At 49.6% G+C, this 60948-nt stretch overlaps 2 protein-coding genes across 3 annotated transcripts; both read right to left on the minus strand.

Moving 5' to 3' along the window:
* Window positions 1–23982: 23982 nt before the first annotated feature.
* Window positions 23983–59435, minus strand: LGMN (legumain). 2 transcript variants are annotated; one of them, XM_054715787.1, is made up of 15 exons: window positions 59314–59435; window positions 47791–47930; window positions 46524–46689; window positions 36608–36705; window positions 36171–36252; window positions 34127–34212; window positions 32756–32831; window positions 32001–32063; window positions 31187–31253; window positions 30237–30355; window positions 30062–30151; window positions 28667–28867; window positions 26330–26500; window positions 24735–24802; window positions 23983–24469 (listed from the first exon to the last, which is right to left on the minus strand). In XM_054715787.1, exons 3-15 carry the CDS (start codon window positions 46674–46676, stop codon window positions 24427–24429), a joined length of 1317 nt encoding a protein of 438 aa, XP_054571762.1. In that variant the 5' UTR covers window positions 46677–46689; window positions 47791–47930; window positions 59314–59435; the 3' UTR covers window positions 23983–24426. The 2 variants fall into 2 exon arrangements, with proteins under 2 accessions (XP_054571762.1, XP_008158153.2); XM_008159931.3 differs by lacking the exon at window positions 47791–47930.
* Window positions 55817–57706, minus strand: LOC129149097 (G-patch domain and KOW motifs-containing protein-like). Its single transcript, XM_054715788.1, is given in 2 exon segments — window positions 55817–56617; window positions 56835–57706. Coding segments are annotated over 2 exon segments (1446 nt in total). The 5' UTR covers window positions 57681–57706; the 3' UTR covers window positions 55817–56017.
* Window positions 59436–60948: the final 1513 nt, after the last annotated feature.

The following is a 60948-nucleotide window of genomic DNA, read 5'->3' on the forward strand; positions in this document are numbered from 1 at the left end:
TCGGCTCATGTAAGTGGTGTGGGCTGACCTGTCAACAAAGGGGTCCTGGCTTCCAGCTCCACGCCTAGGCCTTGGCCTTCTGGGCAGAGCCGCGGGCACACTGGTGTCCCAAGGACAAGGGACAGACCATCTTCCCAGTGCATCCTCCTCTCGTTTTCCTGGAATGGTTCTCGATTTCTGTAAGAGGGGTGGTTGGCTTTTCAAAGATACTGCCCACAGCCAGACGGTTCTTCTTCCGCTTTTGAATTTCAGTTCAATTTAAAAACTATGACAGCGGTAAAGAGAGGTACCTAGGGGAGGAATTCAGATGGTGGGCTGAGCCGTTTCTGTGTGTTTTCCCTTAACAGGCTGGAGAGAGGGTCGTTGGTGCACCGTGGTTGTCCTCCCTCTGCCAACAGGACACATTCCTGGCTTTGGCATAGGCCCTGCGAGGTGCACAGAGCCAGTGACCTGGTGGCCAGGAACTAGTAGGCATGATGGGATGTGAGCAGAGCTGTGTGCACAGCAGACAGATGTTGAGGAGCTTCATAGAATCCTTCCTTCCTTCATAGGAAGGAAGCATGGTGGTGGGAGTTGGGGTGCTGCTGCTGACCCGGATGGGGACAGGGCTGGCCAGTGCGGGGACGTGAAGGTGGAGCACCGGTGGCCTGGGTGCAGGGAAGGTGCAGGCAGTGGCAGGAGGGAAGGCGGCAGCAGGTGGCGCCCAGCTGTGGAAGGCGTCCATGCCCGGCTAAGGAGTCGGGTTCACAGGGAAGTGAGTGTTGATGGGAAGCTGGCCTATAGGCCCAGGAGCTGCCAGAAAGGAGGGCAGGAGGAAGAGCCTTGGTGATGGAAGCCTTGTGGTTGGAAGTCAGGTAACCCGAGATGCATCTTGTGGGTCCAGGGTGGTCTTCCCCCCTCAGTGCCATTCTGCTGGACTGTCCTTCCTTGAGGTCGGGAATGGCTGGCCATGTGAGACAGAGGGACATGGTTACAGTGACCACGGGGGCACTGTCCCAGCTCCCGGGGTCATGGTGCTGCTGTACTATTCTCTCAGATTCTTCTGCTCATCTACAGGTGGTTGGCCACCTACCCAGGATGGTTACATGGAAAGCCACACTGTAGTTTTGGGGTAGAAATGACTGTGGCCTGAAGTTGGCTCTCTGTAACGCAGCGGGTAAAAATGAGCAGCAGAGGTTGGGCAGGTGCCAGCTAGAAGCATCGGGGCCTGGTGCCCAATGGTTTTTCATTAGACAGTGTCTGCAGGAGGCCAGGGAGTTGTCAGACTTGCTGAGCCTGCTCTGAGCAGAGTGTTCCCCAGTCCTGGGAGGGTAGTGCTGCTGCCCTGCGTGAGTTTGTGCGCCTAGGGGTGGAGGGTTGGTCAGAGCCCTATGGGAAACGCTCTAGCATAAGGCCAAGCAGCACGGCTGTGGGAAGAGAAGAACACAGACTAGAAGAACAGTGCCAAGGGCGCTGGGAGCAGAGCAGGGTGGTCCAGCGGTTTGAGAGCCATCAGTTCTTACGGGATGTTTACTTCATGGTGAACTCGCAGAAATTTCCTTGTGCTGACGGAGTCTGAGCAGCTGCCTCGATCCAGAGGACTCACTTTCTAGCGAGGAAACCAGGGTCTGAGCTGTCAAGGACCACAGTTTCCGACCCTGAGTTTCACATGGGTCAGGGCTTGCTCTCCTGAGATGACGTTCAGCCTGATCCTCGGTGCTTCGGGTCTCCTCACCTGTTAGGGTGCCCGGACCCACGTCACATGCTTCCATCCTCACGGTCCCGACTCCGCGATCATAAAGGCCATGAGCACCGTGATGTCCGAGTCCCAGGAAAATGCCGGTCCTTCTGGGCCAGGTCCCAGGCTGGGCCGATGAGGCAATTTGCGTGTTTTATTTTAAAAACCAGATTGTTTTTCTTTCTCCTCTATTTACAGAGAAAAAGTAAATTTCTCACCAACAGTAAAAGTGGAGGAGGAGGGAACCTTAGTCAGTTCCTGCGAGTCCCAGGCTCCGGTTCACAAGAAGTGAGTTGATTTAATGGCAGTAACTTAAGCCCAGAACAGAGAGCTTGCCCTTTCCCGAGTGGGGAAAGCTGTGGCCATCTAGATCCGGGACCCGTTTGTTGGCCCGCACCTTCCCCTCTATGGCAGGTCCAGAGTGGGCTCTGTGTGAATTCACTGCAAGTTGTGTTCTATCCCCTGCGCCCCACATACGAAGATCATGGTGCTAGCGAAGAGCTCCATCCTTCTGAACCCCAAATTAATAGCCACTTGCCCGGCTGGAGGGACAGTGAGGTTGGCAGTGTCCTAAACCTCGACTTCTAATAGGAAAAAGCGCTGGATGCGAGCTAGAGCAATCGTCAAATTCTTCAAACGCAACAACAGCGCTTCTAGAAAACCAGCCAAGCCGACCCCCGACAGTCCTCCCGAGCCCGTGGAGGCCACGCCATCGTGCTCGAAGTGGTTGGAAGAGCGAGACAGCCACAGTGCGCCTGTGGGAAAAGGTAGGAGGGCTGACTTGGCCGCAGGCGGGAAATGAAGGGGAGGGCCTCGGGTCTCCTTCGTGGACAGGGCAGCACCAACCAGATGGCGTGCTGGGTGTGCACACGTGTGTAGGAGCCTGAAGGGGGTGTGCACCCGCCTTAGATATGTGAACAACCAGATAGAAAATATAAGCCCACGTCAGTGTTGGGGCAGTTTCATCCCAGAACAATTTAGTTCCTTTAGCATGAGACCCTCACCCATCACATACAGGTGGTGGGTCCTGGAATGTTCATAGCAGATCTCCATACAGTCACCACAGAGAGGGCTCAAGAGTGCATGTTTTTGGGGTTCCTTGTATCTTCCAGGCCTAGGATAAGCCACTTCTGGAGGGAGATCCCAGTGCATTTAGCATGTAGTGGACATGTGCAAGGTCTTCAGCAAGGTCTCGGGGGCTCTGATCTTTCTGACCCTCTGAATAGCAGGTGCGGTTCTCTTCTCCCACCTTCCTGGCCTTGAGTCCGCCCACCAGAGGGCGCTGTAGCTGTCAATTTAGGGCTGTTGATGGGCATGAGCCAGAGGTTCCACAATGGATTTCTAGTTGCATGTGCTGCATGTGTTTCATCAGATCTGAGAGCTGTCAGTTAGAAGCTGCACGAATATGTGTCCATAAAAAGAAATGAATGGGTGTTGGCAGTGATGATTTTGTCAGAATTGCCAATCAGCTGACAGTGACTGTGAGAGATGCTTGAAGCTGCATCCTGATTTCAGAGATGTGAGGTTTAGGGGTGAAAATGTGCATCTTGCAATTGATTAAACAAAGCCCCCATCTTAAATGTGGCTTTTTTTAAATTCACTTTTAAATATCATTGTGTACATTATTTATCTGTAAACCTGCCAAGCATGCCCCCTGAGAAAGCTAAAGGTTATGAAGGACACTAGGGCTTTCTGGGGACCAGGGCCATGCCTGAGACTCGTGTGCTCTCAGAGGCGGGCGTTACAGCACCTGACAGGACCCAGGGCCTCTGACAAGCCGCCTTCTGAGTGTGACGTGTGCACAAGCCTCTTCGGGTGGCATTCACCACTTCAAGTCCTGGTGTGGCACTCAAGATGCAAAAGTGAAGTGTGCACACGCATGCCCACTGTGTGGGGACTGATGCGTGCATTCCCATTCTCTACAGCAGGTGAAATGCTCACGTGCAGGTAAATGATAATAAAGCTTGCTAACATTTGTTTTATCTAGAGGGGTTCTGTTGCATCAGGGTTTCATACAGGCTCCTTAAATGTTGTGACATTTATCACCTCAACTTGTGTTAAATTGACTTAATGGATATAATCAGCCTAATTGAGTTAGCAAACCTTTCAGAGAAAAAATGCTTGACTGATCCAAACGGTGGTTTGGCCCCATGAATGAGCGGTCAGTGGTAAATATTAGTAACGGCAGCCGTGCAATGGTGCTTCCTGGGCTCAGCAGCCTTTAGGTAGTTGATCTGCTTTATCTATCGCCTTTAGGTGTAACTGTCAGGTGAGGTAGGCATGATTCCTATCCCCTGGTCAGAGCTGGGAAAGGGAGGTTTGACAGGGTTAAGCACTGGCCCAGAGAAAAAGTGGTGGAGCTGGGTTTCAAACCCAGGCCTCACAGATTATGGGGCTTGAACTTTAACCCCTGTGAGCACTGCCTGCACTTCAAGCTGCTTTGGTCCCTGAAGATGCTGAACCAGCCTGGGCCCCTGCATTGAGTAGTCAGTCCTTATCCTGTGGTGTGAGCTGTGGTCAGCAGGTGGCGCTGTGAGGAAAGAAGTAACAGAGGTTCCTCTATGGGACTTGAATCCCCAATCAGAAATCATCGGGTAAATCAGTTATGTTCATGTCCATGTACATGACATGCTCAGTAAGTTAGACCAATTGTCTGCTCTGATAAGACTATAACTTAAAGGTCATGAAGGGTAGGTTTAGAGTAGAGGATGTGTAGGGATCTAAACAGGAATATTTTTTTCAAAATATATTTTTTATTGATTTCAGAGAGGAAGGAAGAGGGGGAGAGAGAGAGAAACATCAATAATGAGAAAGAACTATTGGTTGGCTGCCTCCTGCACTCCCCCTCCTGGGGTTTGAGCTGCATCGCAGGCATGTGCCCTTGGCCGAAATGAAACCTGGGACCCTGTAGTCCACAGGTCTATGCTCTGTCCACGGAACGAAACCAGCTAGGGCTAAATAGGAATAATTCTTGATGTTGAGGGTGTTTGGGCATCCAAAAGAGGTAGAGCCTTCTCTGTTTTGGCAGAGGTAGGTACTCGCATTATTTTCAAACTTATCCTCTATAAGAGGTTATGTTAGATGTATAAGAATTATTAGCGAGCCCTGGCCAGTTTTTGCTCAGTGGTTAGAGCGTCGGCCCACGGAACAAAGGGGCACAGGTTTGAATCCTGGTCAAGGACATGTACCTCGGTTGCAGGTTTGATCCCAGGCCCCAGTTGGGATTCATGTGAGAAGCAACCAGTGGATGTGTCTCTCTCACATGGATGTTTCTCTCTCTGTGTCTCTCGCTCTCTCTCTTTCTCTGTCTCTCTCTCTCCTCCCGCCTCTTCCACATTCTCTCTAAAGATCAATGGAAAAAATATCCTCCAGTGAGGATTTAAGAAAAAATTATTAGTGAATAGTGGAGGTAGACAATTTTACTACAGAAATATACCATGAAGTGTTCCAAGCTCTTTGAAGAGGAGCAGGAGTTAGTTGTGTGTGAGCCTAGGTGTCAGGGAGCCTGTCATTAAAATGGATGAGGAAGCCCAGCTGGTGTAGCTCAGTTGGCGGAGCATCGTCCCAAGAACCGGGAGGTCACGGTTCCCTTCCTGGTCAAGGCATGTGCGTGGATTGCGGGCTCGATTCAGGAGGCAGCCAATCCATGATAGAAACATCATTGATCTTTCTGTTTCTCTCTCCCTCTCCCTTCCTCTCTCTGAAATCAATAAAAACATATTTTTTAAAAAGGATGAGTGAGAAAAGCCAAGTCCTAAATTAACAAACAGCCTTATTTAATAATTTAACACATTGAAACTGAACAATGGTCTACCCGATCAGCTCCTAGAGCAATAGAGACTTCCCCTCACGTGCTAAGTAAAGCATTGGCACAAGGGTGCCACTGAATTAACAAAACGGAGTCGGAGCCTAAATGATTCACCAAGTCCTGATTCTGGTTGTGCCGTGGGCATTGTTTCCATCTCTCCTGGGCTGGGCAGGATTCTGATTCCCAAGTACGTTTAGCCCATGTTGCGTCATTTGTTATTATTCAGTTCACTTATTGGCTGTTTTGTGTTGTTTTCTTTTTCCCTTCTTCTCTTGGGTTATCTGGGGATAACACTTTAGCTGCTCCGCCCAAAAGGAACAAAAAGAAGAAAAAAGACAAGTCAGCAGCAGCCCGCCCAGCTTGGTTGCAGCGCCTTCAATTCTGGTCATCCTTGGCCATCCCATCCCCTTCCAAATAGGCTCTCCCTCTTCCAAACACTAGATATTCCTTTCCCTTTACCACTTCCTCACCAAATACCCTCCCTAATTTATGAAACAAACAAACAAAAAAATCATCCAAAAAAAAAAAAAAACACCCATAAAAGACCACCAGTGACACGTACCAAAAAGCCAGAGGAACCGTAGTGGCCCCCTCCTCCTGACCCCAAAGCAGCTCCCGAGCCTTCAAACTACCAGCGTGCCTTCTGAGGACAACGGCCTCCTCTCCTGTCTGCTTCCGGTGCCTGGAGTGGCTGTAGAACAAGGAAAGAGGTTCCCGGGCTGCTTCCATTTGTTCTGTTAGTGACAACGCTGCGCCAGCCCTAAGGGTCACACACCACATGTGGAACTCCGTCTGATCCTCCAGCCACTGGTATCATTCGAACAAATCCACTGTGGCCTGGGGATGCTCACAATGCAGTGACAAACCGACTTCCCAGAGGCAGACACTATGTGAGCATGCCCCTTAGAACACGTGTTAGCTACATCACCTCCATTAAAGTGTGTGTGTGCGTGTGCGGGTGAGCAGATACACACACGCACGCACTCTCTCAGGGCTGGGCCCTCGTGGTCCGGAAACTCGACTCCCTTTCCCAGAAGCCTGGTGGTCCCAGGGGAAGCCCAGACCAGCCAGACTACAAAGACCTTGAGGTCCTGGGTGGACCCTGGAGTCAGGCTCACTGTTAACCCAGAGCGTTGCCAAGCTAGGCCTGGGCCCCACGTCCTGCAGGCCAGGGTGGTCTTCCAGGCAGGTGGCCTCAGGCTTTGCCTCTCTCCAGCTGGCTCCTGGGGCCGCAGGGGGACCTGCCTCCCCTGCTCACTTTTCTATAAACACTGGGTCTGCCCGGCCTGGGTGACGGGGCAGAGAAAAGCCCTGCCCGCCCCCTCCCAGCAAGTGGCCACGGTGTGCAGAGGGAGCGTGTGCAAGAGGCAGGCGCAGCCTGATTGGGAAGTGGCTGCAGCGCCCCAGTGTGCCCCATGGAGATGAGACTTTGATTTATTGTTTCTGAGTGACTTCCTGGGGTAGAAAACACATTTAATATTTTACATACATGTGTTCAGCCTCGTGAAATACGGGCTTTGAGGTGTCCCCCAAATATATGTACTACAGGGTGTCCCCCAAATGAAAGCACACTTTAACAGCTGATGACTCAATTTTCACTCCATTTCAGGGTTAGCGGATTTGACGTAATGGGTGAAGCCAGACTAAGCTTTGAGCAAAGAAGATGTATCCTCTGGACTTTGTTTTGGGGACACATAAAGGATGAGGTGTCTGGGCCACAGTGCAGGCATGGCGGCCGCTGTGGACAGAGGAGGCGCACAAACAGAACGCAGCGATCTCGGGGTTTGCGGTTCCATTGCTTCCTCAGCAGCAGCGCCAGAACTCAGGCGAGCGATGGAGGCGCAAACAACAAGAATCGTCCCTTCGGTTTGGTGTGTGTACGTCTCTCTCTCCACAGCTGCGCTGGACTCCTCAACCGTTGTCGGTTGTCTACCCTCTCCTTTATCTTTTATGGATCCCCACAAGAAGCCTAGTGGGGAAATTTTCTTCGCTCAAAGCTTAGTCTGGCTTCAGCCATCTCTTCAAATCAGTGAGACTTGAAAAAGGGTGGAAATGTGAGTTGTCAGCTGTTAAAGTGTGTGCACATTTTTTGGAACTCTACAATCTGTTCCATTGGGAGTCATTCTCTTCCACCAGTCACACCCGAGTGTACATTTTTTGGGGGGACACCCTATATTTATATTCAAAAGGCAGTCATTCTTTTCCTTCCGTGGTTGATATTTATTTTCACGGTGTGCACATTGTTTGACAAGCCTCTATTCACATTCCATAGGGCAGTGATGGGCAACCTTTTGAGCTTGGTGTGTCAAACTTTGCCAAAAACTGAGCATAACTCGGGTAGTGTGTCACTTTGAGGAAAAAACATTATTTTGCGATATTTATAGTTTAAATAACATAAAAGTATAATTGTTATATATAATTGTATTTAATAAACCAAAACCTAAACATTTAACTCACCTGCTTAGTGACTTCTTTTTCATCCGTGAGTCGGTTTCTTTCGTTGGTCTTGATATTATTTAGCTTGTGTGGGGTGCCGTGAACTAAGATAAGTGAGGGGGAGGGAGAATTCTCTAACGAAACTGCCTATTAGTGACTTTTTGTTGCTGAATTTCATTGGCTAAATCTTCAATTGAAGGTTGGTATTTTGTACACTTCAGGCCCAAGCAAGCGCTACCAACTTCATCTGTCAATCTGTTTCTTTTGTTGGATTTGATATTATTTAGCGCTGAGAATAAGGCCTCACAAAAGTATGTAGAGGGAAAAATTGTGAGTAAAGCCATTGCTATATTTTTCAGGGTGCTCAAAGTGTCTGGTAGTTGGTTCCAGGCACTCCAAATTTCCTGTTTGTAGTGGCACTCCTCTTGATTCTCCAAGCGGCACCTTTCCAGATTCTCAAGCTTTGACCTCAAGTCGAAAAACACCTGAGCCCAGATACTGTCTTGAAATTCTGCAAGTTGCATCTCCAAATCATCAATTTGCATCCATTGGAACCATTTAATTCCAAACTACTGTAGACTACTACATCAGGATACTTAATTATTTTCATGGTCTGTTCTAGACTTCTAAATTGACTAAATCTATCACTAAACTGGTCAAGTAACGAGTCTAAAACGTGCTGGTACTTCATATGCAAGAGTTCCATTTCATTTTGTACAGCTGCACTGGCCTTCTCAAAATACTTTGTTACTCAAGGAAAATACTTATAAGTTTTTGTTTCTACATCTCGCTTGAAATTTTTAACTTGACTTTCAAAAGCTTTCATGTATCCAAACATAACGTCAGTACTTTTGCCAAAACCTTGTAACTTTAAGTTCAGTTCATTAATATGAACAGAGAGATCTGTGAAACACATCAGGGTGTTGACCCAGTTATCATCATTAAGCTGAGGAAAGATTCCCAGATCCTTATCGTCAAGAAATACCTTAATTTCTTCAAAGCACTCCACAAAGCGATCAAGAATTTAGCCTCGGCTCAGCCATCTTACATTATTGTACATCAGCAGTCCACTGTAGGTGGAATCAACCTCGAATAAAAGTTCCGAAAATTCTCGCTTATGAAGGGGGCGAGCAGCTATTAAATTAACTATTTTTGTAACAACTGACCTTAAGTCGTTTAAGTCGGTGAATCCTGCCTTGGCACATAAAGCCTCCTGATAGAGAATACAATGAAAAGGCACAATCGGATGTCCAATAGCTTCTGTAAACAATTTGACAAATCTGACTCTTCCCCCCACCATTTGGGTGCCCCATCTGTCGTCACTGACACAACTTTAGATATATCAATGCTTAGGTCACGAAATGTTTGTATAACAACCTTACATATTTCGCTTCCTGATTTACTTGTTGACACTGATACTAACTTTATCAACTCTTCTCTCATTGTGAGACCATCAGAATATCGACCAATAATGGCCAACTGAGCATGTGATGTGACATCAGTAGTTTCATCAAGAGAGATCAAAAAATATTTACACTTCCTTATGTCTCTCTTTAATTGATGTTGTACGTTTGTGTTCAGTCTCATTATTCTGTCTTTTATGATATTTCTACTGAGTGGTGACTCAGATATTCTCTTAATAATTGCACCTTGATTCTGCATGTCATGAAATAAAACTGGTGCACATCTTAGGAGTGTTTCTTTAATAAATTCTCCCTCACTGAGCGCTTTTCCATGCTGAGCTATAGAGTGAGCAATGCTCAAACTTGCAGATGTTAAATTTGTAGAGCTTTTCATAAATTTAAGGATGGAATTAGATTGACACTTATAAAGGTGTAGCTGCCTGGAAATGTATTCCTTCCTTTCATCCTCACTTTTTTCCAAGAGCTGGGAATGATTAGTTTCAAAATGTCTATTTATATTCCACGTTCTCCTTACTACCGTTTCAGTACATAGAACACAAAATGATCTGCCATTGTTTTCTCTAAAGCCATACATCTCGGTCCATGTCTCTTGAAAGGGTCGGCCACTGCTACTACCACTTCCTTTACTTAACCTTAGTTTTTTATTTTTTGGGTTCTCCATCAGGGGGGCAGTGACAGAAGATAGAATTATAGATAGCTTGTTAGGCCTGCAGGCTATTAGGGGTTAACTAGCCTAACCACAAAATGGTGCATATAACTGTCTTTTAGGAAAGGACAGGGTTAACAAGCAGAAATAGGGGTTAATAAGGATGCACAACAGTAATAGTGGTGAAAAGGAGTCTGAATTATGGAGCATGATGGTGTTCCTTATGTGAATTAAAATGGCTGCCGCTATTTCTAATGGCAGGAAACGGGACCCATAGCACACCACAAACCCTTGCCTTTCCCAGCCTCTCCCTCACTTATCTCAGTAATGATGGATTAGAAATCCATGACACCCCAGAACAGTAGATAATGGTTGCTGTGGTTAACTGTTATTTGGTTACTGGTAATGGCAGGGGCCCCAGAGATGCGTCCCCCGCTGCGTTCCGCTGCTCCCTGCTCTGCCGGCGGAAGTGAGGGCAATGATCCCGGCTTAACCTGAAGTCCCAGAACTAGACGCTCTTTGCCGGACTTCTGTTGTTTTGGCCTACAGACCTCCAGCACAGGGTGTCTAATAGGGGAGGATAAAACATTTGCGACTAGAGTCTTGGAGTTAGAGTCTAATTCCAAGACTCTAGTTGCAAATGCTTCATCCTCAGGAGCAGCAAATGTTTCATCCTGGGCAGGTGGCCGCCTTAGCAGCCGCGTGTCATCAGAAATGGCTACGGATGTCAGTGCTGACACGCGTGTCATAGGTTCGCCATCACTGCCATAGGGAGTCATTCATGTTTGTCGGGAGTCTGACCTCTGTGTACCTTTCTTGGGGGACACTCCATGTTTATGTTCTATAGGGAGTCATTTGTTTGTGTCGGGAGTCTCACCTGCTGCTGTGTGTTCGGCCGGGTTCCTGACACAGTTGTTTCCTCTTGCTACTAAAGGTGCTCATCGTGGGATGGACTAAACCTGGAGATTGGGGTTTTATAAAGATTTTCTCCATTTGAGCTAATGTACTGAGAAAGAAGTGTTCACATGGTCAATTGTCAAAGTGCTTTGGGTTGTATGTTAAATGGCCATTGATTCTGGAACACAAGGATGGGTTTGTAATGAAATGAGATGTAGAATTGAGTCCTAGTTTTCCTCACCGCTCGTCACTGGCAGCGTTTTTGGGGTGTAGGTTCTCTGGGCTCCCTGCATCAGCCCCCCAGTCTGCCCAGCCCCCAGAATCCACCAGCTCTCTTTGCCAAAGGTCAGAGCATGGAAAGCGAGGTTTCCTGTTTACCAGGCAACAGAGTTTATTTTATGCTCCTATTAGTAGAATCCCATTTTGATTGGGGATTTATCTCAAACAGGAGCTCAGCTTACAGTGCTCCATTGTATTTTCCCAAGGCTACTCAACCAGGAAGTGTCAGAAGAAGGAGGGAGGGAGAGAGGCATGTAGCAATCCCCTCCTGGCCTAACCTAGTGGTGTTCTGTGCAGCAGCCGCCTGGATGTGCCCTTGCTTCCTCACCAAACCTCTCCTGTAAGGAGCCTCCTCTCCCTCCTTTCCATTCTTTCCCCAGATCCTGCCGCTGTGGGAGCCGCCCACTCAGCGAGCTGCCCTCCCCAGTGCTTTGAACCAAACTGAGCAGCGGCACCTACAGGCCTCCTCCCCTGTGCCTCTGGCTTTTGCAGGATCTGACACTGGCCAGTCACCCCTCGGAGCTCTCAGCCTCTGTCCCCTGACTCTCTCCCTTCTGGGACAGCCCTTCAGGGCTCACACTTGCCAGTCGCTCTGTCACTCACTCATTCCTTCCACAAACACTCATTGACCGCTCCTGTGTGCTCACCCCCAGGTTCCACCGTGGAGGCAGCGCCCTCCAGGCCCCCTCTGCAGGGCTGACCACCTGCTCCTCTAGCACTGACCACTCCTGAGCTTCAGGCCTGAGGTCGGCTGCCTGAGACCTTGTGCCCGGGCGGTTGGCTTCCTCCACTCTCCCTGGCTCCTCTGGGCTCCCTACTTATCCAAGCACACCAGCTGTCAATCACCGAAGCCAAAAGCCTGTGGTATGGGCTGGACTCCTCCTCTCTCCACTTCCCACAGGTGGTAGCTCCCCTGAACCTGAGAATGGGTGTGGAATCTGTCCGGCCATCTTAGCTGACTGTTCTCATCCCACGCCCCCCGACATCCCTGTCCCTGGGTCTTGGCAGGGGCTTGTCCACTGGTCTGCTTGCCTCATGCAACTCCTCCAGCCAGTCACAGCCTAAGGCACTCTTGTTTGGGGCTCAGCTCCTCACGAGCGGCTCACTGGCCCAAGGTCACGTAGCCAGTTAGAAGTCACAGTGATGCTTGCACTTGGGGCTGACTGACCCCCCAACTCTAGAGTTCTCTTTCCAGCCCCAAGCAACCTCCCGAGTGACCTGTTTGTAGAAATCCAAAGTCAGACAAGCCTCGCCTGTCACAGGGCCCAGCTCTGGGACCTTCCTGAGGCAGCCGCCCCGGTGAGCATCACAGGCAGCCGCCCCGTTGAGCATCATCCAAGAGGACCAGATGCAACTGCACAAGCTGTGCTGCTCTCGGGCCCAGCAACAGGTCAGCAGTCTAGAGTGTGTGTGTGTATGTGATGTGTGTGTGTGTGTGTGTGTGTGTGTGTGTGTGTGTTTGCGTACAAACACAGAAGCACATGTGTGTGTGTATATGTGTGTGTCCAAGGGTGATGAGAGCACAAACTGTGACCAAAATCAAGGGCTTGTCTGTGTCTCCTGCCTGGCACTTGTCCCCTCTCCCCTCGGCAGACTGCCTGCTCAGTGCCAGCCCCGAGGGGTCTTGGAGGCCATGCCCCCACCTCCTGGCGAGAACATGCTATCACTCTGCCCTCACTAGGGTGGCAGCAGGGACCTCAGCAATTTTTATTTTATAAGTAGTCTCCATTTTAATTCCTTCTCACTTTTGCCTCATTGGTTTACTTAGGATAATGGCTGCCCTGAACTCAAGATATTTGGAGATATTTCACCCAATACAGTCAAAATGTTCCTACCTATACCCCTCCCTTCAAAATATGCTGCTGGGCCCTGGTGGTGTTGCTCAGTGGTTGAGCATCGACCTACAAAGTAGGAGGTCATAGTTCAATTCCTAGTGAGGGCACATGCCCTGGTAGTGGGCTCCATCCTCTGTAGGGGCCATGCAGGAGGCAGCCGATCAATGATTCTCTCTCATCGTTGATGTTTCTATCTCTCTCTCCCTCTCCCTTCCTCTCTGAAATCAATAAAAATGTCTTTTACATAAAAGTTAGAAAAATATTATCGCTTTTTTGTATATTCTATTACTGAGGTAAATTTTGCTTATCCCCGACTTAGAGTGTCATTTTCCGAATGATTTCCTCAAAACTGCTGGTACAGTTACTGTGTCCCCACAGTGCCGAGTCCCTTCCACCTTTAAGTGTGAGCTGAGTAATCCTTTTCTGCAGTGGCCTCGCAGCCTAATGCAGGAGATGACTCAGCACAGGATGAGTCTGAAGAGACGTTTCAATGACGTGTCAGGGAAGCTCACAGGAGACCAAGCTCCCAGCCCAAGAGCAGCCTCCATGGTGGGGCGAGAAGGCATCGGGCTGGCGGCTTTGCTTGGAAACTTCTTGGTAGAAAGAGAACCTGTTCATCTGTCGATGTGTACGTTTAACCAGGGTGGCGACTTTGCAGGTACATGGAGAGTGAAAAACAAGGGATCCTTGTATGTTTGTGCAACTTGAGTATTTGAGGTGTCTTGTTATCCAAGCAATGATCCCTTTTACATTTAAACCAGCATGATTACATATATATCTTTAATTGATTTCAGAGAGGAAGGGAGAGGGTGAGAGGGATAGAAACATCAGTGATGAGAGAGAACAGTTGGTCAGCTGCCTCCTGCACGCCCCCTACTGGGGATAGTGCCCATGTACCTTGAGCAGGGATTGAACTGTGACCTCCTGGTTCATGGGTCAATGTACAACTACTGAGCACACCACCGGGCGAACCAGCACGACTGTGAGCTTGTCGGGTAGATTGCTTAAATAACTGGTTCCAGTTTTAGTATACGGACTGCCGACGCGAGCACAGACTGCTTAAAGACATGGCTCGGAGAGCTGCATTCTCCCGCTGAGGCTGAGATGGGGATTCTCTTTGCTTTGCCTCCTCGGGCTCCTTCCAACAGGACGTTAGTGCTTCTCACAGGATGGCTGTTGACAGCTTCTGGTGGCAGCATCATGTGCTTACTGTGGGCAGGAGCTGGCCAGTGGAGCGACAGGTACGGGTGGAAAAGGAGATTGTAGGGACCCGTCTCATCTGTTCATGGGCATCCTTATATCTACACATACCTATGACATGGGTATATGTCTACACATACATGTGATATGCATACACATCTACATATACATGGCCATCTCAGCTAGTGGCTGAATAAAACTGCTGGACCGACCAGATAGAGTGGTTTTCGAATTGGTCTTCTCAATGCCAATGCTCCTGGACAGGATGGATTAGCTCCATTTCATCCTGATGACAGCACTGAGGAAGGTCTTATGACCCCTGTCTTAGAGATCAGAAAACTGCAGAACAACCAGCTTATGTACCTTCCCCAAGACCAGCTTGCTGAGCCAGGAATTGAACCCCTGCCGGTCTGAGCAGAAAGACCTGGCTCTTAACCACCAGGCTGCACTGTCTCCTTCACATAGTGAGATGCTAGCATGTGCTGGTGAGCAATGTACAGGGGCCAAGGGCAAAGCGGGTGCTGGAGGGCCTCAGAGAGGCAATGGTGCTCTTGAAACCCAGGATGGACACCAAAGGGCTGGCCTTGATGGTCTACAGGGGCCTGTGCAGCGAGGAGAGGCTGGTAAGCCCTGCTCTAAAGGCGTGAACAGAAAAGATGAAACACATTCACCGCCTTAGGAGGAGCCGGGCCCTCCTGTATGGGCCTGTGATGTTCTGTCCTCCCCGGGGATGCGCGTCCCACATGCCCCATTGCCAGTGGGAGTCCAGTGTTGGCCCCTCCAAGGTCATGGTGATTAGCTGTGAAGCTTGCCTGTAGGGGTCAGTGCCTCATCTTGAGGGGCAGCTGGCTTGGGGGGCTTAGGTGGGTGTGAGGAGTGGCCAGTGGCAGCACTGGAGAGGACGGGAGGCAGCAAAGTCACAGGACAGGATGGCACAGAATGGGCAGGCCATTTGGTTTCTATCTTAATGGTGGTAAAACACACACAAGGAAACTGACCACTTAGCCAGGTTAAGAGCACAGTTCAGTGGCATTAAGAGCTGCTGTACAACCATCCTCCCACCCATCTCCAGAACTATTTCCATGTTACAAAACTAAAACTTCATTCGCATTAAACACGAACCCTCTCCTTGCCCGCCCCCGCCCCTTTCTCCAAGAGGCCTCCAGAGAAAGGTAAAGCATTTCTCCTTCCACTGTCCTCCATCATGTGATGTCAGAGGGCGAGCAGGCTTTCTAGAGGGAGCCCTTGTGCCAGGAGCTCTGTCTCCAACCTGATCAAAGGAGAGAAAGAGCCTGGGCCTCCTGGGCTCTGAGGCTTGTGACAAGGACACAAGTTCGCCTGCACCCCCTGCAGTGTGACCAGGACGGCTTTCCGGCTCACGTTCCCACATCCTGCTGACCCCTGGAGACTCGGAGCCATCAGCACCTTTATTAGATGTAAAGTGTGGTTTGTTCCAATGAGACTTGTGGGCTCCATCGATGTACTTACTGTTTTAATATATTTTTATTGATTTCAGAGATGAAGGGAGAGATAGAAACATCAATGATGAGAAAGAATCATTGATCGGCTGTCTCCTGCACACCCAACACTAGGGATCAAGCCTGCAACCTGGGCACGTGCCCTAACCGGGAATCGAACCGTGACCTCCCGGTTCATAGGTCGATACTCAACCACGGAGCCATGCTGGCCAGGCTCCATTGATGTGTTTAATGACTCAAAAGGAAGAGGGGTCAGGTCCGCTAGGTCACTATTCTGCGACCCTGGAACAAAAGGCCTTGTGCTTCTTAAGGCCGAATGTTCTGGAGCCCAAGAGCTTTCTCCGTGTGTGGGAGTCGGAGGGTTTGTCCCTGTGGCAGGCCTTTGTGCCTGGGGACTGTCCTGTCCTAAGTGCTGAGTCAAGAAAATGTTTCCCTTAAGTTTCCCTTTCATAGGGGGCTCCCGTAGACATTCTCTGTCCCCATCACCCCGGGAAGGAGAGTGGAGGGGGGTACAGGCCATGTGTCATAGCGCTCTGTTTGAGTTTCCAGCAAAAGTGCCAGGAGCCCTTGCCCACAGGGTACCTTCTGGCAGAAATGGCATTCTCTGCTGCCCCCTGCTGTTCAGCCCAGATCTTAATCTTTGGTAAGACCCACCTTCAGTGAGACTGGACTGTGATTAAGTCATGAGCCGTAATTGTGTCCCTGGTTTGGTTTACAAACCTGGAAAGAATTCTTAGTACAGGTACACCTCAGAAGAATTGCGGGTTTAGTTCCAGACCGCCACAATAAAGCGAGAATTGCAGTAAAGCGGGTTGTCATCTTATTGCTGGTGAAGGCTCTCGCCTTCAAATTTGTAAAACCCGCAACATCTGTGAAGTGCAATAAAACGAGGTACGCCTGTGTGCCCCACTCAGCTTCTAAAAGTAACAGCCCACGTGTGTCCAGGAAGTACTAGGGACCTACAGCCGGCATCCCAGGAGCGAGGGGCCTCGGAGGGGACTCTGCCTTCTAAGACGAGAGGAGACCAACCCTCTCCACAGGGAGAGCAGCAGACACGCCAGGACGAGGTCTCACCAGAAACCAACCCTGATGGCATCGTCACCTGGGACTTCCAGGCCCCCAAACCGTGAGGAAACTCATTTCTGTTGTGTTACTGAAGCCCCCCAGCCTGTGGGCTAGTTATGGCAGCCTGAGCTGACGGATACAGGGACCAGCTGTCCCCACGTTTCAGGGGTTGAGGGAGTTCCAGGGATCATCCTGAGCATCCCAGGACGAGTGGGTCACCCTAATTTATGAACTGATGTATGGGAAGTGTGTGGGCTTCCTACAGTGCACGGCATACAGTAAGTGCTCTATAAGTGCCAGCAATTGTTACCTTATTCCTTCAACAACTATTTAGTAACCCGCTCTGTGCTGAATGTGGATTAATGTATGTCGGGGGGAGGGGTACTTACTGGATAAAGCCTGCCCTCATGGAGTTTACAGATCTTTATTGAGTGCTCAGACCAAATCATCGGGGTCTAGCTGTGACCGGTTACAAGCAGGGGCCGTGTCAGAATGGGAGGACCAAGGCCAGGCAGGGTTGGGCTCTGGAGAGGTGCCCCGCAGAAGCCACCAAATGAGGCAGTCACCCCAGTTGTTTCTTGTTTCTAAAAAATGGAAGCCCGAGACGCTGGTAGTGCCGGGGCCTGGCCAAATGACCACAGAGTTCTGTCAAAGGGCTCCGGGAAAGCCCAGCGGCCCCGCACTTTCCTTCTGACTAAAGAAGCTCATCCCAAACTGCCTGAAGTTCCCCGTCTTGGCCACAGGGCAGCAGAAAGTCCCTGCTTTGGAAGATGTGGTACCAACCGAAGGCTTTTGTAACCGTCAGAAATATCCCCTTGGGAATTTGTCATGAATGCCCATCAGAAGGCCTCGTAGGTGCTGATTATTTCTGCATCTAGATGTTCCTATGTTGGCACTGGCATTAGTGGACAGCTATGCTCTCTGGGGCTCAGATGCAAATTCCAGCAGGGGTCGCTGTGTTTTCAGTAATTTGTCACAAGGCAGGGGAAGCAACTGGCTTTATGTGAGTTGGGAAACAGCTATCAAGCACTTCCTACATGTGAGAGCTTGCATTGTTTTACATCTATTCTCATCCACTCTTTATTTGTTCAAAAATATTTATTAAGCTTTTACTGTTTCCCGGCATTGATGTAGGCCAGATAAACTGCTAAATATATGATGTACTAGGGGCCTGATGTATGAAGATTCGTGCAGGAATGGGCCTTACTTTCCCTAGATGCCGACACTGCCTTCGCTCAGGCCCAGAGCTGCCTTTCCACCTTCCCAGGCTGCCCAGAGGCCCGAAGTGGCTGGGGCGGTGCGGAACACCTGTGTTGTCGCCATAGCAATGACGCAAGCGTCCCACCCCCTGCCGCTCGGTGCCTGTGTATGCAAATTAACCCGCCATTTTTGTTGGTTTAATTTGCATACTCACTCCTGATTGGCTGGTGGGCGTCGCGAAGGTACATTCAATTTGCATCTTTCTCTTTTATTAGTGTAGATAATGTGTAGTGTTGATAAGGGCTATGAAGCAAAAATAAAGAGAGTAAGGAGGTAGCATTCGGGGAAGCCTGGTATATTAGATGGGTGGCCACAGAGGGCTTCTCTGAGGAGGTGGCATTTGAGCAGAGACCTGAATGGGGTAAGGGAGCAAGAAAGGAAAATGCCTAGAGGAAAAACATTCCAGAAAGGAGTCCTGACAAGGACAAATGCCCTACATGGGAATTCGGTTGGTGTGTTTGAGAACAGCAAAGAGGCTCCCGTGTCTGGAGTGTGGTGAGCAAGGGATGAGGGAGAGGTAGCTCAGGCTGATCAGCAAGGCCTGTGGGTGTGACAGGGACCTTGGGTTTGGTCCTGTGCTGGCTGGGAAGCTGTCGAAGCAGCCACTCTCAGTGCCAGCTGCTCACTAGACTCACCCGAGGAGCCCTGGTCCCAAGGCCTCGCCTAGACAGCCGCGGTCAGAACTCTAGGGTTGCAGCGAGCGTGCTGGTTTTCTGGGCATACTCCCAGGTTTCCTGGTGAGCAACCTCAGCTCAACACCACAGCATTCGACACCATGTGTGAAACCACAATAAAATATGCGAGAACATGATAGGACCCTGTGATTGATGATACCATGTGCTTCTGTGGAAAGACAACTGTAGATCTAGTAGGCGTGTGGAAATGTGGCGTGGATCATTGCAGACAGCTCTTTAAAACTATGAACTTTAAGCCCTCGCCTGTTTGGGTCAGTGGATAGAATGTCAGCTGGTAGACTAAAGAGTCCCAGGTTTGCAATCTGGTCAAGGGCACATGCCCAGGTTTTGGGCTCGATCCTCAGTAGGGGTGTGCAGTAGGCAGCATATCAATGATTCTCATCATTGATGTGTCTATCTTTCCCTCATCCTTCCTCTCTGAAATCAATAAAAACATATGAAAAGTTCGTTATTTTAAAAAAAACAAACTATGGACTTTAACTTGGAACACCTGCCTCCCATCAACCCAAATCTAAATGAGGATTTAAAAAAATGTGGTATGCAATGGCTCACAGTGTTGATATAGGTCTAACTATTTAAAAAACTGGAAAATGGGGATGGCATATATAGCAATGTTTTCGGTAATTACAATCATTGATGGTAGTATCAGTGTTATTATTCTGAGATATTTTAATTGTATCATAGTGTGTACTCTTGAGGAACAGCATTCTTGATGTGGAAAAAAGGAGATACAATATATATGAGGTTAATTAAAAATCTAGTCATCCAGAATTGGAACTGGAAAAAACAGTATGAATTGCTGAGGTCTTGGATCACGTGCATATATAATGTATATACATGCATATATGTGTCTAGAGTAGTGCCCTGCCTCTGTTCACAGAGACTTAGAAGCAATAGCACTCGGATTGTTGTCTTGAAATACCATTTCTCATGAAAAGAAACCAGGGTTTCTTAGAGGTACAGCTGTTCCTAGCTTTGGGACAGGAAATGTACAAGATAAGAACGGATCATCTTGATGTACCAGATAGGAAGAAAGCTATCGAGGTTTATTAGGGTCATATCAAAAGGCTTTGGAAGAAGCATGGAACAGACTGAGACACCTCAATGTGGGGTTGGGGGGACAAGAAGAGATAAACCAAAGAACTTGTATACTTACCAGAGGCCCGGTGCATGAAATCCGTGCACGTGGGGGAGGGGGTCCCCTCAGCCCAGCCTGCACCCTCTCCAATCCTGGATCCCTCTGGGGGTGTCCGACTTCCTGTATAGGCCCGATCCCACATACACCAGTAGTCGGAAATCCCTCTCACAATCCTGGACCGCTGGCTTCTAATCGCTCACCTGACTGCTTCCCTAGTCACCCCTAACTGCCCCCCCACCCCCGCCAGCCTGATTACCCCTCACTGCCTCTGCATGCCGACCTGATTGCCCTAACTGCCTTCCCTGCTGGCCTAGTCGCCCCCAACTGCCCCCCTCTGCCTGCCTGGTCACCCCTAACTTTCCCCCCCTGCTGGCCTAGTTGCCCCTCACTGCTCCCCCTGCCAGCCTAATCGCCCCAACTCCTCCTCCCCTCCGTTGGCCTGGTCGCCCCTCACCACCCCGCCCCCCCCCCTCCGCTGCCAGCCTAATTGCCCCCAACTGCACACCTCACTGCCAGCCTGGTCACCCCTAACTGGCCCCCCTGCCAGCCTGGTTGCCCCTCATGGCCCCCCCACTGGCCTGGTTCCCTCACGGAGCCTGCTGTTCAGTCGTTTGGTCGTCCCTCACTAACCTCCCTGCCGGCCTGGTTGTAGGCAGCCATCTTGTGAGGGTGACAGTCAATTTGCATATTACCTCTTTATTATATAGGATATGCATAGCCCATGGATATGGGCAATGGGGTAGTGAAGACTGGGGGTGGGCGTGGACAGGGGCTGGGAGGAGAGATAAGGGGGGGGGGGCGGTAAATGGGAGACATCTGTAATACTATCAACAAAAAACATATATACATTTAAAAAAAGGCTTTGGGAATTAACCTGGAAGATTCCATTGGCCATAAAAAGGACACTTTGGGCTTCAGTAAAGTGCAATGGATTGAAACACATTAGATTGTGTTTGGATTAATACAATCAAAACTTGTATTAATTTCTAAATTCAAGATATTTAGAAAGCTTATTGGATCACATTTTGAGGAAAGGAACCAATTTTTAAAAATTAGGTAAATAGGATAAAATGGATTTTCCTGCCTTTTCTACAAGAGCTATGCCAGTGAATATAGCAGATAAGGGGAGGAAGTGACTCCTTATAAAGTTATTCCAGCTAATAAATGAAAATAAAATAAAATTAGAATTTCACCCATTTGCAATTCCTCAATGAATCAATGGATCTATGCATTGAAGATCAACCACTGTTTCATCAAAAAGGAGCAAACCCCAGCCACCGTGTGCCTTCTCACCAAAGACGGCCAGCGTCTGCTCAAGCTGATGATCCAGCTGTTGATTTGTAAGAGACACAGGGGCCAAAACCATACCGAATGGCACCATGAGTGTGCAATCAGTACAACCCAGACCGAAAAACTCCACAAACCAGCAGCCTGGGTCTTCAGCAGAAAGTGGAAGGGAAAGAGATGAGGGGGATACCTGTAGATTAGAGACTGGAAGAAATGACCTTTAAAAAAAAAAAAAAGTTGGCAAGACTAGTGTCTAGAGCTGCATACTTCCAATCAAATCTCATAGGATACAGGGAGAGGCCGGCTGGCATGGCTCAGTGGTTGAGCGCCGACCAATAAACTAGGAAGTCACATTTTGATTCCCGGTCAGGGCACGTGCCTGGGTTGCAGGCTAAATCCCCGGTGTGGGGTGTGCAGGAGGCAGCCAGTGCATGATTCTCTCTCATCATTGATGTTTCTATCTCTCTTCCTCTCCCTTCCTCTCTGAAATCAATAAAAATATTTGTAAAAAAAAAAAAAAAAAGAGCACAGGGAGAGTGGTTACTTTTGGGGGTAGCAATGCTGTGACTGGGATAGAGCACGAATGGGCTTGAGGTGGCTGCTGTGAAGGTTTTGTCAATTTGGCCGGGTCACAGTGCCAATATTTGGTCATTCTGGATGTTGTTGTGAAGGTGTTTTTTGGATATTCACATGTAAATTAGTGGATTTTGAACAAAGCAAATTACCCTCCATAATGTGGGTGGGCCCCATGCAATCAGTTGAAGGTCTTCAGACAATAAAGACTGACCTCCCCTGATCAAGAAGGAAGTCTACCAGCAAACTCCTCCCTGTCTCCAGCCTGCAACTTTGGACTTACCAAATCTCCACCATCCTGTAAGCCAATTCCTTAAGATAAATCTCTATGTGCATACAAACCCTGTTGGTTGTTTCTCTGGAGAATCTTGACCAATACAGCTGGTCAAGTTCTAGTTCTTGACCCGAATGGTAGTGACAAGGGTGTCTGCCTTATAATTCACTATGTTTGACATGGTTTTTAATGTCGTACTTTATAGTGAAAAAGAAACAAAGTATAATTCGTAGTTAAGTATGTAAATATGGAGAAAGGGGCCTCTAATGATGAATACCGAACTGTATTTGAGGCTTCCGGGGAGGGCAGGGATGGCCAAGCTCTGCTCTGAACGTTTCTGGGCTGCATACATCATCTGCCAGAGAGCGTGTTTGTACATTTTGGATATAATTAGAAAAAACGCTGGTCCCAGTTGTGACGCACACGGGAAGGTCCCCCGTATTAGAAATCTAAACCCTTCGAGGAAATGGCTTCCTACAGCGATGGGACCCACCAACCACAGGAGAAAACGGCCAGGCGTTGAGGTGATGAAATCGTCATTTATTTGAGAAACGAAACACAGCTGCTTTCCCCTTCAGTACCGTGAACATTCGCATTTCCGTGATTGTTAAATAAGCAAATATACTTCGTTTCCTACAGAGATGATGAATGGAGAAGCAGGATCAAGAGGGTAGTTAGCAGTTCCAGGAAAAACCAGAGCTTTTTACCACCAGAACCTTGAGGCCTTTTAAGATACTCCCTGTAAAAATTCCACTCTTCAGCATTTGCATTTCTTTGAACATCAGCCAGCACTGGGGTTGCCCATGTTGAGCATGAGCGATAAGCACATGCAATGACCTTGTATTTGTTACTTACAACCCTCGAGTGCCCCACATCCAGACAATGCGTTCTTTATCCTGAAGTCACTTGATTAGCCCCATGAGAACCTTACTGAGAAAGGATGTTGGTGCTGGTAAAAAAACAACAGCCCCTTCGAAATAAAGTCCCCCCCCCCTGAGTTTGTCAAGGCATAACCCTGCCTGCCAGCCTCCACCTTCCGTTCCCAATCGCAATCTTCAAAGGCGTCACTGCCGAAACGGGTTCCACAGTATGAACACAAGTGGTCCTAAGTGACAAGGTCAGCAGGTGCCACCTTTCCTCTTGGCTGCCTCTCTGGCTAGCTAGCTAAGCCATCCAGCTATATGGCTTATTTTAAAAAACAGCTTTATTGAAGTATAATTAACCACATCATTTCCACTTAGTGTGCACAGTTCAATGGTTTTCCGTATATTCAGTTGAACAATCATCACCACAAAGACTTTTAGAGCATTTTCATCACCTCAGAAGGAATCTCAGACCCACTAGCAGTCGCTATTTCCCCATTTCCTCTCTTCCTGGGCCTCAGCACCACTCACTTCCTGTTTCTATAGGTATCAAGGGGATCTCGCAATATGGCTTCTCTCACTTGGCCTAATGTGTAGCATGTTACCAGCTCCATTCCCTTTTATTGTTGCATAAAACCCCGCTGTGTGGCTGTACTTAGTGTTCCTCTTACATGTCTTTAATCCACTGTGAGCACTCCCTGCGTAGGCACCGGGGCAAGGGACAGGAAAGTCAGGCAGCCTTTGCCCCGGAGGAACTGCAATAACCCTAAGCCCTCCCCACCACGCTACTGGTGTAGGGCCGACCCTGACACCTGCCGAGAGATGCAAAGAAGGCGCAGACAGGAGAGACAGGACTCCTGATGTGTGGGGAGAGGAGGAGGATGAAGAAGGTTCGGGGAGAAGTGGCACTTCCAGATACGCGCTGAGGCTCTGTCAGGTGGAGGGCAAGGCACTGAGGCAAGAGGAAGGGCGGTGGCAGAGGCGGAGGCACAGGAGGCTGCCCGGTGCAGGCGAGCAGAGGAGCGCACGCAGGGCGGCCGGGAGGGAGGCAGGCAGGGGAGGCCAGGGCCTAACTGCAGAGCCACGGGCCCCAAATTAATACTCGGCTTCAGTCACAACCTTTATTTTTGTCCATTATTGAGGAATAAAACATAAAAAGCAATCAAAACGTGTATTATTTTCTATAAGTAGTTTTCCATGTGTGGTTTCTGTTGCCCTTCTAAATAATCGTGCTGAAACCTCGGGCTCCAGCTTCCAGCTCCTCCGCAGAGGTTCTCTCACTGGCCACCGAAGCCCAGGGGAACTCCCTGCCTCTTAACACAAACAGGCAAAAAGCCTCTTGGGAAGCAAACAGGCCTCTCAGCACAGAGCCTTCCCTGGCCAAACCTGGGGTTTCAGAGCGTCCACGGGCTGCAGGGGAGGGGGAGGCGGGAAAGACGAGCAGGCCCTCGCGAAAGGCCCGGCCTCCCCTCGCTCTGTCCACCTCCTCCGGTCAGCGCACACTCCCAGGGACGGTGTTCACGCTTGGAGAAGCAGCGAGAAGGCAGCGTTTCAGTAGTAACCGAGGCACACCTTGTCCATGGACCATTTTATTCTGCAAGAAACAGGAAGAAGTTGGTGAACCAGGTCAGCTCTGGAGACGCAGAGACAAAGGCAGCCCAACAGGGAGCAGGCAGTCACGTGTGACGGGCCCGCCCCACGCCGGCCACGGAGAAGGCAGCTATTTCTGCTGCTTCCGCTGGTCACGTGTGGCCGCCGGCAGAGGCAGGAGCCCAGCTGCCCGCCGGCGGGGAGGAGAGCAGGGCCGCTCCCTTCTGCTCTCAGCGACAATGACCTTTAAGCGCCATGCGCTGGCTCACCTGTCGATCGGGTAGGGTTTCTCACAGAGGTTGACCAGCACGTACAGATGTCTCAGAGCGTACTCGTACTGGAGGAAAACAGACCAACGACACAATCAGACATCCCTGCACCAGGCAATCAGCTCTTCACGTGGGCACATCCCACTTCCATGGCTACAGAGCAAAGCATCTTGAACAGTGATTCTTGACCTTTTTTGGGTGAGGGGCCCCTCCCCACCTTTTGATAAGCTGCAAAGATTTATGAACCATCCCCCAATGCACCCGTCGTGGGTGGGCAGGCCCCAGAGAGCACGCAGCCCAGGTGAGGACTCCTGGTGCAGAACCCGCAGGCCCTGCTCCCTCTGGAACCCAGCACCTCCCCGGCCACCCGGCTTTCGTTTCTTGGAACCTTGTTCTGGGAGGGACACACGGATGAGGGAGACGGATGGGAAGGGGATGCCACGCTGGACTCTAACAGGTGAGGGCCCGATACCCAGGAGGCTTATCGTGAGAAAACTTCAGGGAACTCGGAGAACTCTCACGAGGCAAAGGAAGAGCTTTACTGTGTGTAATTCCAGAGGCAAACAGTATTGCAAAGAATAAAGTATTCATTCGATAAATGGGAAGTTTTAAATTATTACGTGAATAAGGAAAGTACTGTGTTAAATAAATGGAAAAAAAAAAAAGAAAAAAAAAAAGCTTCCTAATACCGGAGAGCTACCTCCCGCGTGGCCGGGACCCCCTCCTGGGAAGCCCACGTGACCACGGTGTGCGCATCCACAGCCCGACGGAGCCTTCGGCCACAATGGAAATGTGCCAGGGTCCTCCGTGCGGGAGCCACTGCTCACGTGTGGCTATTGGACACGTGGGATGTGGCTGGTGCAGCTAAGGAACTGGGCTTCACATTTTACTTCATCTTAATTTAAATCTAAATTTAAGTAGCCACGCGAGGCTAGTGACTACCATACTGAAGGTCACAGCTCCAGGCGGAGGGCCGGCTCTCTGTGAAGATAAGCAGGGATTGTAGTCTGCGGGCTGTCCGTACCACTCAGCTCTCCTGCAGTGCAATGTGACCACCAAAGGTGGCTGTGTCCCAATAAAACTTTGTTTATAAAAACAGGGGGATGGAGGGGACCCCAGGCTGCGGGCAGGCCTTGACCTGTGGGCCAGTTTGCTGAGCCTTCCCCAGAAGGATCAAGCACCACGTGGTACTGATCGGAGAGGAGGCGTGTTAGGACCTTCCTCCTCCTCCACGGCCAGGGCCTGGCTTCAACAGTATTTCTTGGGGAGCAGCCAGAGCAGATCCAAAAGGGAGAAAAACCTGTGTGGCTGGTGTGCAGGGCAGGGGTGAGGGGTGGGGGTGGCAGGGCCAGAGGTATGAAGAGAATGGAGTTGAGACATCTACGACTGGGGAACTCCCACCCACGGGGACGATGAAGAGTCCCGGGCTGGCACTCATGGTCAGCGAGTCTGACAACCTTCCTCTCCCGCTGCTGAAGGCCTCGGAATGAGCCCATTGTGCTTGGCCTGGGCGGACCCTGCGACAAGGTTCCATGGACAGCAGCGCTGTAGCTTTGGGGTCAGGATGCAGGGCAAGGCCCCCCGGCCCCGCGTACCGTGGGGGTGTGCCAGTTGAAGCAGTGCGTGCGGAAGTGAGACACGGCGGCCTGGTAGCAGTCGTGCGCCGTGAGCGGGGCCCTCTCGGACAGGAGCCTCTCCGCCTCGTCATCGGACCTCGTGAGCAAGGAGACGATCTTCCGCACTGACTTCTCCATGATGTGCCTGCTCTGTGAAGACACGCATCCTTTTGAAATGCACTGTACTTCACTTCACCAGGCCTCTCTCGGACCCTGGCTGGGTCAGGAGCCTCTCTTCCCACAGCCCGCACCCCCGTATGTTAAAACAGATGCCAACAGGTGCATCCTGCAGGCGGCGGGAGATGTGGCGCCTGTGACAGCCGGAGACCTTGAGAAACCCCGTGCCTTTGAGGGGTCTCCCGGCACGACGGACACATTGGCATCTAAGTACCTTAGGAGCAGGCATGCGGGCCCGCTCCGAGGAAAGGGGGGAAAGGCCCAACTCCCAGACAGACTGATGTCCAAAGGGTCTAGGGTTGATTCCTGATCAAAGACATGTACCTGGATTGCAGGCTTGATCTCTGGTTCTGGTCAGAGCAGGTGCGGGAGGCAACCAATGGATGTGTCTCTCTCACATACTGTCTTTCCCTCTCTCTCTCCTTCCCCACCTTCTTTCCCTCCCTTCCACTCTCTCTAAAAATCAATTGAAAAATATCCTCGGGTAAGGATTAACAACAACTAGAATTTTCATTTCTAAGTGATTTAATACTTTTTAAATCTCAGTGTTCATTTCTAATGCAGGAAATATTGATATAACCCACATAAATATTAGCTCTTTGGGGTGAATAATTTTAAGAGTGTAAACAGGCCTAAGACTAAAGAAGTATGAGAATGCTGGTTACACTGTCGCAGGGACAAAAAGCATTATGTCCTGGTTATTATACCACAACTAGAGGCCCGGTGCACGAAATTTGTGCACGGGGGTGTGTGTCCCTCAGCCCAGCCTGCACCCTCTCCAATCTGGGACCCCTCGGTGGGATCAGGCCTAAATGGGCAGTCGGACATCCCTCTCACAATCCAGGACTGCTGGCTCCCAACAGCTTGTCTGCCTGCCTGATTGCCCCTAACTGCTTCTGCCTGCCAGCCTGATCACCCTCTAACCACTCCCCTGCCAGCCTGTTCCACACCTAACTGCTTCCTTGCCAACCCGGTCACCCCTAACTGCCCTTCCCTGCCAGCCTGGTCACCCCTAACAGCCCTCCCCTGCTGGCCTGGTTGCCCCCACATGCCTTCCACTGCAGGCCTGGTCCCCCCCAACTGCCCTCCCATGCTAGCCTGATCGCCCACAACTGCCCTTCCCTGCCGGCCATCTTGTGGCAGCCATCTTGTGTCCACATGGGGGCGGCCATCTTTGACCATATGAGGGCGACCGGCCATCTTGTGTGTTAGAGTGCTGGTCAATTTGCATATTAGCTCTTTACTAAAAAGGATAGTGTGAGAGACCAATCGTTGGGATTATTAGATACAGGGTGAGGAAAAGTAGGTTTACATTGTTCCTATGGGAAATAACACAATAATTACTAAGTAACAGCACAAGAATAAACTGTTTCATGCACTCACAACTGTAAGACTATTGGAGCCCAGCCCTGTATATGAATTTAAAACACATCACAGATTTTTATCTTCCCTGGAAAACTCAGGCCACACTCCACCCAGCACGGCAATCCCCAGGCTTGCCAACGAGGGGACAGCGTGAACACAGAGCTGGCTCTGCTGCAGGGACCGTCAGCCCCGCCCAGCACCCCATGGGTGCCCGCCTGGTGGTGCTCGCCGCACAGCTGTGATGTGCCAGGTGTTCTGCCAGCTCCAAGCAAGCTGATGAGCTGCTGAAAACCAACTCCGTGGCCATAAAGGCTAGCCCGAGCATTTTAAGGATTTTAGGTTCTGACTAGGACTTCCTAAGGCAGTAGAAATTTTTGATAGATTGGATTTAAAATATATATACATATGATTAATAACTCATCAAGCAGCAAAATAAAAATGTCTTCTCTAAGCAACCAGGTATAAAAGGAAAAATGAACCCACCCATCCGCCATGGGCTCTTGGCAGGACACAGGAAAAGGCCCTACTCCTTTGCTCCCTGCAACCGGAGGTCAAGGTCATCTACCAAAGAAGAACGCAGACCACCTCTGCCCTGCTCAGGGCCTTCTATTTACATAGAAACCAAGGCCAGGGTCCTTTCCCACCAACTCGCACGTGGCAGGAGGAGGGGTGGCCCCGGAGCTCCGTCCCCTGGCTCCCGGCAGCACTGGGGAAGGCTCGGGAGGCAGAGACCCAGCTCGCGAGGCCGGGGGCGGCACCCGTCCCAGGACTCACCTCCAGGTGCCTGTGGATCTGCTCAACAAGACGCCTGGACTCCTGCAGGTCGTTGGTGAGCATCAGCTTCCTCTTCATGATCATGAGGGGCACCTCGGGGCTCGGAGTGAGGTCAAGGTGTTGGACGGGAGGCAGGGAGATGGGGGCACTGGCTTTGTGTTTCACGCCCTGAAACTGCATCAGTTTCATGGTGGAGATGGACTGGGGGGAGACAGAGAGAGAGAAACTGGTTGGAATGGGAAGAGTAGATGGGCCAGCCTTACCCTGGTCCTGGAGGCCCACAGTTCCCGCCGCATGGTTTCAGGACCACTGAAGGGCCAATGTCGCAGCCTGAAAACACGCACCGCCCTGCCCAGGTGGCTCAGTCCACTGGAACATCCTCCCGTAAACCAAAAGGTTGCAGGTTCAATTCCCAGTCAGGGCACATACCTAGGATGCAGGTTCAATCCCCAGTCGGGGCGATGTTTCTCTCATATTAATGTTTCTCTCTCTCTCTTTTAAAAAATAAATCAGTAAAGACATATCCTCAGGTGAGGATTAAAAAAAAACACACAAAAAAACTACATGCCAACACTGGGCGAGACAACACATCTGAGCACCTGAAATCCACAATGATGAATGCCGGGCTCCCTTTGCAGAACTGCTATTCTGTCATGTTCGAAAGGCAGCCACTCCTCCACAGTCACACAGACGATGGACCAGACTCATTTCAGCCAGTGGGGACCCTGGGCTGACCATCCTCCCTGCTCACCACCTGTCCCTCGTAACCAGCTTTAGGAAGGTGCTAAGTACATCCAGGTTAGAGCTGAGATCTGGGTCTACTGAGCTGGGCAGAGCTGATGCCAGAGGTGTCCCCTCAGGCCCAAGCCTTCAGCCAGTGGCTGCGACCTTGTCCAGGCAGCCCTGTGACCCTAGTTCACGACCTAGGTCCCTCTGGACAGAGCTAGAAGGGGAAAGTCTCTAACTTACAGCCAAAGGATCAAGGGAACCCCTGCAACCTGCAGAGCGAGGCAGGACCCGGGTAATCCGAGGCGTGGGTTCTGTGGGCCCGGCCGGGGAAGCTGGAGCAGCTTCCGATGGAGGGACCTCTCCCCGTGTGCCTGGCCCATGTTTAGTGTTTTTGCCGCACGACCTTCTTGAACGCTCCTAGTTACTCACACACGAGGGCTCTGACCATGGAGACTCAGGTTAGGTAGCTTGCCCCTAAGTATCATGGCTTTGCCAGTTTGACCCTAGCAAGGTCCGATTCCAAAGCCCAAACAGGTCCCCAGGATGGAGTGGCCATGAGGGGTGAGGCCATCCCGACCCCCGCCATCTCCCCACCGGGCCCCGCTTCTTCACCAAGACTTAACGTTCACGAGCAGCGGCCAGGGACTGGGAACCGACAGGACTCACCTTGTTCCCGTACTGCATGACGTGGCTGGTGTTGGTGTGGGTCTTTACCAGCTGGTACTGCTTGTGGAGTGTCTCCTTGGTCAAGTCCTCCTGCAAAAATGTGAACAGTGAGTCCCTCGACCATCAGCGCCTGAAGGCTAAGCCTCAGCTGGACAGCCTGCCCTACAGGGCTCACCATGTCCGAGTCCTCCATCCAGTTGACGCTGTACCAGTCCCCCAGGTACGTGGACCTCTGCTCATCGTAGTAACAGGCGTAGGAGGACTCGTCGGGATTGGCGGCAGTCGTTGCATAAACTGCGAGGAATTGAAGACCCCTTTAGTCACGTCTTATTCTCTGCTGTGGATTCCGCGGGAAGCCTCGTCTTTCCTCCTTTGGTGCAAAGTGCCACCCTGGCCAGCACAGGGAGGGCGGGAGACGCCGCGCACCCTGCGCTGTTCAGTTATGATTATGCAACTGAAATGACACGTGGAAGCAGGAGAAGCCAGCTGATGGGCACTTGGTGCGGCCATAAGCAGGCACGCGGGCTTCCTAGGACATGGAGCCATTCTGGAATAATGCTGCAAGGTTTTAACAGCCCCGGCAACCGGAAGCACAGGCACCTCACTTAGTCTCTGGAGAAAGTTAACATTTACGGACGAACAGGCTGGCTCAACCTCTGCAATAGCAACCATGTCCCATCTCGCTGCCACGGGCTCAGAATTGTGCTTTGACGAATGTTATCACTTAAAATGATAAACAAATAAACAGGTATTATTGTTATACCCATTTTACAGGCGGGAATACCTGAGGGTCAAAAGGGTAAGTCACCTGGCCAAGACCAGAGCCAGCAAGCGCCCCGCCGCAGAGGACCGAGGCCAGTCCCAAGACTGCGATGATGGACCTACGGAGCTTTACAAACCCTGGACGAGCACCGTCAACCTCACGTGCTGATTCCTTCTTCCTCGGGGACTAGAGGAGGCCCAGGGCTGCCCACACCTCTCTCCCCACTTCTACGGCTGCCCTAGGCCCCCGCGTATGCAGACTTCTTGGTTCTTCACATTGGCAGAATCAGAGATTGACCAACTGCACCCGTGAGCGACGGGCTCACCCAGCCGGGCTCAGAGGCCAGGGCTCCCACCACCTACCATTGATGTCGGTGGGCAGGTGTCTCATCATGGACCCAGACTCACAGGCTTCAATGTAGAACACCATCTGCGAGGTGAACGAGACAGGTGGGCTCACCCCTCGGCCGGGCAGACCGCTCCCCAAAGCCCCTTTGGCTCTGCCCACGCTGACCCATCCCAAGAGTCTCTCGCTTTTGCTTTGGGAGACATCTCTGCTGCCAGAGGCTGCGGAAGCTGCTGCCACACAAACCAGAAGGACTTGAATTTATTCATCCCTAATAGAATAAACGATCCATGAGCTGAAATAATGCGGGGAGACGGAGCCACCGTCAATGCAGAGGACACTTTCACCGTCCAGCCCAGGGGGAGGGCACGGCAGGCTGTCTTCCCACGGCGTGCCGCGTCCGGGCCTGAGCTACGCAGTTTCTATTAGGGTGTCACGGGCGAGCGAGGGCCAAGGTGAAAACAGCACGGTGATGTTTCCCTCCAACTGCCCCAAACCGCTGACAGTCCTGGGGACAGTACTCCTCAAAGTATGGTCCCAGGCCCAGCAGCATCCGTGTCAACGCGAAGGCCGAGTCTCAGGCCTCTCCCCGGACCTGAGTCACACTCTGGGGCGGGACCCACGCTCTTTGTGGCAACAAGAGGCCAGTGATTCTGATCTGCTAGCTAAACCCCTGGGACCAGAAAAGGTCCATCCGGGAAACTGACCAAAAGGGCACCCTTTCCAGAAAACACCGCCGCCCGCCCAGAGTCAGAAGGCACGTCCCGGAGGTGGGCGCTGCGTGCGCTGCCTTCCTCGTACTCCCCACGCCACCCCAAAGGCTGACCTTACCTTTTGGTACTTTTTGTGTTTGTACATGTACTTGATGGTCTCATTCAGGTCCTTTACATGAAGCTAAAAGGTAAGAATACTGGCATTCAGATCAAGACCTCAAGAGAAACCGTTTGCTGGGTCCCCCACAATAAAGTCCTAATGTGCTTTGGAATCCCCAGAAACAATGCTAGAGAGCAGCAGCATCCAGATGTCACCCCAGGGAGTTATTCACAGATTTACAAGGGCAGGAGAACATGCTTCCGCACTCCGCACTCCACCCAGAGCACTCAGGGACAGGGTTCTATCACTGTGTCTAGTGCAAGGCTCCCAGGTCCCGAGACAGCCGCTGATGCAGGGACATGTGGAGAAATGTCGGGAAAAGTGGCCGGAGGAGGTGCCCCCGGGTTAGATTTCAAGCTGCTAAATGTGTGGCCCACACACCACCCTGGCGGGACGTTAGGAACCCACGTTGGGGGTTTCACGGCACCCCCGCGGTTCTGCTCTCCATCCCCGTTTGTCCCCGCGGTTCTGCTCTCCATCCCCCCCGCGGTTCTGCTCTCCATCCCCGTTTGTCCCCGCGGTTCTGCTCTCCATCCCCGTTTGTCCCCGCGGTTCTGCTCTCCATTCCAGTTTGTCCCCGCGGTTCTGCTCTCCATCCCAGTTTGTCCCCGCGGTTCTGCTCTCCATCCCAGTTTGTCCCCGCGGTTCTGCTCTCCATCCCAGTTTGTCCCCGCGGTTCTGCTCTCCATCCCAGTTTGTTAGGGAACACTCACGTCGTCGTTAGGAAAGGCCAGTAGTCCCGTAGCTCCGTGATCAGTGAAGTAAACAAACACGTGATCCCGGGGGCCGCTGCCATGGGAGAACAACAGAGTCAGAGTCCAGCGTTTGCTATTCTATTTCTCTGAAAGGTTGCCCTTACCCGCTCCCTCCCCGCTCCCCCAAAAAAACAAAACTAAGAAGTTTGAGGACCACAGCCTCCCACCCAGGTACAAAGAGGAACACAAGGCCTGCCGCCCTCTGACCAGCTGAGCCACAGGCATATCCAGGGCCTGGGACTGAGTCAGGCCGCGAGGAGGAGACCCGTGCTGGGCAGACAGACCAGGTGTGATTTGCAGAGCAGGGTCCTTTGGCAACTGGGCCTCATCCCAAGCAGTCACATGCTCTAACCAGATGTCCCCCAAATGAGTAAGGGATCCAGGACACACATCCAAACGTGTCCTGCAGCTCCAGCTCCCTCCGGGCCCCGGGCCTGCAGTCAGGGACCCCCACCTGCCCACCCTCGCCAGGGCTTCCACTCAGGGCGCTGCTTCAAGGCTGCAGAAATGTGATAACTACCTTGGAACCAATTTGGTTCATCCCGCACAGCTGTCCGTCTCTGCTCTAACGCACATGAGCGTACCTGTGCCCAGGCTGCCCTCGCGAGTGAGAGACACAGCACCCTGTGCCAAGTACCTGGGAGACTCTCTGAAGGCCCTGACATCATATAAAAATGCTAAAGAGATGCTCAAGAGGACACTTCTCTCACCCACCGGCGGCGGGGCAAGCACTGGTGTGAGCTTTCCCAGCGGGAGGTTAGCCCTGGGCTCGTGAGTGTGCTCCCCGCTGCGCTGCCCTGGGCTCGTGAGTGTGCTCCCCCCGCTGCGCTGCCCTGGGCTCCTGAGTGTGCTCCCCGCTGCGCTGCCCTGGGCTCCTGAGTGTGCTCCCCGCTGCGCTGCCCTGGGCTCCTGAGTGTGCTCCCCGCTGCGCTGCCCTGGGCTCGTGAGTGTGCTCCCCGCTGCGCTGCCCTGGGCTCCTGAGTGTGCTCCCCGCTGCGCTGCCCTGGGCTCAGAGCAAAGGGCTGGCGGCAGGTGTGGCCCTGTGACCTGACCCGCTGCGGGGCTTCACACCGGTCTCGGGATGTGCCGCTGGCCGTGGAGTGGACAGCACTAGGATCCGGGATGGGGAACCCTGGGTCACAGGGTAACGTGGTGCAGCAATGGGCTGCCCAAGGAGCCATCCAACCTGCACGGCCTGTCCCCACTCAGGACAGAGCTCCCCGCTCTGCCGTTTCTCACAGGTAACCAAGTCGGGAGCCAGGACCGACTCGGTTCCGGGCTGCCAGGTCATTCAGAAAAGTGTGATGGCGCAAAGCGAGCAGGCATCACCTCTTCAAGACCTTTCCCGATCCTATGCCCTTCACTGCTTCTTCATCACCTCTCAGCACAGCGAGGAAATTCTGCGGCGTGACAGCCTACAAGGAATTGGGAGTTGAAGTCAGACGTGTCATTTCAAAGCAGAGGTTTGCCGCGTCTGTACAGACCCAGGCCACCAGCCCACACATGTCCAAGGCCCGCGGTTTAAGAGCAAACGCTTTGGAACCAAGAAAGACCCAAATAAGCCGAAACCGGTTTGGCTCAGTGGATAGAGCGTCGGCCTGCGGACTCAAGGGTCCCGGGTTCGATTCCGGTCAAGGGCATGTGCCTTGGTTGCGGGCGCATCCCCAGTAGGGGGTGTGCAGGAGGCAGCTGATCGATGTTTCTCTCTCATCGATGTTTCTGACTCTCTCTCCCTCTCCTTTCCTCTCTGTAATAAATCAATAAAAATATATTTAAAAAAAAAAAAAAAAAAAGAAAGACCCAAATAAGGCTGATGTCTCTGGGGCAGGTGGCCTCTTCTCAAAGAACTTCTCGTCTGGCTGATGGCACTCAGCAAGCCCGCATTCCTTCTCGGCCGTTAGAGAGGCCGAGAGGAGGAACCCGCAGGTGCCGGGCAGCAGGGTAAGCGGCAGAGGAAGCGCACACCACCCCGGGAGAAGGCAAAGGGGCAGCAGAAACGTCTGTACGGGGCCCCCCTTGCCCAGCTTCTTGCCTAAAAGGCCTAATCCCGAGGACATATGATGTCCTTAAAGATTTTCTAAATTGATACTCGCTCATTTGGGGGGAAAAAAAGGCAGCAATACAGGAAAGCACAAAGGGGAATAAAAATCCCACCACTTAGATTCCAGACATTTCCTTATACAGGGTGGGGCAAAAGTAGGTTTTACAGGTTTATAGTTGTTTGTATGGGAAAGAATACAATAATTAATTATGAATAATAAAAGAATAAACTTTCACATACTTACAACTGTAAAACCTACTTTTGCCCCACCCTGTAAAATTATGTAGAAACAATTTCATAATTTCAAAAAGATGGGATCGTCTATGTTACATGTATCATGTGTTCAATTTAACTATACCTGAATTTAAGAGAGTAAACTGAAGCTGAAAGGACTGCTAAACTTCAGAGAAACATTTATCACCAGGAATATCAGTTCCTAAAAGATCCCTCTAATAGTAAGAAAAGGAGATTATGAAGCCCGGCCAGAGTGGCTCAGTGGCTGAGCGTCAACCTATGAACCAGGAGGTCACTGTTTTATTCCTGGTCAGGGCACTTGCCCGAGTTGGGGGCTGGATCCCCAGTGTGGGAGTGCAGGAGGCAGATGATCCATGTATGTCTCTCATCGATGTTTCTCTTTCTCTCTCTCTCCCCCTCCTTCCCTCCTATTCTCCCTCCCTCTCTAAAAATCAATAAATCCTATATAATAAAGAGGTAATATGCAAATTGACCCTCACAACCTCACATCACAAGATGGCCACCCCATCGTCACAAGATGGCCACCCCCACATCATCACAAGATGGTCACCCCCACATTGTCACAAGATGGCCGACAGGGGAGGGCAGTTGGGGCGACCAGGCATGCAGGGGAGGGCAGTTGGGGGTGATCGGGCCGGTAGGGGAGCAGTTAGGTGTCAATCATGCCAGCAGGGGAGCAGTTAGGGGCAATCAGGCAGCCAGGCAGGCAAGTGGTTAGGAGCCAGCAGTCCCGGATTGTGAGAGGGATCCCAGATTGCAGAGGGTGAAGGCTGGGCTGAGGGACACCCCCTCCCCCGCCCCAGTACATGAATTTCGTGCACCGGGCCTCTATAAAGACTGGAAACTAAAGACTGATAGACTGCAACTTATTTCTTTCTTTTTTCTTTCCTTTTTTTCCTTCTACTTTCTATCAAAACTCTCAAAAATTACTCAAGCACAAATCCTAATACAAGCATGAAACACCAATCAGAATCAGTTTAGTGAGGTTCTGATGCCAGAAATACACAAAACGGGAAAATCATTGCAAAAACGAGAATAAACCCTGCGGGCACCAAGGCCACATGCTGCCGGCCTCACCTCCCCGGTGTAGTCCTTCAGGACCCCCTTGTACACGTCCGAGCCATTGGGCCTGTTGATCACAACTCCTGGAGTGGGGTTTCTGAAAGGACACAAAGTCTGACATGGCTCTGAAATCTCTCAAAACTATGCCCTTACACAGAAAAACGGTAATTGACTGTCTGTCGAAGACACTGCTCATCGCCCGATGGTCACCCAGTGCAATGATTTTAGCAGCTTGGGGATCCCGGTCATCCCGCTTTCAACGCTTCGAAAGCGCCAGCCCCAAACCCCCTTCAGCACCCACTGCCCATGTCCCTGCCACTGCCAGGGTGCCCCACGCTATGTTCAAAGCTCTACATGAAGCAGCCCTGTGAAATTCCACCTGCGAGTCTGTTTAATCCTAATGTTAGGGCACCGGTGTAAGGACGCCGCCCACGAGAGCACTGCGTACTTACTCTTCAGAGTTGGCGATGTCATCGTACATCATCACGACGATCTGCTCGTCGGGAATCCCATTGCGGTGGACGATCTGGTAGGCGTGGCACGCATCTGCCTGGGAGACATGATTTCAGCAAGCCTTAGATTTTGCCCAGAAGGAGGCCAGGTTTGGAGTTCTAATGAGCAACACGTTCTTTCTCCAGGAAGGCATGCTGTGAGTCGTTCCCTATTGGTCAGGTCTTTAAATTATTTTAGAACATATACATTTATATTTTTGCACCCAATTTTTTAAAATCTCACTCTGCCCCATTATCCAAGCTCTTATTCATCAGGCAGTTAACATATATGTGGTCTACACACGCGTGCACACACACACACGCACATATAAACCACCACCACTGCATCCACAGGTAACAAGAGCCTTTACAAGAAAATCAGTATTATGTCAGATTTAACTCACCCTTACAATGATAGTGGAAGTGAGCAGCCACACCCACCAACTCACCTATTATTTATTACTCCTATCTGAACGTAGGCTCATTAAAAAACAAAAACTTACAGAGTAAATCTAACAAAATCAGTGCTCACACACTGCAAATTACAAGAGACTGCTGAGGGAAATTAAAGATCTAGATAAACAAGCATCTCATATTCATGGATCAGAAGACTTAGCACTAGAAAACTTTTTTTAAAAGATCAGCAGGTTTTTGCAGAAATTGACAGGATGATCCTGAAATTTATATAAAATTGCAAAAGACCTAGAATAGACAAATTTTGAAAAAGAACAGAGCTGGAGGACTTTCACTTCCTGATTTCAAAACTATTCCGGGGAAAGAACAGTCTTTCAACAAATGGTGCTGAGACTATTTGGATATCCACATGAAAAGAGATGAATTTAGGCCCTCATTTCAATCTCAACACGAAAATTAGGTCAAAATGGATCATAGACTTATGTAAGGGCTAAAACAAAACTTGGAAGACAACAGAAAATCTTTGGAACCTTGAGTTACAACTGCAAAGATGTTACAGATATATCACCAAAAGTCTGGTCTATAAAAGAAAAAATCTTATAAATGGGACATCATCAAAATGACAAACCTTAGCACTTCAAAAGACACCATTAAGAAAATGAGAAGACAAGCAACCGAGTAAGAGAAAATATTTGCAAAACACATTATCTAACAGGACTTGTCAGAATTTGCAAAGAACTCTTTTTCTTTAATAAGATAAGATAATCAACCTAGGGAAAAAAAAAAGATTTGAGTCAAGATCACTTAAGAAGATATACAACACACACACCCAGGCCCGGCAGAGGCAGCCAAATAAGTGGATTATGTGGTAGCTCCGGACAGATAGCCCAAGGCTGGTTACAGGCAGCATCTGACACGGACCTGCACTGGAATCCCACCCAAGTGGACCCAGAACCAGCACAACCAGTGGTGGGCTTCAGACCACAACAGAAGTTGGCCCAACTAACCACCCAGGTGGCACACCCAAAGGGAGATCCTGGCAGGCTCCAGACCTTGCTGGAAACAACTCCTCCTAGGGCGGCAGCCCTACACAGTGGCTCATACAACATGTGATCGAGGTCGTCTTATAGTCAGCCAGACTGACGGTTAACCCCACCCACGAACAGGCCAACAGCATTCGAGACTCAACTACAACAGGAGGGAGCACATAACCCACAAAACAGACATTCCTGGGCAAGGAGCTCAGGTGATCTGGAAAATTGCGCCACTGAGCCCCATAAAACCACCATAACAAGTTTAGGAGTCATAGAAGATCTACCCAATACGCAGAGACAAACGCAAAAACCAGACAAAATGGGAGACAAAGAAACACGTCCCAAATGAAAAAACAAAACAGGAGAAATCCCCAGAAAAAGAATTAAATGAAATGGAGGCAAACAAGATATCAGACACAAAATTCAAAACAATGGTTATAAGGATGCTCAAGGACTTAGGAGAAGAATGAATGATCTCAGTGAGAACTTAAAGAGATAGTAAACATGAAGAAGGACATAGAGACCATTTTTAAAAAGTCAGAAATGAAGAACACAATATCTGAAATGAAGAATATACTAGAAGGAATGGGCAGCAGGTTAGATGAAACAGAGGATTGAATCAGAAATTTAGAGGACAAGATAACAGAAAACACCTAAGCAGCAAAAAAAAAAAAAAAGAAAGAAAGAAATTTAAAAAATGAGGAAAGTCTAAGGGACAACATCAAGTGTAACAACATCTGTGTCATAAACGTATCGGAAGAGAGAGAGAGAGCAAGGGATCAAGAATATGTTTGAAGAAATAATGGCTGAAAAGTTCCCTAACCTGGTGAAGGAAAAAGACACACACGTCCAGGAAGCCCAGAGAATCTCAAACAAGATGAATCCAAAGAGGCCCACACCGAGACACATCATAATTAAAATGGCAAAGGTTAAAGATAAAGAGAGGACCTTAAGAGCAGGAGGAGAAAGACAGTTATCTATAAGGGAACTCCCATAAGGCTGCCAACTGATTTCCCAACAGAAACACTTCAGGCCAGAAGGGATTGGTGTGAAATATTCAAAATAATTTTATTAACCAATATAACTCCAATAAATTCAATTTAAAAAAAGAAGATACATGAATGGCTAATAAGCATACAAAACGATCCCAATATCATTAGTTACTAGGCAAATGCAAATTAAAACTACATTGTGCCCTTGTCAGTGTGCCTCAGTTGAAGAGGTTGTCCCATGCTCCAGAAGGTCGTGGGTTCAATTCCCAGTCAGGGAACATGCCTAGGTTGCGGGTTTGATCCCCAGTCAGGGCTCCATCCAGGGGGCAACTGATCAATGTATATCTCTGCCACATCAATGTTTTTTTATCTCTACCTCCCCCTACCCCCCTCTCTAAGATCAATTAAAATATAGAGTATATATGCCACAATGAGATACCACTTCACAGCTTGACAGACAAAACTAGTGTTAGAGAGAATGTGGAGAAACTAGAACCTCCATTCACTGGAAAACAGTTTAACAGTATCTTAAAAAGTTAAACATAAATTTGCCATATGACCCAGCAAATCTACTGTATCTGCCCAAAAGAAACAAAAACATTAATCCACACAAATGTTCTTGGCAGCGTTGTTCATAACAGGCAAGAAATGGAAACAACCCATATGTCCGCCAACTGGTAAATGGACTGACAGACTGTGGTCTATCCACACGATTTAACACGCTCTGGCAATAAAAATGAAGTCCTGACACATGCTACAACACAGATAAACCTCACAAACAGCACGCTAACAGAAACCAGACACAAAAGACTACATGTTGTATAGCTCCATGTACATGCAATGTTCAGAAATGGCAAATCTGTGGAGACAAAGTAGGTTAGTGGTAGCCGGGGATAGGGACTGCCAATAGGTGTGAGGAGGGGCCTTACTGGGAAGATGGAAATGTTCTAAAACTAATTTATGATGATGTTTGCACCACTTGTTAAATTTACTTAAAAAAATCATTGAGTGTGCACCTGGAATGGATGAATTACATGTGATATGTGAAACATCTACACTAATAAAAGAGAAACATGCAAATTAACCATCACTTCACAACGCCCACCAGCCAATCAGGAGTGAGTATGGAAATTAACCCGACAAAGATGACAGCAGCCCCGCCCCCCAGCCACTCCAGGCCTCTGGGCAGCACACATGCAGGCCCGGATCGGCCAGGTGGGGCAGGACGCCTGCTATGAGGGGGAGGGCGCGGGGCGGAGGGCTACAGGAGCGGTGCTCCGGCTGGAGCAAAGACTGAAGGCTCCGGCCAGAGTGAAGGCCTGGGTCCGGGTGCCAAAGGAAAACCGGTGCCGTCAGCCAGGAGAAGGAAGGCCTATTGCACGAATCTTGGTGCAATGATCCTCTAGTGTTTCTATAAAGTTGTATCTTTTAGAAAGGGCAGGTTCGGCATGTCCCAGGTTAGCGCTCTGGTTGGACTCCTCACACCGCCTTGACAGGAAGCTGTTCCCGCTCCCCGCCCCCACCCCCAATTTCACGGATGGAAACAAGCTCAGAAGGGCTCAGTGCTTCAAACCTGGGTTCCAATCCCCCCATGCCTGGTGCCATCGTCCACTCCACACAGTGGTCTCAAAGGCACGTCTCAATTCTCTCGTGGGTCCTTGGAGGTACCTGGTTGCCTCTAACTTGAACTCATGGGGGTTCTTTGTATGAGTCAAGTATTTACTGGCACTCAAAAGAAATAAAAGTAGGGTGAAACCAATCAAAAAATGTGGAAGTGGTGTTGGAGGCCACTTGACTCACTTCCCTTGGACATATCTGTCCTATATGAATTTTTCCCCTTAAAAACAGAAGGGCCATATGAGGTAACATTTGAGGGGAGGGCATTGAGCAAGACTTGACCCTCGGGACTACTGAGCAGAGATCACCGTGGTCAGCATGTTTCAGCGCTAGTATTGGGAGTTCCGATGGGCGTACTAATGCATCCCGTGACTGCCTGCTGCAGCCTCTGGCCTGCCGCTGTCTGCTCCTGCTGCCTCCACCTCGGGCCAACTGTCAGCTAAACAGACAGCCTGCTTGGAACAAAGACCAATACAGCTGGCACGCTCTGGTCTCAGTCACTGTGAAGGGTTCCACCTTCGAGCCAGGAAGGAGTTGGGAAGGGGTTCCCACGGTCTGCTCATCCCACAGGTGTACACCTAACCTCACCTCCTGACATTGCTCTGAGCACTGGCCCAGAGCGTGGGCTTTGTAGAGTTGCCTCCCTGAGCCCACCACCACCTCAACTTCGTCCAGAGGGAACCAGAGGTTCAAAGGGAGATTACATAATATGCTCAAAATAATAGGGCAGGGAGTGGAGAGCAGGACTGACGCCTGTGGTGTGTGCAGGTCCAAAGCCCACACTCTTTCACGATCCTGCGCTGCCTCTGGCCTGGACAAGGACAGCCCTCCTGTGCTAACTGCATTCCCCTAACTCAGTCCTGCCCTGCCCTCTTTCCTAGTCCCTTCCCACGTGCCCTTTAAAAGCGTGCTTCTCTTTTTAAATATAAAACTGATACTTTGCAACAACATGGATTGATTAACCGCAAAAACATTATGCTGCCCTAACCGGTTTGGCTCAGTAGGTAGAGTATCGGCCTGCGGACTGCACGGTCCCACGTTCGATTCCGTCAAGGGCATGTACCTTGGTTGCGGGCACATCCCCAGTAGGGGGTGTGCAGGAGGCAGCTGATGGATGTTTCTCTCGCATCAATGTTTCTAACTCTCTATCCCTCTCCCTTCCTCTCTGTAAAAAAATCAATAAAATACATTTTAAAAAAATTATGCTAAGTGAAAAGCTAGACACACAAGACTACATATTGTCTGATTCCATTTATAAGAAGTTTCCAGAGAAGGCAAAACAATAGAGACAGAGCAGATCCATGGTTACAAGGGTTTGGGAAGAAACAGGGAGGACTGACTGCAAAGGGCACCAGGGAACTTTCTAGAATGATGGAAGGTTTCCTAAAACTAGACTGTGGCGAGGTTTGCACCACTGTATGACTTCACCAAAAATCACTTAGCTGTACCATTATCACAGGGGACTTACGACTGGTGTTGTAACCTTCTGCCTCGTGAAGCTGTTTTTAAAGGTGATGATGGGGCATCGTTTGTAAACATAAAAGGGAAGGTGGCCTTTCAGGAACATGGCTCTACCACCTGAGCCTCCATCAACACCTCTTCCTTCCACTGCCCACAGACACAAGCTCAAGACTTCCCCTATCCCTCTCGGCCTCAACTGGAGCCCACACACCGGCCTGCCTCCTCGGGCCCCCGGGAACACGCTCTCACAGCCTTCCTGGGAGGAGGTGGGGGCCCCCTTCCCTCCATTCCAACCACAAACTCCAGACCAGCAGAGGGGAGTGGGGGAGCATTCTCAGGGCTTCTCCTCCTGCCAACACACCACCAAACAACTTTCTCCTTCAGAGCCCACTGCCCTGCAACCCAACCCCCCTCCAACCTCCTTTCTTCTGATAACACCTGGCTCTCCCCCAACTCCTGATAACAATGAACTTTATCTTCAACCTACATCAACCACCACCCCCACCGCCATTCCCAGGCCTTAGATCTTCCTTCTCCACAGGCTCAAACCTCAGTCCTGAAAGAAACCCACCTCCAGCCCCATTGCTCCCCAGGACCTACGTCTTTTCCCTTCACAAGCCTGTCAGAGGACAGACTTTACAGCCCTCACCACCGGCTGCCTGCACTTCAGGACCTCTCCCTCTCCCCTCCACTCACTGGAAGCTGGCTTACGCCCCCACCACTGCGGTCATCCGCCATCCCCAGGCCCTACCCTCCCCACACTCAGAATGTCACTCATGAATCCCAGCCAAAAATGGGAATCCAATTCGGTCAAGACAAAGCACAGAAAAGCACTTAGCAATGACTTAACTGTGCCTGGTGTGCAATTAAGAAATTTGTGATAATGAGTGCTGTCTTCATCCAAGGAAAACATATGCCTTTATAAAAATGTAAGTAAAGGTCTATATAGGTTCTACAGGAAAAGTTCTTTCAGATGCTTTTTTTTTTTTTAACACAGAGAGGAAGGGAGAGGGAGAGGGAGATAGAAACATCAATGACAAGAGAGAATCATTGATCAGCTGCCTCCTGCACACCCCACACTGAGGATCGAGCTCACAATCCCGGCATGTGCCCCAACCTCCTGGTTCACAGGTCGATGCTCAACCACTGAGCCATGCCGGCCGGGCTCAAATGCTTTTAATGATTAGCCTCCAAAGTCAAGAAGGCAAATGTTGGCAGCTGGCTGGGAACGGAATCAGGCCCGAGGGATAGGGGCTGAGGTCAGCAATGACTCAGCACATGTGTTTCCTCTCTGCTCGGCCTCTGTGGCCTCAGCACTGTCGTCCTCCCTCATTTAGGGACAACTATTTCAGTCTGCGGCCACTTCTTTCGCCTTGCTTCCCTTTATTTCAATGTTAAGCATTTTACCCAGGGAAACTAGCAACACCTAAGAGGGGGGGGGAAAAAAGGTTTTCTGGGTGCAAAGGTTCATTGGATACCTACACTTATTAATGTTTCACCAATATTTTTTAAAGTTGGTTGTATAAAAACCAGGGTGGCTGATGAATCAGCCTGTTCACTATCGGTGACCCATACTGAGTACCTCATCTTTCTACCTTGTGGGGAGGGGAGAGGAAGAGCCAGGGAGTCGAGAGCTGCGGACTCGGGTTGCTTCTCTGGAAATGGGTCAGGCCTGTTGTTAAGCATTAAAAGGAAAAAGGGTCATTTTGCCATGACAAGTTTTTAAGAAAGCCAAATGTCCTATTCAGCTAGCATACAAATGTCATTCAATAATCATCAATTTTAGAGCTCGCAAGAGCTTATCTAAACAAGCCCCTATCCAACAGATAAGAAAACCGACACCCAGCCCTAGCTGGTTTGGCTCAGTGGATAGAGCAAGACTAAAGGGTCCCAGGTTTGATTCCGGTCAAGGGCATGTGCTCGGGTTGCGGGCTCGATCCCCAATAGGGGGTGTGCAGGAGGCAGCCAATCAATGATTCCCTCATTGATGTTTCTCTCTCTCTCTTCCTTCCTATCTGAAATCAATAAAAATATATTTAAAAATTAAAAAAAAAAGAGCCGAAACTGGTTTGGCTCAGTGGATAGAGCGTCGGCCTGCGGACTCAAGGGTCCCAGGTTCGATTCCGGTCAAGGGCATGTACCTTGGTTGCAGGCACATCCCCAGTAGGGGGTGTGCAGGAGGCAGCTGATCGATGTTTCTCTCTCATCGATGTTTCTAACTCTCTATCCCTCTCTGTAAAAAATCAATAAAATATATTATAAAAAAGAAAAGAAAAGGAAACCAACACCCAGGTGCGGAGACACTGCCCAGCCATCAGGAACACAGACGAGAGGCCCGCACTGGCCCTACAGCAGCCACTGGCCACGCACAGCGATTCGCACTTCGAATGGGCCCGTCTGAACCGAACGTACGGTGAATATAAAAGCACACTGGATTCCAATGACTTAGCACCAAATAAAAAATGTAAGGCCTCTTGTCATAAACTTTTTATGTCGATTACCAGTAAAATGGTAATAGTTTGGATATATTGAGTTAAATAAGATAAGGTTAATTTCACCTTTTTTTTTTTTTTTTTTTTTTTTACTTTTTAAAACTGTAGCTACTAGAAAATTCACCACGACACATGTGGCTGTCCCTACTGGACAGTGCTGCTCCGGAGCTCATCGGCCTGGGTTCGGATCCAGGCTCGGCACTTGCCATCTGACCACACTGGGTCAAGTGCTGACCTTTTCCCTGCCTCAGCCCACTCACTCGCAAAGAGGGAAGAAGAACCGGAACCACAGCATGTAACCCTCGACAGGGACTAAATGAGTCCACTGTGTAAAAGGCTCTAGGACAGTTCAGCACACACTGTGAGGGTCTAGGCATCCAGTTTCTGAGAATTACAAAGTGAAATGGCTTCTTAAATTACAACTTTATTCATTTACTTATTTTTATTGATTCAGAGAGGAAGGGAGAGGGAGAGAGAGTAACGTCAATGATGAGAGAGAACCACTGATCTGCTGCCTCCTGCTGGGGATTGAGCCCATAACCCAGGCATGTGCCCTTGACTGGAATTGAACCCAGGACCCTTCAGTCCACAGGCCAACACTCTATCCATTGAGCCAAACCGGCAAGGGTTAAATTACAACTTTATTGAGGTATGATTCACATATCATAAAAGTCAGTCTTTTAAAATATACAACCCTGTGGTTTCTAGTATATTCACAAAGTCATGCAACCATAACCACTATCTAATTCTAGAATAATTTCATCATCCCAAAAGGAGATCCCATACCCTTTAGCAGTCATTCCCCATTGTCCCCTCCACCCAGACCTGGCAACCACTAACCGATATTCTGCCTCTGTAGATTTCCCTATTCTGGACATTTGATGTAAATGGGACCTTACAATACGTGGTCTGTGCAACTGGCTTCTTTTATTTAGCATGTTCTTAAGGCCATCCGTGTTGAGGTATCGGTACTGTATTCCTTTTCATGACCAATAACATCCCCTTGTGTGGACAGACCACATTATGTTTATCCATTCATCAGCGGATGGACACTTGGATTGTTTCTGCTTTCTGGCTATGATGAATAATACTGCTATGATGATTCAAGTACAGGTTTTTGTGAGAACGTATGTGTTCCTTTCGCTTGGGTGTGTGCCTAGCTGTGTCATATGGTAACTCTCTGTTTAACCCTTTAAGGAACTGCCAGGCTGCTTCCCAAAGTGGCTGCACCATCTTTTCGCTCTAACTTCTGCCGGGCTGATTTGTTGGAGATGCCAGGAAAGATGGGGAGAAGGGTAGGGAGAGCAGCAGGCAGAGGCCTGGAGGGCAAAGAGGCTTTGAGGCTTTGGCCAGACCCCCGGGCTTCAGTCCTGTCTGTACCTCAACTTCGGTGTGGCCTCAGGGAAGTCACTTCCTCTCTTTTATTCTCAGTTTCCTTTTCTATAACAGGAAGGTGATGGCCAGTGGGTCTCAACTAGGGACACCTGGTAAAGACGGGGGTGGGTGATGCTCCTGGTTTCTAGTGGGCAGAGATCCAGGACACTGCTAACCATCCCACAGGACAGACTCCCAAAGAATAGCCTGGTCCCACATGTCAACAGCTCCAAGGTCAAAAACCTTGGTTAGACTGAGGTGACTCCACAGAGGCCTTTTTGAAGAAACACAAACTGCTTTCCAAAACTGATGTACCATTTTACAACCCCCCAGGAACATGAGGGTTCCCATTTCTCCACAGCCTCGCTAACACATCCCTTTGCCAGCCTAAAAGAGTGTAAATGGCTTGTTAACAGGTCTGCTCTTTTAACGGCGTCCAGGGCTGTTTACAGAATGCCAGTGCCATAAAGAAAGAGATGAGCCATTTTCCTACCTGGTGCCTATAATTATACCAGCCATTGGAGCCGGCGACGATGACCACCCAGTGCTTGCCTCCGTCCTCGGGATCGTCCTCGGGAACGGCACCAGTTCCCAGGACCAAGCCGAGCAGCACGGCTACCTCCCACATCATTCTGTGCCTTGGCATCACCTGCAGAAACCTGGGAAGAGAAAAGCAAAGTCAAGCCAAAACGGAAGGACAGGAACAGAAGAATACCTCTGGCCCCTAAGAAAGTATCATAGTAGCCTTGGCCGGTCTGCTCAATGGTTAGAGTGTTGGCCCTCGGACTAAATGAAGCAGGGGTCGCCAACCTTTCGGACCTCACGGTCCACCAGTGGTCCGCGGACCACCAGTTGGCTACCGCTGGACTAAAGGGTCACAGACTTGATTCTGATTGACAGCATGAACCTCCATTGCAGGCTACATCCCCGGCCCTGGTCAGGGCAAGTGTGAGGGGCAACCAGTCGATGTGTGTGTGTGTGTGTGTGTGTGTGTGTGTGTGTGTGTCTCTCCCCCTCCCTTCCAGTCTCTCTAAAAATCAATGGAAAAAATATCTTTGGGTGAAGATTAACAAAACAAAAGAGAGAGAGAGAGAGAGAGTATCATAGTAAGTGGGTCAAACGATAAGACCACTTAGTCATCAGACAGAACATGCTGAGGATAAAAATGGTGACAGAGCAGAATTCTGTTTTTAGCTCTGCTGCCCTTTCCCCAGGTGAAGGGGCTGCCCCTCCCTCCCAGCCTTCACTACAAGTTGCAGTTATGAGTATAAACTAAAGGTTGTCAAGAAAGCTCTCTGAGCAACCTTTCAAGTTTTGGCCCAACTTGGTATAGAGCAGATAAAGTTCATCAACAAAATTCACTGCATTAGAAAAATGACTACCACATGCTTTGAACTGTTTGCAAGAAAAGAATATACATGTAATGGGTGCATGGGAAAATGTGGAAGGCAAACATAAAAATCTAACAGTAGTTATGACTGGTGGTCGGTAGAATTAAGGAGGATTTTCTTTTTCATACTTGTCTTTTTTTATTGCAATTAATGTGTATTATATAATAAAGTTTGTCAAAGCTCAATATACATTCAATGTAAACATGGAGTAACTATTTATTAGCTGGTGAGCAAGCAAACTGGGTAACAGTCCAACACGGGCAGCCCTACCCTTAACCCATTTACATGCATTCCGTACAACAGGCAGGGCCAGTATGGAACCCTTGTCTTAGAAAAGGGGGAGGTTGAAGCAAGAGAGAAGTAACCTGCCCAGTCAGCTCTGGCCCAGCCCAGAAGCCAGGCCTTCTGAATTCCTGGTCCAGCCTTCTGCTATCTGCTTCTGCATCTCAAGATTATTTTTTGTTGTTGTTGTTGTTAATCCTCACTGGAGGATGTTTTTCCATTTTTTTCTTTTTTAAGAGAGAATGAAGAGATGGGGAGAGACATGAGAAAAAGAGAGAAACATCGATGTGAGAGACACACATCAGCTGGCTGCCTCCCGCACTGCCCTACCAGGGCCGGGGATCGAGCCTGCAACCGAGGTACGTGCCCTTGAAAGAATCAAACAAGGATCCTTCAGTCAGTGGTCTGATGCTCCATCCACTAAGCCAAACCGGCTAGGGCTCCAGATTACTCTTTCTGAAGCACATGCCCAGTTTTCTACTCCGTGGCCAAAACCTGAAATAACATTTTAAAGCACCAAAGGCGGGGACTAAGGCCGAGTCCTGGCCGCCTGCATTCCTCACATCAGACCCGGGCCTCTGCCTTTTATGTTTGCCTTCCACATTTGGTGGGAGGTAATCAACCAAAGACCTTTTATGCTGTTCTAAAATCAGCCTTCCTGTGACAGGAGCCAGGCCTGCCACTCTGAGATAAGAGGAAAAACCGTCTCTGGCATGCAGGGACTCAGAGCAGAGAGTCTGTGAGGCCGACCTCTGCCTCTGATGCCATGGCATCGTTCTCTCATTCATTCGCCTGCTGGGCCCGTCTCCTGAACGCCCACCCGTCAGACAAAGTGCTGGGTACTGGGAGGGCAGTAGAGACAGAACAGGGCCTCGGTCCTCACGGAGCCTGCAGCCAGCTAAGCTATGAACCACCTCTACGCCTAAGAAACCTTAGCACCCTGTGCCTAACCCAGGCCTAAAACTCAAGGCAGTGGGTTTTCCCCCACAAGTGAAGAAACAGGAAGCCTGAGGCTGGTGAAAGTTTAAACACCTAAGAAGGCCTCAGGCCTGTGCTTCTCCAATTGGACTGTTCATCCATACCACCCGGGGGTCTTGTGAGAATGCAGATTCTGATCGGGTAGGCCCGGGGGAGGGCCTGAGACTCTGCATTTCGGCCCAGCTTCAGTGCCGCCCAGGACTCCTGTGGCAGGCCTCCTCATCAACCCTGGCAGGCGCCAGCCCAGCATCCCGACGCTGCCCTACCCTCCGAGGTCTCCTCCCCAGAACTCAATTCCCAATCTGTAAGCTGAACTGGTGCCAGACTCAGGTTTCTTTCGCTCCACTGCAGGGCCAGGGATGGACGGTCACCACAGTAGGGGTGTCCCAGGTTTGTTTTAAAGATTATACTAGCCCTGACCGGTTTGGCTCAGTGGATAGAGCATCGGCCTGCGGACTCAAGGGTCCCAGGTTCGATTCCAGTCTAGGGCGTGTACCTTGGTTGCCCGCACATCCCCAGTGGGGGGGTGTGCAGGAGGCAGCTGATTGATGTTCCTCTCTCATCGATGTTTCTAACTCTCTATCTCTCTCCCTTCCTCTCCGTAAAAAAATCAATAAAATATATTTTAAAATATATATATATTATCCTTAAATGGTGAATGGACTGGATCCGGAGACATGGAAGCATGGAACAGAGTGTGGAATCTCGGAGGGAAGGCGGGGGGTGGATGGATGGGTGGGAGGTAATCAACCAAAGACCTTTTATGTATATACTAGAGGGTCAACATTGAAATCGTGCACGGGTAGGGTCCCTAGGCCTCGCCTGCTATCAGGGCCATCTTCCGCCCATTCACCAGTCCCCAGTCGCGCCCGCTGCCGACACCCACCCCCGTTCCCAGTGGTTCCCCGTTGGCCATCCACCGATCAGAGCCTGCAGGCTGAGAGGAGGCACCGAGAGGTGGTCAATGCACCTCATAGCGACTGGTTGATCGGCTGTTCTGGTCGTTATGCCGTTATGGTCGCTGGCCTTTTATTATATAGGATGCATAACCCATGGAACACAGACAGTGGGGTGGTGAGGGTGAGGGCGGGGGGCTGGGGTGGGTTGATGACAGAAAAAAGGGGACATATGGAATACTTTCAACAATAAAGATTCAAAATAAAGATTATCCTTAAATGCCCAAGAGTTCTTGTCTGGTTGGTTTTGTTTTTAGTATGGCGGGTAACAGACATCAGAGAACAGAGAGATGAGGGCAGCAGACAGGCGCCAGAACCCCCTGGCCTGTTAATGTGACCCCCGCACCTACGGAAGCTCTCCCAAGCCCGCTATACCTGCCCAGGGCTCACTGTGGGGCTCGGAGGTAACAACAGAAGGTACAATTATACCAACAAAAAAAGAAGCAATGGTAAGATCAGGCAAGAGAGAGCCAAGAAGCAAAAGCACACCCCTGCCCCCAGAGCTCCCCAGTAGCCCCCACAGGGAGGGGGGGTGACAGTGGCTACTGAGGTGACTCATTCAGCAGCTCTTCGATTCTGAGCTCACCCTTAACTGCTGGTTGCAACTATGACTCCTTGGGAAGCCTTCCCCAGGATAGGAGTTGGCAAACATCCTATCTAATAAAAGAGTAATATGCAAATTGACCATCACTCCAACACACAAGATGGCTGCCCCCATGTGGACACAAGATGGCCATCATAAGATGGCCAGCAGGGGAGGGCAGTTGTGGGTGATCAGGCCTGCAGGGGAGGGCAGTTAGGAGTGACCGGGCCGGCAGAGGAGGGCAGTTGGGGGTGATCAGGCCAGCATCCCTCTAGGGGTCCCAGATTAGAGAGGGTTCAGGCTGGGCTGAGGGACACACATACCCCCGTGCACGAATTTCGTGCACCAGGCCTCTAGTTTTCAATAAAAGGCTGGACAGGCAATATTTCCAGCCTTGCGGGTCATGCCATCTCCTGCCACAACTATTCCACTCTCCCACTGTATCAGGAAAGCCCCAGGGACGTGGCTATGTTGTAATAAAACCAGCGGTCCCTTTGGTCTGTCCTAGGGAGTGAGCAGGTGTCCTCTGCCCACATGACAGGTTCAGCGTGGCTGGCTTTATCATCTTTCCTCCACAATCATTAAACGGCTCCCTGGTTTACACACCAGTCTCTCTGAGTCTGGCTCATGTGACTTAATCCCGAGGAGGCTCCTTCCTCTGGAGGCACTCCCTCCCTGGTGTGCGACTTCTTCCCTTCAGAGTTAGGGACCAAAAGGATAAATAAAATACTGGAATCCAATGGTTGGCCTGACTGCGAACAATAGAATGAGCTAAACTGCCTAAATTAGCAAATAAAGCAACAGCTACTGAAAGTACCGCCAGGTTATTTTTTTGAAATTCAAGTTTTCCTTTCATCCTTCCACTAATATACTAGTAAGTTACTTCTCAGTGAGGGAAAGGGCCTTATAAACACACAGTGATAATTTTATAGTTAACATTTGGCGATGGGTCTCCTCTATCATTTTCTTTCTTATAAACAGAATGCGGTTCCTTGAACATAATGGCAAGGTAAAAGCCTCACAGTATGACACTGATTGGAAAATGTCACTTTAGAAAGACACAGGTACAAACACTATTTTGGGAAACATATAGGGGCCTGGGGTGAAGATGGAAAGTGCAAGCACTATAATCATTCCATGACCCTCGGGCAGCGTCTCAAAGCAGCCGGCCTCAGGCGGCCATTTCCTCCTGATCAGCAACATTCCTGACAAAGTCACAATCTTGCAGCAAAGTGAAAAACTCCTGAAGAAGTGGAATGATCCCTGCTAAACTAGCTCTCTGTGACTGCCGCTTTCAGCCTCTCACTGCCCCCTCCCCCCCAATCCATCCAACAAACAGGGCCCAGCACCCACCAGGTGCTCACAGGCACCAAAGAGGGAACCAAAGGAACAAAACCCTCCCCGGAGCTGACATTCTAGTGGGAAGAGGCCATTGAAATACACAGGTGGTGATGGGCGCCCAGGAGAAATCTAAGGCAGGAGAGGGACTCCCGGTAGAAGTGTCGTTTCCAAAGGGGGAAGATTTTAAGGAGGTGAAGGAGCCCGCCCTACAGCTAAACATAAACTTTCATCTACAGGGACTGTCCAGTTAAATCATTACGGTGCATCCTTCATAAGGGGGTACCGTGAAGCCTTTAACCCTTTGCGCTCGCTTGCTTTTTTCTCGATTATTTTATTCTACTCGGGATTTAATTTTTTAAATACCACAGATTTTACAAAGCGCGGCAGTAGAATAAAAAACTGGAGTTTCTTTTCATACAAACTTATTTATTTGGATTTTTTTATATTTCAAATTATTGATACATTCAAAGAGTAATTTGCACTCGACATCCGAGTGCAAAAGGTTAAAAATACTAAGGCAAATCTCAATGTGTCAAGAGTGGAAAGATCTCCGAGGTGTACTGCTAGGGGCTATGTGTTTAGTCTGCTAGACATTTGTGGGGAGAAAATGACCAGACAACTGATACTCTAACCAGGGGAGAGGAGCAAGTCCCCCCAAGCACAGGGTGGGAGAGTGGGATACCGTGGCTGTCTGCTCTGAGCCGTGTAATGTGCAAGGCACTTCACACAAGCCTCACAGCAGCCAGGGGCCAATCTCATTCCTCCCTTCAGACATCTGAGAAAACTGAGGCTCAGAGGCAGAGAAACTTACTGGCAAGTGGCACTGCTAGTAAGTGATAAAGATCTGACTTCAAAGACTGGCTTTTCCACGACATCACCTGACTTGTCCTAAAAGTTGTTTATGTGAATGTCTGGGAGGCCCTGTAACCACAGATGGGGACACTACACCCCACACCTGGAGCCTCCGGGCTTCCTCCAGGAGGACACCCACAGTGCTCTTCACCCTACTCTTCTAAGGCACGCGTGGACAATCAAAGACACCCTGATCCACACAGAGCTAAGGTCAATGCACAAGCCTTTACAAAAGGGTTTCACAAGCCTCCAGGGACGAAACCTCTGCTCTTCCCACTTGGTCCTGTGAACCTCTTCAGTTACCAGGCTACAGTAAGTCAGTGATTCAACTGAAGGATTCTGCTTACTTCAAGAAGCTTACCATCAAGTGGGGTTCGATCCATTAGGGAGGTTTGGGGCAAGATTACCCATTTGAGATAAACTATCACCAACAATATAAGAAATAAGGCCACGGTCATTTTCAAACCCAAGTCTGACACCAAAGCCCACACCTTAACCACCATCAATTGGCTGTACCTCTCACTGCCAGATGTGATTTGCTACTGGCTCTGGGTTAGAAACAGCGAACCATCAAAACCAAGCTAAACAATGACATCTGAAAAGAGCCTTCCCACCTGAAGGTTTTGGATCCCACTCTCTGCTCTCCAGAAGTTTACAGTGAAATCATGAAAGTGGTACCAGCTGACAACATGCAAGAGCTACGAGACCTCCTCCGTGACCAAACTTGAGTCAAGCTCCTCTAAGCCCTCTTCCCAACTAAGCCTTGGCCTGCGGAGCCGTTTTAGCAAAAACCCTGTGAGAATCTCCCCTTTGATAACTAATCAAGTTCCTCTTAGCAATTTTCCTCCACTGACCCTCTTACCCTTATGTCCCAGCTGTCCTCTCTGTCTTCAGAGTTAAGCTCAGTTCTATACCAGAGTCTCTCTCCCCTAATGAAACAGCTGAAATATAGTAAAAACCCGTCTTGCAAGTGTCCGATGCAATATCTCTTTAACACAGGACTTATAACTACTAACTCAGGGGAGATCTGAGGGCCTCTCTGGTCCTTTATTATCCATCTGTGAAATGAGATGGTAGAACTGAATTAGGAAGAGACTGTTCAGTTCTCAGATCCTTTTATTTCCTGTTTAAAGACTTGGGTTAAAATTCAACTAGATCTCATCTGAACTCTCAAATTAAAAAAGTATTTTGGGAAAAAAAAAGTATTTTGTTCAGGTTAATAATTTATTTTCCCTATAGGGAAAATTTCTGATTCAGTGGCAAATTAGATTCTATATCAGAGCATGTCCTTCTAGGGTATCAATATCTAAAACTTCTACTGGAATTTTTCTTACAATTCTAAAAACTTTGGATAACAACAATGCAAATGATTCTTGTCCAAAGACATTCAAATTAATTCTATCAAGTAGAGGATGGACTGACTTCTCCCACTGTAGAAATAAGCCAGTTTTGCCTCCATCTGCACAATCATTTCACTATTTTCTGACCTACAAGTTTCCTCATGAATGAGTTAAATATAATCTTTAACTCACTTGCTCATTCTTATATTTCTATGGAGTGATGGACTTTACCTTTCTTTTTTATAAACTATATTTTAACATTACAAAGGTATAAGCAACTAATCGTACATCAAAATAGTAAAATATTCATTTTTTTTAATGCTCACCTAAGGATATGTTTGTATTGATTTGAAAGAGAGAGGAAGGGAGAGGGAGAGAGAGAAACATGGATATGAGAGCGAAAACACTGATCCGTTGCCTCCCATACCAGCCCGCAAGGGACTGAACTCACAACCTAGGCATGTGCCCTGCCCAGATATTGAACCTGCAACCTTTTGATGTACGGGAAGACACTCTGACCAACCGAACCACCCAAACAGAGCAAAATTCTTTTTTAAATCTACTAATGGTAAGAAAAATTTAGAAATCTAGCAAAGTAAGATTGGCCAATGGTTAATGGTTTTTCTAAATTTTTATTTTCTCTGCTTATTTAACACTTGAATTTCCATTTTTGAAACCTGGTATCATTGTAGTTTATAGTCTTTTCCCGAAATGACTTTTATAGCTACATATTAATTAAGTTAAAATTTGTTCTAATTTATGTTGCAAGAAATTGAAGGGTAGATATTGAACCTCAGAAATATCTTACCTAATAATAGACAAACATGTAAATTGACCGTACCTCCACTGCACTGCCAGCCAATCAGGAGTGATATGCAAATTAATCCAACAAAGATGGCAGTTAATTTGCATACTCAGCCACAGAGTGGCTGGGCAGGACACAGGCATTCTGCCCCACCCCTGGTCTCTCAGGGCCTCTGGAAGCGTGGGAAGGAGGGGCCGGAGCAGAAAGAGGCGGCTCCAGGGCCTGAGCGGAAAGGAGCTGGGCCAGAGTGGAAAGGCGGTGCTGGCAGCCAGGAAAAGGAAAGCCCATTCTAGTACGAATCTTCGTGCATCGGGCATCTACTACAAAATATAACATAAAACATCTTATTACCGTATTTTCCAGCGTATAAGACGACTGGGCGTATAAGATTTCCCTGGGTTAAAAAGTAGTCTTATACGCCGGAAAATACGGTAGATTGTTGAAAGAGAAATCTACCCTTCCCCCAAAAAAGAGCTTACCAAATACCGTATTTTCCGGAGTATACGACTACTTTTTAACCCAGGAAAATCTTATTCACCCAGTCATCTTATACGCCGGAAAAAAACAGTACCTATCAAAGGCCATCAACAGCTAATATTTTAAAAATCTGTAAGTCTCTTTCCCCATAAAACAAACAAAACGTTAAAGATGAAATTTTCCCCATGTGCTGTCCCATTCTCCCCACACCACAAAGTAACCACTATAGGAAGCTAGCATTTCTTTCCAATCAATATATTATTATACTTTTAGAAAACATATATATCCACTTTATAAACAGTCCCCTACTAACAGACATTTAGTCTATTTTGATTTTTTTTTACCATTATAAATGATGTTCCAATAAACACCCTAATACTCTTCTTATACACAAATGTCTGTTTCTCTAGGCTACTCTCTGTAAGTAGAAACACTGACTCTTAAGATATACCCATTTTGCTAGTAGCTACAGTGTTTTTTTTGTGTGTTTTTTTTTAATATATTTTATTGATTTTTTTTTTACAGAGAGGAAGGGAGAGAGATAGAGAGTTAGAAACATCAACCAGCCGCCTCCTGCACGCCCCCCACTGGGGATGTGCCCGCAACCAAGGTACGTGCCCTTGACCGGAATCGAACCTGAGACCTTTCAGTCCGCAGGCCGACGCTCTATCCACTGAGCCAAACCGGTCTCGGCTACCTACAGAGTTTGAAGGTACACTTCCACTCGTAGTGAATCCTTCCTTCAAATACCTAACATCTCTTGATAGCATCAAACTTTATCATTTTTTAAATGCTTTTTATTTTATAGTAATGCTGGTAAATACTAGGTTTGCTTCTAGCCTCCCTTCTGGCCTATCCATTTTGTACCATCCAGGGCAGCACCTGCAAGTGCAGGATGGAACAATGACCTCCCCACCTTCCAAAGACAGGCTTTTCACAGCACCGACTGGTAACTGCCTGGGGAATGGAGTGAACCCATGGGTCAGTCTTCGTCCGAGTCCCGGGGACCCATGTACTCGCAGACAGCATCCTAGTGAAGCCCCACCAGCTGGTTCTCTCTCCGCAGGTGAACCACGGCCTGGCTCTGCTCTCTGTCCCAGCGCAGCAGGTGGCCCACCCTCCCAGCCTGGGGCCCCAGCACCACCATCACTCGGCGGCCCTGGACCTTGGGGACAAGGGTCTCCAGCATGTCTTCCCTGACGCCTTCCAGGACCTGGCCTTCATCTGTCTGACACATACAAGTATCTGGACTGAAAACGTCTTCAATGGTCATCTTGGTGTTATATTTGTGCAGTTTGTCCACGAACCGCACACGCAGGTCCCTGTGCAACCAGTGCTGCCTCCTGGAGGCTGCTTTCTCCCTCTTGGATGTAAGCTCCTCTTGTCGGCACGGAAGGTGTTTCCTCTTCCTCTCTTCTGCTCCCCGCTGGGTGGGGAGGTCTTCATCCTGGAAGGTCTCCCAGGACAAGGCTGTTCCCCCTGGAGAAGCCTTGCTCACCTGGCTGAGATCCAAGGAGTTCTTATCAAATTCCTGCTGGGAAACAGTCCTTAAAAAGTACTCATTCAGCCATAGCCGGTTTGGCTCAGTGGATAGAGCGTCGGCCTGTGGACTAAAGGGTCCCGGGTTTGATTCCGGTCAAGGGCATGTACCTTGGTTGTGGGCACATCCCCAGTAGGAGGGTGTGCAGGAGGCAGCTGATCGATGTTTCTCTCTCATCGATGTTTCTGGCTCTCTATCCCTCTCCCTTCCTCTCTGTAAAAAATCAATAAAATATATATATATAAAAGTACTCATTCACAGTGACCAGGCAGTTCCCCATGACCAAACAAACAACGGCCCGAACATTGTCAGGATCGAGGCCTTCCACCTTACCATGGAGGCCTCGGTGAGGGCCAGAAAGAACCACCACAGCTCCTCTGGGGGCCAGTCCTTGAGGCTGGTCTTCCTTATCCTTCCCGTGTTCCGCATCTGGCCTCAGCAGGCGGAGGGGGCTGGTGAGGGCCAGGGCCTGGAGCTCCATCTGGTTGGTGCCTCGTCCTAACCCTTTAGGCCTCAGTGTGTTGACACGGAGCTTCACCGCTTCACTGAAGGTGCGGCCGATGCCCTGGCCAGGCTTCCAGCCCATGCCCTGCAACATGGCCAGCCCACCGGCCTCCACAGGGACGGCCTCATAATCTGCCTCTCTGGGTGCTGTCTTGGCCCAGGGTTTCCTGTCTGCCCCTTCCTCATTGGGTATGCATCTGTTCGGGATCATGGAGATGGGGAGTGCGGGGTCAACACCCTCATGCTCTTTCTCATCCAGAGACTTCTTGGATTCCTCAGTGAGCTCCTTCACAGCCTGGGACAGCACCCCATCCACCATGGCCTCAGCAGATGGGCCGGGAGCCTGGGTTGGTGGCAGCCTTCCAGGGCCATTGTGAATCAAAGGGATGACGAGTTCCTTGGGGGCTTCTGAGGGATTGACACTCTGCCGTTTCCTTCCTTCCACAATCTTCAAGAAACCCTTCTCTTTGGGAGCCGCACCCCGGCCATCTCCCGGGTCTGCCAGCCGTCTCTGGGCAGCCGTGCGAATGAAGCTGAACGAAACTGGGGCAGGGGAGGGTCCTGCCTGCCAAAAAGCACCCTCTTCAGCGTCTCCCATCATGCTCCTCTTCAAACTTTATTATTTCTAATCCGATGAATATAAAGTGATCTAAGCATGGGTTTAATTTGCATTTACTGGGTTACAAGAGTCCAATATGTTTAATCATTCTGATTTCAACACCTTTGATACATGTGACAATTTCCCCACCATAAATTGGGATTCGATTACCATCTACAAAGCAACATCTGCAGTTTTAAAAAATGCTGGACATTTTCCTTAACTGATAGTCATAGGTTGGAAAATTCAAGGAACAGAGTCCTTCCTCTTCAATGTATTCTTACTGAACAATACTGGGCATGGTGTATTCCATCTCCATAGCAATTCACAACTCCTCTCCCCTCCCTTCCCACTGCCACTCTTTAAACCCTCAGCAATTCTCCTGGGAATTACTGCCATGAGCTCCCTAGGGTGGTTGCTCACTGTCCATTGCTTTCCTACACTACAGGGTATCTAAGGCACGCATCTAGTGAATTCAGCTTTCAGGACAAAACCCAAATCTCTTAGGGCAGCACAGGAGGCCCTGCTAAATGTACTTCTCTCTTCTCAGGGCTCAAGAAACCCACCGCCCACATGAAACCCCTTGTTCCATCAGCTCCAGTATTCCACCTCCCAAATCAGCGCTCTTCCCACGCCTTCCCCATGCTGTTTGCCAGGTGAAAGTCTCCTCCATCCCACCAGCTCCTGCCCATTCCTCAGACTCCACTCAAGCAGCCCTTCTCAGCAAAGTTCGACCGCTTCCCATAGGGTTAATGCTGCCCCCGTAACACTGGAATGGTTCCCATTTACTGAATAATCCCAGCTCGAAAAGCTTAGTGAGGCTTAATACATGTTTGCTCACGAATGCACCTTACAGTAAGGAAAGCTGGGCTCCTCCACTCACTACGTACCACAGGGAAAGTCTCAAATCTGGGGCATTTCTTTCCACCCATAAAGAGAAATATCTGACACCAAGTTCCTTCTTCCAGCCCCCAGATTCTTCAATTCTCACCAAGGAACCGCGTAGGAGGTATAACCTCAGTTCTGTTAGGGGACCAGGTCCAGCTAACTTTCCTTTCCGTGGTTGATGTGAATCTCCCTGCAGTCCCCACCAGGTCAGGCCTCAGAGATCGAGAGCTTCCCGGACTCCTCAGAAGGGATGTTTCTATAAGCTCTGGGCACGTCTGTTGTCCTCGACACCCTTCCCCTTAGGCTACAGAGAACTGGCTGGGGAAGGGTGCAATCCTCCACCTTAAAAGCACCAACAGCGTGAAGTGTCCCTGGATTGTAGAGGTTGGAACCGAGACCTGCCCAGACCCTACAGCCCCAGACCCCGCCCAGCCTTCGCGGAACCTCAGCAAATGCGCTCTCCTCTTTCCGAGCAGGTCCCTCCCGGCTCTTGGAGGTGACGCCTGGGCTTCCAGGCAGAGCACGCGCAAAAGACAGCCCACCACGCCCACCCCCCCCACCCCCACCCCCACAGGATGGCGGGCTCAGAGCTCGCGGGGTTTTCCCCAGGGATTCGTCCTTTCCAGAAATTCTCCTTCGCAGAGTGAGAAACGATTACTCTGAAAGGGCCGGGGGAAAAGGGGGCTGAGAATTCCAGCCGTGAGGCCAGGAGCCTCGGCAGACGCGCGGCCCTGGCCCCGGAAGTTACCTGCGGCGGCAGACCGCAGCGGCGATGGCGGTAGCAACAGCAGGACCGTGGGAACCTCTCGCAGTGCGCAGTCTCAGACGAGCAACCTCCTGCTGTTCGCCTTGCAGTGATTGCAGTGCTGTGACCTCCGTATCGCTTTTAAGGGCCGGCTGCGCCACGCTGATAGGTGAAACTTCGGGGCGGGGCTTCAGGGAAAGCCAATGGGAGGTGGGGACAAGGCCGGTGAGCTAGGGTGACGGGACTACAAGTCCCAGCATGCACCGGGCTTAAGTACCCAGAGGCCCAGGAGATAGTGGAGCTGAGTGCCAGTTAAGCTAGGATTTAAAGTCCAGGGGTTTGGGGGAACCAGAGGCTTAGTGATTCCAGAAATGTCCTTCAAAGGATCCAAACTAGCACGCAGAGCATTTTAACCCGTTCCTCTTCTCTTCCCACAAAGGAAAGATGCTCTGGCTCAACATTAATGCTTTGTTTTCTTTCACTATAGTGCCCTTGTCCCAACCCGCTTCCTGTAAAAACCTCCCATTTTGTACAACTCCTCAGAGAGCCCTTCTAGTTGCTGGATGGGATGTTTCTCCATTCATGAATTGCTTTAAAAAGCCTACTAGATCTTTACATCTAATCTACTATACTTCAATTGCAGTACTTGTTTAAAAACAAGTCCAGTTTTCTTGTGGTGAAGACAATTGACTAAGGACCCTCAGGGCTTAGGCTAATATCCAACACTTACCGTGCACTCAGTCAATAGCTGACACTTGGCTGGAGCCTGTTCTTAGTTGTTTCTTTTCATGTACTAATTCATTTGATCTCTACAACAATCCTAAAGTGACAAGCTAGTATTCCAGGACAAGCGAAAGAGGGAAATAGACAGTTAAAGATCAGTTTGCAGCTATCTAGTAAATCCTATCTTCCCTAAACCAAGGACGCTTAAAGAGTAAATGGTTTGGCCATGTCGGGTAGGCTCAGTTCGTTGGAATATCTTCCGGTGCACCCGGAAGGTTCCATTCCTGGTTAGGGTACATACCCAGGTTGCAGGTGGGATCCCCAGTCGGGGGTGTGTAAGGGAGGTAACCGAGCAATGTTTGTCTCTCACATTGACGTTTCTCTCTCTCTCTCTCTCTCTCTCTCTCTCTCTCTCTCTCTCTCTCTCTCTCTCAAATCAATACAAACATATCCTCAGGTGAAAATTAAAAAAAAAGAGTAAATGATTTGCACTTCTCCCTAACCAGAGGATAAATAGCTTAAATCGCCCTACTCAGGGAGACAGATAGCAGAAATCCAATTAATGCCATTTGCCAGCCATGCCCAAGGACAGAGGAACTTAAGAGAATAAATCTCATTGTGGTATATCAGCATAAAGCTGACATATTCTATTGAGATCCTCCCCTAAGACCTACCCTAAATGCCTAGCCTTTGAAACCCCTTAAAATGAAGGTTTCAGGGTATGCTCTCCCTGGAGCATGCCCGAACCTTCCCCCACCCCCTCTCCTTCCCCAAAGGCATGCATCTCCTAAACTCTAAGGGACCCCATGAGGCTTGCAACCAGGACAGCAATAGGCAACTTGCAGTTCATCACACGAAAACTCCCTGGACCTGTCGCAAAGGCTCTCAGAGGGAAGGCAGGGAAGGGTGTGCAGG

The sequence above is a fragment of the Eptesicus fuscus genome, chromosome 5 (assembly GCF_027574615.1).
Source record: "Eptesicus fuscus isolate TK198812 chromosome 5, DD_ASM_mEF_20220401, whole genome shotgun sequence".
Taxonomy (NCBI): domain Eukaryota; kingdom Metazoa; phylum Chordata; class Mammalia; order Chiroptera; family Vespertilionidae; genus Eptesicus; species Eptesicus fuscus.

What these genes read in the sequence shown, in the direction of transcription:
- LGMN (XM_008159931.3), bottom strand. Translation starts at nt 46,676, where the DNA reads ATGCCAAGGCACAGAATGATGTGGGAGGTAGCCGTGCTGCTCGGCTTG. An exon ending in CCTGCCCACCGACATCAATG is followed by an intron (nt 30,356 to 31,186) that starts GTAGGTGGTGGG and finishes AATTCCTCGCAG; the next exon opens with TTTATGCAACGACTGCCGCC. An exon ending in AAACCCTACCCGATCGACAG is followed by an intron (nt 24,470 to 24,734) that starts GTGAGCCAGCGC and finishes TGTTTCTTGCAG; the next exon opens with AATAAAATGGTCCATGGACA.